Source organism: Gadus macrocephalus, chromosome 17 (genome assembly GCF_031168955.1).
Source record: "Gadus macrocephalus chromosome 17, ASM3116895v1".
In the NCBI taxonomy this organism is placed as follows: domain Eukaryota; kingdom Metazoa; phylum Chordata; class Actinopteri; order Gadiformes; family Gadidae; genus Gadus; species Gadus macrocephalus.
The window spans coordinates 13333851-13404383 of record NC_082398.1 but is presented as its reverse complement, the minus strand read 5'-3'; the positions used below and the strand labels follow the sequence as shown (position 1 = coordinate 13404383).

Sequence of the window (70533 nt, the reverse complement as noted above, 5' to 3'; positions counted from 1 at the left end):
TCTCCCTACTGCAAAATAGCACATTAACACTCACACCATCATATGATCGTCCTATTGCATAGACATGTCATTACTGCACAAATCAAAGAAAAACTAAATCATGGAACAAACTTAAAAAAGCTTCAATCATGATTCTAAATTATCTATGGCTTCAAATGTGGTCGTCTCCACAACTCAGTAACTTACAGTACAACCCAATCGTATCATCACCATGCCTAAAGAGAAAATGGGCATCGTTCTTAAAAAATGGCAACAAGCAAGACTTTATTTCTAATTTGATAACCGCGGGCCTTGAGTCTAGACGTTGTCGTCGGGGTCGGCCCGGCCGAAGGCGCAGAAGCACAGCAGAGTGCAGCACCCCCCCAGCAGGAACAGGCCCAGCAGGATGTACAGCAGCGTGGTGGTCCAGAAGGCAAACAGGTACAGCGTCTTGTGGCAGTACGGCTCCACGGCCGTGGTGGTGTGGTCGTAGTTGGGCTGGTAGATGGAGTAGATCCACACATTTCCTGTAGGGACGACGGCATGCAGCACAAGAAGAGTCATTTAACACAACATGCTTACTGTTAGCATTAACCATTAACCAGAAGCGCGGGCATGTGATTGAACACACCACCCGCCTACTGTAAGAACCGGTACAAACAGCAGCTAGCGGTCGGCTTCTACCAGGCTATTAGCTTTCCTGGTATTGCTCTGAGAGCAATTAGGGTCGATTGGGTCAATTCCACTCTTGTAAACGGGTGGACACAACAATGCACAGGCTTAATGATTTAATGTATTTTAAAGGCACTTCATGACAGTCCATTTTTGTATTTATTAAGAAGGAAAGAGGGGGGGGGGGGGCAGAGTGGACGACGCTGCACAACATTTAAAGGAATCCACACCACGGTCAGTAGATTGACCTCATATCAGACCTCTAGTGCACAGTGGCACGTGAAGGCTAACTAACAGAACACCTTTCAATCAGAGAGAGGAAGGGAGATATCACCAGGCACAAGAACTTAATCAAATGCCTTTTAAATGCAGTAATACAATGGTAAACAAGGTTCTGTCCTGTGCATATCATACGGTCCATCGTTCCACGACGAGGGTCGTGTGAACCAAGGACTACAACGGGAGCGTACCGGCGATGAACCAGCAGAAGAGGAAGAGCGAGGTCAGGGAGTTCCAGGTGGCACACACACGGCCGAGCGCCGTGCTGGAGCCGTCCTCCGCCTGCTGGGAGCAGGGCAGGCAGCTGAGCAGGCTGAGCATCAGGCCGAACACCCCCACCACCACCAGGTAGACGGGGATGAGGCGCTGCCGGGGACACTGGTGCAGGTACAGGGAGCCTAGAGGGGACAGGACTCAGAGTGAGGCTCAGCCTCAGGCGCCCCCCCCCCCCCCCCCCCCCCAGCAGGTAGAGGGGACACTGGTGCAGGGAGCAGAGTGAGAGGGACATTCGTTCTGCTGATTATTTTCTATTTGTATTGGTTTGTTTTCGTGTTCTTCGACCACTAATCTTGGACTCATTGCCTCCCCCTGCTGGTCTCTCTTTGTGGTTGTCCATCGGTCTGCTTCCTGCCTTCTGGCCCTGCTCCCCGGTTCCTGGTTGGGTTGGTACTGCCCAGACTTGCTCGGCTAGTCAGTTTGTTCTGCCATGTTCCTGCCTGCCTGCTTGCCCTATTCCGGATTTATCTACGTTTTTACTTTGCCTGCCCCTGGACTGCTCTCCTGAACGGGGACCTGGCTTTCCTTTCTCTTTTGGCTTTTGTCATCAGCGGCCTTGTGCCCTTTTTGTTTTCCCCATTTCCTCCTGAGAAGTAGATAAATATTTTTGAGCTTCTGCATTTGCATTTGGTTTCAGTTTTCGCATTAACCTGGCAACTGTCCTGTACTGTATTTTTGCATCCACGTTTCTGAAATCCATAAAGAACGTGATGGATCCATAAGGAGTCCATAAAAAACGTGATGGATCCATAAGGAGTCCATAAAGAACGTGATGGATCCATAAGGAGTCCATAAAGAACGTGACGAATCCATAAGGAGTCCATAAAGAACGTGATGGATCCATAAGGAGTCCATAAAGAACGTGACGGATCCATAAGGAGTCCATAAAGAACGTGATGATCCATAAGGAGTCCATAAAGAACGTGATGGATCCATAAGGAGTCCATAAAGAACGTGATGATCCATAAGGAGTCCATAAAGGTCACGCAGTGCTCCTCTGCCTGCTCGTGGTCACGGTGCCTGGGTCTCCCACCCATGGCCGTCAGTATTGGTTCATAGACTCACCACTAGGTCCATGGCGGTCAGTATTGGTTCATAGACTCACCACTAGGTCCATGGCGGTCAGTATTGGTTCAGGGCCTCACCACTAGATCCATGCCCGTCAGAATTGGTTCAGGGCCCTCAGGCCTTCTGAGTTATTCTGCTATAGCACTCCGGAGCTCGCGCTAACCGTCTTCTCCCTGAGACCAGTCCGACCGCCGGCCGGGGCTACCCACATGCTGCCTGACCCCCCTCCTCTGGGCCCTGCCATTCATATTCATATTTGTTGCCCTCGGTCGCTGACAGAACCATCTGATCTTAAAGGGGACAGGTTATACCACCAGTAAGTGTGAGTGTGATTAGCCCTAGGGCTGCTCGATTGTGGAAAGAATCATAATCACGATTATTTTGGTCAATATTAAAACGATTATTTTTGAGTTTGAAAACATGATGTATTTATTCAGCAAGTCTCTCCCAAAAACACTTTGTAACTGAGGACTTTTAAATTTTGCCTTGAAAAACGACACAAAATGGTCAAAAAGAAAATGTTCAAATCTAAAGTAATGTACAGATATGTATCAAACTGTTCTGTACTTTCTATAAAACATTGAATTAAAAAAATTGAAACAAAATTCGAAAATCGATTAGTTTTGTTATCGTTAATCTGATTAATTACCCAGCCCTAATTAGCCTTTACAAGCCTTTTTGAAAATCTGCCTCTTCTGACATCCCAAGTGGGCGCATCCACACTCACACCTGGTGGTGTAATAGGTCCTCTTCAGGTGGGGAAATGGGGGTGGGGACAGGGTTGTCCCTGGTGTGGTGTCTCTCTGAGGACCACTGAGGACAGGATTGTCCTGGTGTGGTGTCTCTCTGAGGACCACTGGGGACAGGGTTGTCCCTGGTGTGGTGTCTCTCTGAGGACAGGGTTGTCCTGGTGTGGTGTCTCTCTGAGGACCACTGGGGACAGGGTTGTCCCTGGTGGGGTGTCTCTCTGAGGACAGGGTTGTCCCTGGTGGGGTGTCTCTCTGAGGACAGGGTTGTCCTGGTGTGGTGTCTCTCTGAGGACCACTGAGGACAGGGTAGCCCACTAAAAGGCTTATGAATGGATTATCTTTATATACACTGGATGTATTAGGGGAGGGGGGAATCATTCAGACACGGGTGATCTATAGCAGTTTAGTTCAGTTTGAAATGATTCGTATTGGCCTCTTCTAAGAAGATAAATTGAAAATAAATAAAGTTGCATCTCTAAGCCTCATATTCTGGTTGCATTATTTCCCAACCACTGTCAGTTCAAAGGTTTAGACCGCAGGCCATGCACAGGAAGTGATTATGGTCTTGTGATGTCCTGTATTGGGCAACAACATTAAAAATTAGCGTGAACTCACCGATGACAATCTGTGCCACAGGGAGAGCACACACTATCAGCTTCGACAGTGCTGAAAATAAACAGAAGGAAGCTGAATGACTTTGCTGTTGGCCAGCAGTGCATATATTTCTCTACATTATGACATCCAACAACTAGTGGGTCCCTAGTAGTGGTTAGGAGCAGGATAGTCCCAACCATGCTTTCCCATGTATGCCCCTGTATTTATATCACAGCATATTCTAGTACTACTGATTGGTTGATTAGAGTCCATGGGTCTCTTTCTATAGAGGGACACCTCTTCCTTATAGCAGTCCAAAAACAATGCGTTACAAATCCAACATTACCTACAGCGGTCAAATACAGCTATCTACCAGATGTTTCCCAATGCAAAAACAATATGCTCAAAGCCCCCGGATGATTCAATATAATTGCTGCTTTAAGTCGATTAATCCCAATAATATTATAGATATTAGCGGAATAAACCACTCAGAGATGTCCTTTTCGTCGGCCACATCCCAAGCCCAGCTCCATGTCGTTTTAGGGCCTGTTGGTTTATTCACTCCACATCTGATCTCTACATCTAGGAGGCACTAAAGCATGTTCTCTATACCCACCGAGTACGGCCGTGGGGGGCTGGGGCCGGTTGCGGAGCCGTCCAATAAGAGCTTGACTTGACATCGTCCCAGGAGGCTGTCAATCTCACACACACACAAACCAAAACACACACACACACGCACGCCCTGTAGTGACAGAGCTCTGACACACACAGGAATCACAGGCAAATCAATTTTCACATGAACATTTTACCACACAACTCCTGCCCCACCCTGGCAAACATGTGCGAGGTTCAACACACACACACACACACACACACACACACACACACACACACACACACACACACACACACACACACACACACACACACACACACACACACGAGATCTTCAGCAGATAAGTTCAAGTGTTTCAACGCACACACGATTTTCTTCCTATATTTACAATTCTCTCTACGAAGCCGGTGGGGCAACATTCTCTCCTAGCATTGTACCTGTGTTGGTGTTCCTTCCCCCCTACCTACTACCTCTTAACAAAAGAAGGGGGGCAAGACGTTATGTTAAGTTGGGCATGTTCACGCAACGCAAAGACCGCGCAGTTGCTTCGACGTAGTCATGAACCTTTATGGTTCTATGTCGGGTTCACGTGTCGCTATGCATGTCCGTGGTAGAGAGAGAACAAATAGTTGATCTTTGTCTGTGCATGCTATTACTCTACAATTGGTCTACTACTAGAAGTTTTGAGTATGGTATGGCATGGATTCTTGCAACTTGAAAGCTGAATACGACTCAAACAAAGTGCAACAAAAACACAAGATGACCATGATGACCGAATAGAAAACGTCTCCACATTTTATGGATAACTAGTGAGTAAAAAAAAAGGTTACGGCTATGAAGGCAAAAGTTACATGTTTTGCCTTTAAATTTTTTTACATACAAAGCTTATTGCCGGAAATTATGCAGTTAGCGGACCAATCACAGCCCTTGCGGCTGCGTGGCCTCGACGCAAGGTGAAAACACTTTTGGGAGGCGCACGTCAGGCACTTGCGGTGGACGCAAGGAGGGTTCGCAAGGGCGTAACGGGTCCTTAACCCCCTTGCGTTGCTTCAACGTGGAACCATAAAGAGCCCTTTGGTCAAGAGATCAGCTGCTGCATTGATCAACCTCGACGTACATTGATTCTTAAAATGAAGAATCAATGTCTAAAATCTTATAATTTGTTGGATATTCCTGAGCAATCTTCATAGTACAGGTCCCGCCGTCTCCGTAAAGCTCAGCTCCACCTGCAGGAGGTGTCCTGGGCTGCAGACAGGTGAGGCTACGGGCTAGGGCTCCTACTGGTATGTGTCGAGGTGTCCCTGAGCGAGACGCCTCACCCTGACTGCTCCTGACGAGCTGGCTGTTGCCTTTCATGGTCGACACCGCCGTCGGCCTGTGAATGAATGGTTGGAAGACGCTTGGATTCAAGCGTCAGAAAGATCCCCTCAATGTAAATCGACCAACCCCTACCGTCCGTAGTCCTAACCTGCCTGCTGTCCCAGAGCGATAGACGAAGGCCTGCTCCTTAACAACATGTATCTGAATCCACCCCCTCTCTCAGGTCGGACCTATGTGTTGATGGGGAAGGTGGACTCCCAGGGTGGAGGACTGCTGACGCCCTCCAGCTTCACTCTCCTCTATAAGCCCGCCCACGCCAAGGCGCTGGCCAATTACGTCCGGAAGACCTGCTGACATCACTGGCCTGGTCACAGAGAAGCAATGCTGTCCCTACCTCACCTTTACACTTAAATAGAGGGGAAATAGGGTCATAAACATCCTGTATGAATGACTAAGGGTAGAAATACTGACGTCAACAATATGAAAACGTTTTAGAACGTAAAGAGAGAAATAAACGTAACAGAAGATATTAGAAGATATTTTGTATGTACATTTTATTTCTGTGATTAAACGATGCATATCATTTATCGAAAGGCAGTGGTTGGTGTCTAATATCTTCACCGTTAACTTTAACAATGTTCATACATTGTATCAGATTTAACTTAAAACATTGAAAGATTCTTTCTCGCCACGTAAACAGTAACATAAATATAAACAAAACAATTCAAGCTAAAATTCCAAACTCTCCCTACTGCAAAATAGCACATTAACACTCACACCATCATATGATCGTCCTATTGCATAGACATGTCATTACTGCACAAATCAAAGAAAAACTATATCATGGAACAAACTTAAAAAAGCTTCAATCATGATTCTAAATTATCTATGGCTTCAAATGTGGTCGTCTCCACAACTCAGTAACTTACAGTACAACCCAATCGTATCATCACCATGCCTAAAGAGAAAATGGGCATCGTTCTTAAAAAATGGCAACAAGCAAGACTTTATTTCTAATTTGATAACCGCGGGCCTTGAGTCTAGACGTTGTCGTCGGGGTCGGCCCGGCCGAAGGCGCAGAAGCACAGCAGAGTGCAGCACCCCCCCAGCAGGAACAGGCCCAGCAGGATGTACAGCAGCGTGGTGGTCCAGAAGGCAAACAGGTACAGCGTCTTGTGGCAGTACGGCTCCACGGCCGTGGTGGTGTGGTCGTAGTTGGGCTGGTAGATGGAGTAGATCCACACATTTCCTGTAGGGACGACGGCATGCAGCACAAGAAGAGTCATTTAACACAACATGCTTACTGTTAGCATTAACCATTAACCAGAAGCGCGGGCATGTGATTGAACACACCACCCGCCTACTGTAAGAACCGGTACAAACAGCAGCTAGCGGTCGGCTTCTACCAGGCTATTAGCTTTCCTGGTATTGCTCTGAGAGCAATTAGGGTCGATTGGGTCAATTCCACTCTTGTAAACGGGTGGACACAACAATGCACAGGCTTAATGATTTAATGTATTTTAAAGGCACTTCATGACAGTCCATTTTTGTATTTATTAAGAAGGAAAGAGGGGGGGGGGGGCAGAGTGGACGACGCTGCACAACATTTAAAGGAATCCACACCACGGTCAGTAGATTGACCTCATATCAGACCTCTAGTGCACAGTGGCACGTGAAGGCTAACTAACAGAACACCTTTCAATCAGAGAGAGGAAGGGAGATATCACCAGGCACAAGAACTTAATCAAATGCCTTTTAAATGCAGTAATACAATGGTAAACAAGGTTCTGTCCTGTGCATATCATACGGTCCATCGTTCCACGACGAGGGTCGTGTGAACCAAGGACTACAACGGGAGCGTACCGGCGATGAACCAGCAGAAGAGGAAGAGCGAGGTCAGGGAGTTCCAGGTGGCACACACACGGCCGAGCGCCGTGCTGGAGCCGTCCTCCGCCTGCTGGGAGCAGGGCAGGCAGCTGAGCAGGCTGAGCATCAGGCCGAACACCCCCACCACCACCAGGTAGACGGGGATGAGGCGCTGCCGGGGACACTGGTGCAGGTACAGGGAGCCTAGAGGGGACAGGACTCAGAGTGAGGCTCAGCCTCAGGCGCCCCCCCCCCCCCCCCCCCAGCAGGTAGAGGGGACACTGGTGCAGGGAGCAGAGTGAGAGGGACATTCGTTCTGCTGATTATTTTCTATTTGTATTGGTTTGTTTTCGTGTTCTTCGACCACTAATCTTGGACTCATTGCCTCCCCCTGCTGGTCTCTCTTTGTGGTTGTCCATCGGTCTGCTTCCTGCCTTCTGGCCCTGCTCCCCGGTTCCTGGTTGGGTTGGTACTGCCCAGACTTGCTCGGCTAGTCAGTTTGTTCTGCCATGTTCCTGCCTGCCTGCTTGCCCTATTCCGGATTTATCTACGTTTTTACTTTGCCTGCCCCTGGACTGCTCTCCTGAACGGGGACCTGGCTTTCCTTTCTCTTTTGGCTTTTGTCATCAGCGGCCTTGTGCCCTTTTTGTTTTCCCCATTTCCTCCTGAGAAGTAGATAAATATTTTTGAGCTTCTGCATTTGCATTTGGTTTCAGTTTTCGCATTAACCTGGCAACTGTCCTGTACTGTATTTTTGCATCCACGTTTCTGAAATCCATAAAGAACGTGATGGATCCATAAGGAGTCCATAAAAAACGTGATGGATCCATAAGGAGTCCATAAAGAACGTGATGGATCCATAAGGAGTCCATAAAGAACGTGACGAATCCATAAGGAGTCCATAAAGAACGTGATGGATCCATAAGGAGTCCATAAAGAACGTGACGGATCCATAAGGAGTCCATAAAGAACGTGATGATCCATAAGGAGTCCATAAAGAACGTGATGGATCCATAAAGAGTCCATAAAGAACGTGATGATCCATAAGGAGTCCATAAAGGTCACGCAGTGCTCCTCTGCCTGCTCGTGGTCACGGTGCCTGGGTCTCCCACCCATGGCCGTCAGTATTGGTTCATAGACTCACCACTAGGTCCATGGCGGTCAGTATTGGTTCATAGACTCACCACTAGGTCCATGGCGGTCAGTATTGGTTCAGGGCCTCACCACTAGATCCATGCCCGTCAGAATTGGTTCAGGGCCCTCAGGCCTTCTGAGTTATTCTGCTATAGCACTCCGGAGCTCGCGCTAACCGTCTTCTCCCTGAGACCAGTCCGACCGCCGGCCGGGGCTACCCACATGCTGCCTGACCCCCCTCCTCTGGGCCCTGCCATTCATATTCATATTTGTTGCCCTCGGTCGCTGACAGAACCATCTGATCTTAAAGGGGACAGGTTATACCACCAGTAAGTGTGAGTGTGATTAGCCCTAGGGCTGCTCGATTGTGGAAAGAATCATAATCACGATTATTTTGGTCAATATTAAAACGATTATTTTTGAGTTTGAAAACATGATGTATTTATTCAGCAAGTCTCTCCCAAAAACACTTTGTAACTGAGGACTTTTAAATTTTGCCTTGAAAAACGACACAAAATGGTCAAAAAGAAAATGTTCAAATCTAAAGTAATGTACAGATATGTATCAAACTGTTCTGTACTTTCTATAAAACATTGAATTAAAAAAATTGAAACAAAATTCGAAAATCGATTAGTTTTGTTATCGTTAATCTGATTAATTACCCAGCCCTAATTAGCCTTTACAAGCCTTTTTGAAAATCTGCCTCTTCTGACATCCCAAGTGGGCGCATCCACACTCACACCTGGTGGTGTAATAGGTCCTCTTCAGGTGGGGAAATGGGGGTGGGGACAGGGTTGTCCCTGGTGTGGTGTCTCTCTGAGGACCACTGAGGACAGGATTGTCCTGGTGTGGTGTCTCTCTGAGGACCACTGGGGACAGGGTTGTCCCTGGTGTGGTGTCTCTCTGAGGACAGGGTTGTCCTGGTGTGGTGTCTCTCTGAGGACCACTGGGGACAGGGTTGTCCCTGGTGGGGTGTCTCTCTGAGGACAGGGTTGTCCCTGGTGGGGTGTCTCTCTGAGGACAGGGTTGTCCTGGTGTGGTGTCTCTCTGAGGACCACTGAGGACAGGGTAGCCCACTAAAAGGCTTATGAATGGATTATCTTTATATACACTGGATGTATTGGGGGAGGGGGGAATCATTCAGACACGGGTGATCTATAGCAGTTTAGTTCAGTTTGAAATGATTCGTATTGGCCTCTTCTAAGAAGATAAATTGAAAATAAATAAAGTTGCATCTCTAAGCCTCATATTCTGGTTGCATTATTTCCCAACCACTGTCAGTTCAAAGGTTTAGACCGCAGGCCATGCACAGGAAGTGATTATGGTCTTGTGATGTCCTGTATTGGGCAACAACATTAAAAATTAGCGTGAACTCACCGATGACAATCTGTGCCACAGGGAGAGCACACACTATCAGCTTCGACAGTGCTGAAAATAAACAGAAGGAAGCTGAATGACTTTGCTGTTGGCCAGCAGTGCATATATTTCTCTACATTATGACATCCAACAACTAGTGGGTCCCTAGTAGTGGTTAGGAGCAGGATAGTCCCAACCATGCTTTCCCATGTATGCCCATGTATTTATATCACAGCATATTCTAGTACTACTGATTGGTTGATTAGAGTCCATGGGTCTCTTTCTATAGAGGGACACCTCTTCCTTATAGCAGTCCAAAAACAATGCGTTACAAATCCAACATTACCTACAGCGGTCAAATACAGCTATCTACCAGATGTTTCCCAATGCAAAAACAATATGCTCAAAGCCCCCGGATGATTCAATATAATTGCTGCTTTAAGTCGATTAATCCCAATAATATTATAGATATTAGCGGAATAAACCACTCAGAGATGTCCTTTTCGTCGGCCACATCCCAAGCCCAGCTCCATGTCGTTTTAGGGCCTGTTGGTTTATTCACTCCACATCTGATCTCTACATCTAGGAGGCACTAAAGCATGTTCTCTATACCCACCGAGTACGGCCGTGGGGGGCTGGGGCCGGTTGCGGAGCCGTCCAATAAGAGCTTGACTTGACATCGTCCCAGGAGGCTGTCAATCTCACACACACACAAACCAAAACACACACACACACGCACGCCCTGTAGTGACAGAGCTCTGACACACACAGGAATCACAGGCAAATCAATTTTCACATGAACATTTTACCACACAACTCCTGCCCCACCCTGGCAAACATGTGCGAGGTTCAACACACACACACACACACACACACACACACACACACACACACACACACACACACACACACACACACACACACACACACACACACACACACACACACACACACACACACACACACACACACACACACACGAGATCTTCAGCAGATAAGTTCAAGTGTTTCAACGCACACACGATTTTCTTCCTATATTTACAATTCTCTCTACGAAGCCGGTGGGGCAACATTCTCTCCTAGCATTGTACCTGTGTTGGTGTTCCTTCCCCCCTACCTACTACCTCTTAACAAAAGAAGGGGGGCAAGACGTTATGTTAAGTTGGGCATGTTCACGCAACGCAAAGACCGCGCAGCTGCTTCGACGTAGTCATGAACCTTTATGGTTCTATGTCGGGTTCACGTGTCGCTATGCATGTCCGTGGTAGAGAGAGAACAAATAGTTGATCTTTGTCTGTGCATGCTATTACTCTACAATTGGTCTACTACTAGAAGTTTTGAGTATGGTATGGCATGGATTCTTGCAACTTGAAAGCTGAATACGACTCAAACAAAGTGCAACAAAAACACAAGATGACCATGATGACCGAATAGAAAACGTCTCCACATTTTATGGATAACTAGTGAGTAAAAAAAAAGGTTACGGCTATGAAGGCAAAAGTTACATGTTTTGCCTTTAATTTTTTTTACATACAAAGCTTATTGCCGGAAATTATGCAGTTAGCGGACCAATCACAGCCCTTGCGGCTGCGTGGCCTCGACGCAAGGTGAAAACACTTTTGGGAGGCGCACGTCAGGCACTTGCGGTGGACGCAAGGAGGGTTCGCAAGGGCGTAACGGGTCCTTAACCCCCTTGCGTTGCTTCAACGTGGAACCATAAAGAGCCCTTTGGTCAAGAGATCAGCTGCTGCATTGATCAACCTCGACGTACATTGATTCTTAAAATGAAGAATCAATGTCTAAAATCTTATAATTTGTTGAATATTCCTGAGCAATCTTCATAGTATTTTTGTATACAATTTATTAGAGGTGACCCTTTTTGCTTATTTTTTGTGTCCTTATTTTCACAGTGAAGATTAGTTTAATTTCATGTTCAATATTCTTGAGGATTTTTTATTTATGTACGGAGGTAGACTATATTTTAGCCATATTTAGCTTTTTTAAGATTCCTCACATGAACACCTTTACACTTTATTTTGTTCATCCATACTTTGGACCAGAATTTGAGTGTGTAATAAGAAAAGTAAATAATTAAAAAGAAAATATTCTGAAACCTAGTTTGTTGCCCATGCATCACACATTGTTTCATTGCAATGTAGTATAGTAGAGCTATAATTGGGAGAAAAGCTGGTAAGCAAAGTAAAGGTAAATCAGTTAATACTGAACATGTCTTCAGTGATGTTTAGTATAGTAATGTCAATTAACAGGGCAACACTCGCTATGGGAACGAGGGGGGCACAAAACTCAATCAAAGGGCTAGAGAAGGTGTTGTGCCAATCTCTGCTACCCGTCAAATTCTGCTACCTAGTGGCTCTGCGCATGCGCTTACCGAAAATGCTTTGTATTATTAATCGACTCAAAAATGAGCATATTACCATACAATGTATCTCATTGTAAATTGTAATGCTTTTTAAATTGTTTTCTTTTGGTTGGTGCAGTGTGAATTGTGCAGTTGGTGGGCACATTTTGAGTGTGCTCAATATGGCCATGATAATAGCGCTGTATATATCTGCAAGAAATATCTCAAAATAAAATAAAGATTTGAGCTCATTGCTTGTTTTTATTATTGGATCTTTTGAATAGTTATTATCTATTTAATATATAAACCCACACATACAGAATCCAATTCACAAATATATTCAATTTTTTTTTACATTATATACATTGCACATACTGTACCCCTAAAATCGTCAATAGCCTATATACGTAATAAAACAGCATCAACAGTGTACATGGGGTGAGTAGTGATGTAAAATAACGTGATTCTGCTGTGGGAGCATTATTTGATAGAGGCAATTGGTCTATACACATATTGTACCCTTGACATATTCAATAAAGACGTTATAAACCAGCACCAAATATGCTCCCCCTTTTCTTAAAGTGTACATAAGGTGAGTATTGGTGTAAAATAACGTGAATCCGCAGTGGGAGAATTATTTGATTGAGCCGACTGGCCTACAGATCAAATACGCTTGGTAGGGTAGCGATCAAAAGAGTGGCGAAGTCACGCCCCTTCCGGTAAAGCCCATGGGACCTATGACATCGAAAAATATGAATGGGTTTCAATGGAGAGAAAGTAATTATTTTCTGGTCCCAGTCTTTATATGCCCTGGATTACACATATGTTGTTTATGGATTTAAATGATAATTTTCATGCAAAGAAAACTAAAAATTTTCGCGAAAAAGTTTGATATTGTTAGGTTTTGTTGTGTGCAGCCGCTTTGTGAACTACAACTCCTCGCTGCTCTCGACGCGAATGATATACGTCACCACCCGAACTTGGAACTAATGTCGATCTCTCTGCTCCACTTCACAGCTTTTTTCCAAGGGGAGGATAAAAGCATCGAAAGAGGTGAAAACCTTTATAAGTTTATAACTTTATGAGTTTCAGGTATGCTGATGGGCAAGGGCGTAACCACGCATTCTTTGGGGGGGGTCGTGCCCCCCCCAATGTTGAGAAAATACTAACCTGTCCCCCCCAATATACAGCAGGATAAAATGTAAAATATATGTTCTCTTTTTATGAACCCTGTCAATGGATCGGTCTCTTGTTATGTCTTATTTATTTTCAATTTATTTCCGTTTCTGTTAAGTGTGTGAATCCCCCCTCCTAATTGTACACTTGTGCGATTTAGTTTGAAACCACCTCGCGACTTTCCGCGTTGTCATGGTTACCCCACACTCTTTCTTCAGTGAGAGCCAAGAAAGTAAAGTTGAGTAATGGAGGATTTGAGGTTACCTAAAAAGCAGAAGAAACTGGACCAACAGCCAAGCATACGCAGTTTTTTTCAGACAGTAAGTAACTTGTAAAACGAGTAGCCTCATAAAAGCAGAATATTAAATATAGCTCATGAAGGTCAGTCGCTGTTCTTTTGATAAAATGACATGGTTACGATGCAGGCAGCACAGAGAGAGAAGGAGAGAGACAGGCATGCTGAAAGCAGTGGCCAGACAGGGACATGCTCTGAACATGCAGGTGATCAGGTGAGTCATTTGAATGTAAGTAACGTTATTTAACGTGTTGGAGAGGAGGTAACGGACAATTTAAGGTTACTTAAAAAGCGGATAAAACTGGACCAGCAGCCGAGCGTACACTATTCCTTTAGATGTGAATTCAAATGGTCAATGTAGTCCTCGAAACTATGTTCTAAATGTCCACATTTTCATATATAAATATAGAATTGTAGGCAATGCACTTAACAAATAATAATAAAAAATTGGACCCCCCCAATGTCTAAACCATGGTTACGCCCTTGCTGATGGGGAGATTGTCGGTCTTGTCCACGCCAGTCGCAGGGAGCGTGACGGCACGAGACATCTTTCACATTGTGTTTTCTCTACAGCCTTTAACTGAACATTTGCACAATAAACGGTCAAACTCTTGACATGAAAAATTATAATTTAAATCCACAAACAACATATGTGTTATCCGGGGCATATAAAGACTGGGACCAGAAAATGATTATAAATTACTTTCTCTCCATTGAAACCCATTCATATTTTTCGATGTCATAGGTCCCATGGGCTCTGCCGTAAGGGGCGTGACTTCGCCACTATCTGACAAGGGATCAGAAATTGGCAGAACCACGGCCCTGCGTTTAAGGTCATGTTTTCAGTGGTTTGCAAATAGAAAGACTACCATATGTTTTCGTCGTTGTAATGTGCATTTGCTGATCAAAGTTTAGATATGGTAAGGTTAGGTACGGGAACTTGGGACTTTATATTTGACTCATTTACGTTTATTTCAGACACGTTTGCGTAGACAGGATGCTTGGGCGCGGCCGGCTACACACACAGATAACGTTGAGGTTGACACAACCGTTGTATTTGATTTTGTTGATTGAGATTGCGATTTAAAAAAAAAGGTATGCAGTGATAGGCAGGACTTTAAGTCAGATGCGAATAATTTATTCGATTATTCTGAGCCTAGCCCTGTTTATAGGCCTACAAGTCCCAGCCCAACAGGTTGGACCGCATCTCTCCAGAATCACGTTCTCGCGTCTGTTGAGGTCCGAGACGTCAGAGCAGATCTTTACTTTTAACAACAGCAACATCATCTTATAAGGTCCATACAACAGAAGTAACGCTGTCCTGGTGGGCTGTCACATGGCTCCTCTCGGACTTTAGGTTGAACTTATCCCCGACTAGGAGACGATGTTTTCCCCTCACGTGACAGCATGAGGGGTTAATAGAGTTCTTAACTCATTTAGATACTGGCAGGACTAGCGAGCTTATCAGTGTTCATGTGCTCGGTGGCTTTGAAATTGTAACTTTTGTTTGATTAAACAAATGTTTTTGAAGTTATCTGACCGAACCTAAAGTCATAATTTGCATGCAACTGTGGACTGCCTGACGTTGCCGCCCCAGTTTCCCCTGAGCCTATACAACGTTTAAATAAGAACTGATTACAGTTTTGTAAATGTAATGAGTTGGGACTTGCTAGGAATACATTTAGTGTAAAACAGGTCCTGTGCATCGTTTCATAGGAAGTTCGGAACTCTTACCTCCGTGTGTCGAAGAAGTGCCCCTGCTGAGGAGTGAACTACAGCGGCGCTCAACAGACGGACCTCATCGCGGGACGGTATCTGACATGCACGCGCAGGGCACCTCCCCCTATGACGGCACGGCACCTCACCTCGGAATGGTATCATGCACGCCCAGGCAGGGTGTCTCGCTGTGGGAATGGATCTGACGGTTACGCGCAGGGCACCTCACCGTAGGACGGGAATCGGACATGCACGCGCAGGGTACCTCGCTGTGGGACGGGGTCTGACGGGCACGCGCAGGGCACCTCACCGTGGGACGGGAATCTGACGTGCACGCAAGGGCGTAACTTTGGTCTGAGAAGTGGCAGGGACTTAATAATCCAGGGGGTCTAGGGCAGGCGCGTGCCGTCCATATGGGCAGGTGGGCGGCGAACTCCCTGCAAAAGCATGCTCCCAAAAAAAAGTTCCTCAGTAAATCATTGCTCCGAGTTTATTTTTAATAATGTGATTGTCACATTAACTATCTATTGTTTCTGTAGGCTTTCCGACTATTTTTGGTCTGTTGATATCAAATTGATGGTGGCGATTCTAGTTGAGTTTAACGTGTCATGCAATGTGGGGCAGCGGAGCTCAGCGACCTCGTCCCTCCGTATGTTTCTCGCATAACCCTGCAGGCTGCAATAAGAATTGCAATCCGCGCTATAAAGTAGTCTGCCCCATGGTCAAATTCTACTGTTTAAAATCGAATTACTCCGCCTGTATCTTTCGGCATCGAAGCCTATTTATTTATTTATTTCAGCAGGTATTAAAATTGTATACCTGATTTCATCAGCTGTTATTGAGAAATATCTGATTTCAAAAGTGTTGTTATTGAGAGATTTGCACACATCGTCGGGCCAAGTTCCAAATCGAAGGTCTGCTTGATTGATGACTTGTGTTTCAACTTTTCATGTATTTACAATGCACTCGCTAAGCCTGTTGTTAAATTGTTGTTAGATTGTTAAAATAAAATATGGAAGAAATAACTTCCCTATAATGTCGAATTTGTCTTTTGAAATTTTTGACTTTGCAGAGTTGGTGTTTCCATTGCACATATGGCTATTCTAATTAGCCCGACATCATGACGAGTGTTGCGGATGGCACTTCAAAAGCGTGCAGTTACATTAGGCCATTAGTTTATTTTTAATTCTTACTCACAATTAGTTTAGTTGATTTGTTTTAATGTAGCTGAAAATATACACGTTAAAAATATAGATAAATTGTGGGTGTGGTCATACGCCAGTAGTTTCTGCCCCACCGAGATGAAGGGGCACCGCCCACTACTGGTCTGGGGGTACCCCAGAAAAGAAATAGTGATTTGAATACAATTTCCTGCGTTTCTACATACATTTAGGGACTACGGTAACCAATACAAAATCCGGTAAATAATTAAGTTCGACATCATGCTAAATTCTGCCCGAATAAATATGCATCATCAAAATGAATCAAACTTTTAATATGAAGAACATTTCTTTATTCATTCATTGTATGGACAGAGGTCAGTGAACAAAAGCTACAGATGTAATCATTTCTCATTTAAAGGTGATCTAACATCATCAGGCCCTGAACAGGCAACTGCCGCTCCACCACCTCATCTGATCTCTTATATGAATAGGGTGACCAGATCCCAATTCACCAGATGTGGGACAAAGACTACGTTTATGTGGGACAATGTGGGATACCAATGCATCGAGGTAGTCTAAAATTCGATTCTGCCCTTTTGCCTATAACATTACTATGCTTTGCCACCTGGTTGATTCAGTAGCACATAACGGCCTGCAAATAAAAACTTAAAATATATCTTATTTAAATGGAAATTTAGAAAACATAGTAGGCATGGAGCTTTCATGCTATTTCACAGTGTCTCAAGTTAACACACCTGTATACAATCAAACAGAACACAGTCAAGTATTGTACTTTAATTTGCCTTTTCTCCAACCACAGAGCAACAACCTAACCCCAGCACAACTCAAAACACCACATCAAAGTGTTTGCTCTAGTAGTCGAACAATATACTGAACCACATATTCAAGTAGAACATGCACTGGTTCAGGCTACATGGAGTAGGCCTACATAGGCTGATTATCTGAACAAAACAAAACTCCATCAGCTCAGAATCACAGATCAACTGCACAAAAGAAATGCATTTGAAAATTGAAAAGTTTCAGCCATTGCATGAGGGCTGTCAATCAAATATCGCACTTCAGAAACGGCCAATCACAGGAAAGCCGGCCCTGCCGTGGTTCCCTCCCCCATAGTGCCAAAATTAAATTCGAGCGAGAGCACAAAACATCTTTCGCGAGAGGCTGTTTTGCACGCGCAGAGGTAATTTGCGCGCTCGCAGTTAATGTCTACGCGTGTGGAATAATGTAATACTCCCGAATGCATTTTTTTATCACGTGAATTATGGAGACAGACAGACAGACAGACACCTCTGAATACGTCTGTCGCTCTGTTTTTTTCCAATTGCGAAACCGCTGTCTATAGAACTCTGACACTTGTTCATACGCTCTTAAAACCGCCTCCTTAAAGGGACACTATGTCATATTTTGAGTAATTTATTACCTCAAATCAACATATTCATTCATAAATAAGTCCTCATTGGTGTAAAATGATCTCTGCCAAAAATCTCACTTATCCTCCTGAGCGAAGAATAATTAATATTAATATCAATATGGTTACATAGGACGGGTAAGCTTCATGGAGGCTTCCATTTTCTTCCGGTCTATGAGCTGCCGAGAGGGTCAAAAAGCACTACGTCGTACAGGAATTGCAAACGCGTTTTCACTCTGAGCCAGCGTGACGGTGGAACAGAGCTTAGTTTAGCGAGACGAGTTTTACCGGCAAATTTGAACATGCACCGCATTTGTTTGAAAGACGATAGTTATGCCACGCCACAGGAGAATGAATCATCGACGCCAAAAAAACGACGATGTGTAAGCATGTATAACATGGTTTTCCATGGCAACGAGATGGGCGCTCCTATGTTTGAGCGACTTCTCATTGAAAGGCTACTTTATTACATATTTAATTTACTTATTCATATTTTTGTCGAGTTTAAATCGTGACAATATTCTTATGACTTATGGATACTGTCAAATGCGTTGGAGGAATTCAAAAGCCATTCTTCATCAAGTTATGGAGGTTTATTCTCTGCTGGGGTCACCACGTATCCAAATCCACCAAGACGCACTTACGCTAGAGCGGACCTTCTGGAGCTTCAACTCGCTTGCCAGACAGTTGATTTATCACCCGAATAACTGGATTTCATACCAACAACTCTGATAAAGAAGACAATACGGAGGAAAAGAAGATCGAGAGGAGGAATTAGGAACAGGATAGGAGACGAGGAAATAAACTCGTTGCCGACTGGGGCGACTAACTGGCGGCGCGTACAGTCGCAGCGGCCCCTCTTGAGATCGGTGAGATTGAGATTGAATGTGTGAGACGTCCTACGAACGTAGTTTATGACAGGGAAACAATATTAAACATTAGGACATTGAGAGCGAGTAACATCACTGGCATTCGCTGGCATCTGGACATACTACGCAAACACACTAACGGACACTGTGACACCGTGCCCGCAACTGCCCGGAGGAGGAAGCAGCAGAGACGGGTTGGACGTAAACAAACTGAACAGCTTCTTTCAGCTCCTACCCTCCAAGAAACGCTATCGCAGCTTAAGATGCTCCACCACCAGGCTGCGGAACAGCTTCCTACCTCAAGCTGTCAGGATGCTCAATGCACCAGCGTCCCAGATCTTCTCACTGGACTTTATTTATTATTTATTTATTTATTCATCATTGGGACGTTTGTTTGTTTGAAATGTATGTTGATCTTGATCCGTGAGAAACGCCTTCTCGTTTTGTTGTTCAATCAACAAAATGACAATAAATTTGATTTGATTTGTCCAGTTGTCCACGAACCTCATCATCACTCGAATGACTCGATGAGGTAGCCTAGTAGGTGTCATGTCACAGCTTCTTGGCACATACTGCCCACCGTAGTTTTTGGACAAGCGAGCACTATTAGTTTGAACGCAATATAAAATTGTACCACTAGATGGGAGTAATTTTTACACAGTGTCCCTTTTAACACTGATATATTTTCCGCTCAGTCACCGACAAAGCTATATATGCGTTTTGAGCTCGGCCAGAAAAAACGGTTTGGAGCAAAAGGGTACGTTCAGAATCGCTCCAACCGCGCTCATCAGCAAGGCCTTCAAAAAGAGAAAAGAAAATATCAGGATCCCGGTCATTGAATTTTGGTAAAAACCTAATCATATGGGAGAGGTTTCCCTCTGCGCCCATCCCACCCGACGACCCAGTACCGCCATCCTGTATTTTCCCGTCAGCTATTAATCTCAGTCGCTCTCTCTTTAGTGCGTCTTCCCTCCCTTCCTGCCTTTCCTGTTGCCTACGTTTTTCTATTTCAACTTCAAGACGCTTCTCCTCAAACGCAGGCTCTCTTTCACGTTCTGTGGCCTCCCAGCGTCGTTGTTCATTTTGAAGCTCCATCTGCTGCTCAAACGTCAACGGATTATTATCTAAAAGTTGACTGTCTGACCCAACGCGCTGGGGAGTAGAGTAGTCCGTCACAATAGGCTTGGCAGGGTTAACCAAAGTAATGAACAATTCTCTCAGTTTCTCTTTCACCTTGTTTTTTAACTGTTCCTTTTTCCAGTCCCTTGGCAGTTCTCGTTCAAAGTGATAATGCTCAGCCACCTCTCGTAATTGTTCTTTAGTTAATCCCTCCAAAAAAACTTCAGAGGGATTTGCAAAGAATTCATCCATCGATTCTGTTTTACTCATTTTCTCCCTACGTCGAAAACTTGAATGGCTTCCAATGCCTAATTATTTGGCGTCATACATGATCATTCAGACCAGCACTCAATTGGAAGCACAGGTGCACCACCACCCCAAAAACAACCCGCAACCAAAGAGCAGCCCCGCATCTACCTGAAACCCCCTTGCCCTAACTATTTCTAAGTCTAGTCTTCTGTGTGCCCACATGCAATTGAGTTGCCGAAGCAACCCCAGCGCGTTCGACACACACGAAAAACGACAAACAAAATAAAAAGGCAAAGAAACAAACGGCGTCAAGCGCCCTTCAGCTGCGCAGGGGTTCACGATAGCTCGGTAGGTCTAACCTACCATCCCCCACCCAGTTACCTAGTACACCTGTTCCCCTCCAATCAAGCGCTGCCTGCACAGCCAGGTCGCGTTGCAGCCACAACACCTGCAACGCTGCAAGAACCCAAATGGCCTCCCTCCTCCACAGCAAACCAACATACAAAATCTCGGCCAAATCAAATCACAATCAACCAACCAAACCTTGCGTGGGTCTCCCCAATTCTGATAACTAAACTGCGCAGGTACTTTACACCATGCCAGCAAGAATCTTTAATTTTAATTTAGCACTACAAAAACCACACTATGCTCCCCAATAGCCAATAGTGGGAATCAAAAATGTAACTTCTACATACCAATTTCCAGGTTCCAAAAGCACGGACGAGCCCCCATATGTAACATGCTTGGCTCTGGCATGAACATAAACTGGGGAGGCCACACGCAGGGTAAAGGAATAACAATGGTTTATTAAATAAGATTGAACAGAAACTACAGTAAAGTTAATGGGATGTGGTGTAAGTCAGTAATATGTGATGTAACCAAAAGTGTGGTGTGAGATCAGTCATGGAAACATGGAAACAACCAAACAAAAGCCTAAAGCCAGCAGAGGAGAGGAGAGCAGAGAGACCGGATGTTGGCACGGCAGGTCCTTTCTACCCTCCCCAATCAGCAGGGTCATTGCACACACCTGAGACCTGCAGACAAGAAAGGGAGGTGACAGAACAGGCAAGCAGCACAAATGGGCGGAGTCTTGAGAGACCCACCTGGGTCGTTACACCCTGTTTGGGAGCATTTATCTAGTTGCGCCCAATAAGGTTTGCCTATTCATACTGCTATTCATTTTAAAGCATGGTTTGGCAAGTAGTAGCATAACGTTTTTTAATGTTGTCTTTTGTATTGGTTTTTTTGTTTGCATAGGTGAAATGCCTAATCTGCAACAAGCTTCTTGGTTACAATATTAATACATCTTCCATGTTGAGGCATTACCGTGCCCTTCATGAGAAAGAGGAGAGACCCACAGCACCTGCTGGGACTTGCACAAGTGCGTTTGGGTGGTCGCTTTTTTTTAATGGATGATGCATTATAAGAGGGCTATACCATTACGTTACTGCTTGTTCACTTGTTTTGTCTCTTTGCCCAGCTTCCAGGAAAAAGGAACTGGACGAGGCCTTGGTGGACATTGTGGTGAAGGATTGCCAGCCTTTTACTGTGGTCAACGACCAGGGATTCAGGGGGCTGGTACAATTACTTGACCCTTCATATGTTCTGCCCACCAGACATATTTATTATTATGTTATCATTCATTAACCTACATTATATATCTTAAAAGTCATGCTAAAAAGTGTACTTGATTTCTCAGGCTTTAAAGGCCGTGGTGGAGGAACGCTACCACCAAGGCAAAAGGGAGGCCAAGGCCCTTGTTCAGCAGGCTACTGCAGTCAGTCTTACATCTGATATGTGGACATCCATGAATATGGAGGCCTATCTTGCAGTCCCCTGCCACTTTATTGCAAATGGTGTGCTGAATACCACACTGCTTGGGGTTCAGCATTTCCCACAGAGCCATACAGCCCATTACCTGGCTGAAGCTAACCCGGGGATTCCACCGGATGCGTTACGGCAGCGTTACGGCTGCGGCACGGAACGGCTGCGACTCTGCCCTGCTTGCATTTCCACCGGGCGCGTTACGGCAGCGCAACGTGCGTTGCGAGCCAGCCGTATTCACGCAAGATCACGCAATAATCCTAAATCTAATGTACTCAACTTCCACTCCCAAAACGACTGCAATTAAATGCCACGCTTTGTCCTTCCGGCCATTGCCCTTATAAAAAGGATGATTTGGTACATGAATGACGTTGTGATAGGCTACATGAGCTGAGTATTGGGTTTTATTTTGAAAATTGACCGGATGCTCTATGGCTTTTACTTTTTCACTTCCTGCCCTGCTCGATCTGCTCTGTTGAAGTTGACGTGGTTCAGCAACGGCTTGCGGCAAAAATAGAAATGCTACGGAATGATAGCGCTGCGGCACGGCGAGCCGCTCCTGGGACGCTGCTGAGACGTTCCGCAGCCTCGCCCGGTGGAAATGGTCTCATTGATTAGAGTGGAACCTATCTGCCGCGGCCAAGACGTGCCGCAGCCGTAACACTGCCGTAACGCGTCCGGTGGAATCAGGCCTTAAGGGTGCCATTATGGAGGAGTGGGGCATCAGGCACAAGGTGACTTGTCTTGTAACTGATGAAGCTTCCAACATGCTTGCATGTGGCAGGGAGCTGAATTTGAAACAAGCCATCTGCATAGCTCATGCCATCAACCTGACAGTAAAGAAATCCTTGGATGACGCCCCTGGACTTGAGCAGCTGCGTACAAGTGCCAGAAGCATTGTAACACTCTTTCGGTCTAGTACCACTGCTAAGGTATTATGGCTTGTGCTGCAGAATCTTTGTGTTAACATCACTTCTCTTTACTATATCATTATCCTGGTGTGACTGTTGTAACACTGTCCAACTAATATTTTATGTTATTTTCTGTGTAAAGGAAAGTCTAGCCCAGATGCAGCAATGCATGGGAAGACCACAGCGTAAGCTGCTGAAGGAGGTGGAGACAAGGTGGAACAGCACCTATATCATGTTGGAGAGGCTGCACTCAGAGAGAGAAGCTGTATGTGCAGCTATGGCTTCTCTTCCTTTTGAAGTTACCATGTTGACTCCAATGGAGTTTACCGTAATTAAGGAGTGCCTTGGTGTGCTTGGCCCATTTAATGAGGCTACAATTTAATTGTCTGAGGAAAAGAGGGTGTCGGCCTCAAAGATTCTTCCACTATTGAAAATGGTCTCACTGACCCTCGGTGAACAGCGTGGATCCATCCACTGATATGGCCCAACATCTCACCAAATCAATACAACTGAAGTTAATGGAATCCCTTAGCCGCTACCAAACGACCAGTATCCTGACCCTCCCTACTCTCCTGGACCCACCATTCAAAGACCAGTATCCTGACCCTCCCTACTCTCCTGGACCCACCATTCACCACGCAACTTTGCAGCAGTTGAGCAAACAAAGTAATAGTGCCACAGCTGATGCCATCGTAGAGGTCCAGCACTATTTAAGAGAACCACACATCAAAATAAATGATGATCCACTCCAATAATGGGAAACGCACAAACTATTATTTCCGCACCTCTACATATTGTCACTGAAATTTTTGTGTACCCCTGCATCCTCTGTCCCCTGCGAGCGGGTTTTTTCTAAGGCAGGAGAGGTTGTCTCAAAAAAGAGAAACCGGCTAAGCCCAAAGGTTTGAGCAAATCCTCTTTCTGAATAAAAATCATTAGCCAAATCCTGTTTCTTAATAAAATTACCCCCCCTCCAAAGTTACACAAAACGCTGTCCCTCACATCTCAACCACATTTCCCCTTTTACAAAATCAGTTCAATTATGCTGCCAAAAAAAAATCAATAACCACTGTTTCACTGTCCTGTTGCCTAAACACATAATTTACAAAAATAAGACACTACCCAGTTCCAAGAACACTTTAATGGCTATTAAATGAATCACTCATTCTCAGTTATCATGCAGTGTGATACCACTTTAATCTATCAATCAGTTCGAGTATTATTATTACAATCATTAGTACTGGGGTCGGCTTAGCTAAGGAGATAGAGCAGTTGACTTGTAACCGGAAGGTTGCTGTTCAATCCCCAGCTCCTCCTAGTTGAGTGTTGATGTGTCCCTGACACTTTGCACCCGACAGCTGGCTGTCGCCTTGCATGGTTGACCCTGCCGTCGGTGTGTCAATGTGTGTATTAACCGATGTAAATCGCTTTGGATTAAAGCGTCTGCTAAATGTAAATGTAGTACTGTAGCTGATAAGACACTCTTTTGCCAAATGATTTATTTTCTAGCATGAGCTCTGGAGATATTTATGAATGGCACACTCACAAACATGTATCACTGAAATGACTTAAATTCTCAAATGATTTAAGCAAAAATCACATTTTTGGTTGGGTCGTCATAATTTCATTCACCACTAGATGTCCCTAGCGTACTCATTTGAAGCTTAGAGCACAAACCACTTTGGTGGTTCATCTGGCTGAGAGGCTTTGACGTTTCATGAGGCATCATCTCGGCACCACTACAGCGTACCCCAATTTAACCTGTCCTCCGTCTCCCCTCACATACCTTGCAGAAAATATTCTGTAGGCCCATTCAAATACAGATATGGATAACAGCCAAGAGCAAAACAAGGAAGGCCCAGCGACGGCCGACCGGCAAGGTTTTATGCCAATTTCCTGGTCCAAGGCAACCAATCAGCAGCAGGATCGCTCCAGGTGCGCTCCAATTAAGTCGTCAGGATCATACAGAAAAAAAAAGAGTAAACAGGAGAGGGAGAGAAAGAAGACCAGGAGGGAGGAACGCCTAACAGGCACTTTACCGCTACCGGCACGTAACACTCCCACCTATATAAGTCCAAACACAATGTTTGGACTGTCCTCTGACGACCAACTACCATGTCACTACATAGCACGTGACAAAGCATCAGCCAGCACATTTTCAGACCCCTTTTTATGACTGATTTCAAGGTTGAAGTCTTCAACTATCAGGGCCCAACACATAAGTCGTTGGTTGCGGTTGTACATCCTGGAGAGAAACACAAGGGGGTTAAATCTGTGAATACCTTAATAGGCTTAAGGGTACAATGGGGAAGAAGCAGGAATTCATCTCAATACTGCCCCCTCTGGCCGCTAAGATAACAGCAGCCTGCTAGATCTTGTGCATCAGAGCACTGGGGCGAGGTACCCCCCCATACCCCCCTGTGTCTGAACCCGGCTTACATGCTGGTTGAGGGCCTCCGGTTGGTCTGGGGGGGTGCGATGTTGAAGGGACCTCTAAGCCTGGTGCTGCAGCAGGGTCCTGCAGGGGCGTCTAGGATCATCGGTGACCCGCTGCTGTTCAGGGCATCCAAGGGCCCGACGTGGGAGTCCCCGATGGGCCCCTTCCTCCGGCTCCTCATGCCGCCCTCAGCCTCTTCCCGGGGGTCATCCGCAGGAGACACCCCCGCTGTCTGGCTGAAAATGTCCTGGAACGCAGCCAGAGAACGTTTGCCCTGTTTGAAGGGCTTGGGCTCAGCCGTGGTGGTGGTTTCTGGGGCCTTTGGCGGTGTGGGACCGAGGTCTGCTGGGTGGTGGTGGTGGTAGCGGTGCTGGTGGCAGGATGTCCCCGTCTGGGAGAGCGTCAGAGGACTTCCACCATTCTCCAGTAGACATTCTGACCCTGAGGCACCACCTAGTCCCTCGGCCTGGAGCCGGTTCAGGGGAGACTTCAAAAGACCACATGGAGAATGATTCAGTGGCTCAGCTGAAAGACACTCTTCTACACACAGTCCTACGGTTCAATATACAGGGCCACTCTTCTACACACAGTCCTACGGTTCAATATACAGAGCTACTCTTCTACACAGTTCTACGGTTCAATATACAGAGCTACTCTTCTACACAGTTCTACGGTTCAATATACAGAGCTACTCTTCTACACAGTCCTACGGTTCAATATACAGAGCCACTCTTCTACAAACATTGTTAAGGAGCAGTTAGGGCGAGGGCATCATTCTACAGGAAGCAGGGGGCCTTGGTGGAATAAATACATTTTCAACTGCTAAAGGACAAAGTACACAGAAAAAATGTGTATAAATATCCTTAATAAAACCTACCTGCTGGTTCATCCTCTTCATGCTACTCCAGGTCTACGGGTGACGACGGGCCGCTCTGGAACCCCCCCCCCCCTGCCCCAAAACACATCAGACCCCCCCAGCGCCAGTTAAAGGAGCGTTTCAACAGTGGAAACATGAATCTCTATTGAAAGTCGGTCGTATATGTAGTCGCATATTGACATACATTTCTATTTCTTCTCGAGTGAGAAAAGGCAGACAGTGACTTTTTTGGCGCTTGTGGATTCAGGACAACAACTCCCACAATGCACCACAATGGGGCTGCTCCGGGGGAGTTTTTGTCGATATCGCCCCGCCCTAAGATCGAGTACCGTCCCCCAATGTCGTTACATGTTAGTTTCTGCAGGTTTCTGAGAGTGAAGTCCCCCCCACTGGTACTGACCTGTAATAGGTCTGTAGCGTCAGTGGGACCCACCCCCTACAGGCGGGTTTGAAGATGAGGAACTATCTGCTTGTAGTCTTACTAGAATCCCCCCCTCTTACACAAGTGTTAGAGGTACATACGAATCTCTCCCGTCTCAGCGAAAAATCAGGGAATGATGCACGACCATTCAAAAATATGACGATACACAGCTTAATGCAAATGGGTGAAGTGTTCCTTTAGGGGTTCTCAAAGTTTTGACAACTGAGGGCCAATTTAGGAACCCAAAATTTGACTGAGAGCCGCCAAAGGAAAAAAGAAAATGGCGGGAAACGCTGTCAGCGTCCCAGTGGTAAAAAACAAACAAACATTGCACCGTGAACCTCCGGGAGTGAGGTCAAGTGAGGTCTAAATCACGAAACTGAGGTTCACCCTTTCAAAATAATGTACTGTCGGATTACAGTTTTTCTCAGTCGCTTTGGTTCATTTCTCAGATCAGAATTGAAATTCTCAAAACTACCTGTTCAATCTTCACATCAGTGTGTCACTTGTGCACATGAAAAAAAACTGTTTCTCATTTACTTGAACACGTTGCAAATGCTTTGGTACATCCATGCACATGATTATGTACAATTCTCTTCTCTTTCCTACATTATCAATTGCTTATATCATGTTGATCAAAATGTATGATAATGGTCTCACCCCCACAACATTTAGGTATTAGTTCATTGCATAAGTCTTTACATGCAAAATGGTTGAACAAGTTGTCATAATATGTCAAGCCTATTTCTATACATTTCTATACACTGGCATTAGACTATTTTTTTTGTTATTTTTTCTAAATCTGTCCTGAATTGGTCAATTGCTACCAGGTGAATCTTGACTTTCCCTAAAGAAGGGAAATCTGTGAAGTGTTAGATCAACCAACGGTCAACCAATACTAGAATAGCTCAAAGGTGCATCCCTGAACCATGAACTGGCAAGTATATATATAGCTGGAGCACAACACAATGTTACATTGTCTGAGAATTTGTGGCCCAACAGACAGGAACGTCAGGAGTTGTAGGATGACTGCACTTTAATTCCTACATCAATGCATGTACAGTTTACCCTAAGGAGATTTTCCTATGTTCACATTTCTAGGAATGTCGATATCTGGTTACAGATACAAATTACAGTCAAAGCGTAAATGTGAATCTTGTCCAATCTCTTGCGATCAATCTCCCACATACACTAAGGTGTAACTTACAATTTACAATAATTGTCTTCAAAACTATAGCCATAGTTTACATCAGAACATCCCTCCAGAGTACACTGTTATATTGACAACATGACTAAGCAATTTGAATGTCTTATCCATAGACAATGACACAAGGACTTGTCATTCTGATGGCACTGACATGTTCATTGAAACAGATATTTACTTTTGAGAGATGAGCTAAGGATTTTGAGCAAGAGGCTGGCTTTTGCAGTTAATCCATGGTGTTTTGCTATTTGAACACATTGTTTTGAGAAATGCACTTACTTTGCAAATTTCAATTCTGATCTGAGAAATGTACCAAAGCGACTGAGAAAAACTGAAAAACTAACAAATGTAAAAGGATTTAATTGAAAGCTAGAGAGTCGAATTTTCTCTTTATATTTATTTATATTTGTTTAAATTAATATTGATATGATAAAAAAGATTTATTTTTATTTTTTATAACTTACATAATTATGTATGTCATTGCGGACCGCCAGGAATGATTCCGCGGGCCGCCATTGGCCCGCAGGCCGCACTTTGAGAACCAATGGGCTTAACGCTTGATCCAAGCTATACCTCAAAATGTTGTAGGGCAAACAACAGTGAAACGATCAGTGTCAGGCCTACTTACAGTGTCGGTCAACATAATACATGACGATAGCATGAACAATTTGCACAGCAACCGTAGTCTACATTTATGTATCTTCTCAAGTAGGTGTAGTAATCTATGTTGTAATTTATTCTATCAAAAATGGTATGCTTATTATTTACATTAGATCATTGCATGCTTTTGTAGACCTCAACTTCTACCGCGTCGTCCGACTTTACTCCTGTGCCGATGGGCTCGAGGAGAAAGCACCGAACTCCACGGGGGGTTAGAACCAAACGAGGGAAGGGTTCAAGGGACCTTGATGCTGACACTCAAAGTCGACTTGAAGATCTGCAGAGGCACGGCACAGCAGAGACACATTTTTATATACAACCGCAATGTTTACAATTACAATGTTCACAACCCAACAAGATATCACATAAATTTGATTTTAGGCCTACCCCAGTGATGTAATATAAATGGTTGTACTTTTTTTCTTGAAGGAAAAACTAAACAGTCTGGAGCCCGGCCAGAAGGACACGATTTTGGGAAAAATCCTGAACAGGCATGATGTTCGACGCCTTGTCACTGATGGAGGAACCCCTGCACCCTGAACCCGATGGAGCTCTCCCCCGCTGGTGTACCTGTAGACACTGCAGGGAGATGGATACAGACCTGGAGAAAGTATGCTGTCGCCAATTGCCACTAAATTGCATCAGCAACATGGCATATATGGCATTTTATGTCTTGGATGAGGGGGGGTTGCGGCTGGCGAAGGCGGCGTGGAACGACGTATTTGCTCTTGAGGACAGCCAAGAGCCAGGAGTGGAGCAGAGACAGTGTCGTCATGCTGCATAGAGACAGTTTGTCCTGTGGCAGCATGGCCGCCTCGGAGTGGGCAGAAGGGTGGTCATACCCAGCTGCTGTGTCTGCAAAGTAAGGGACACTTTTCCTGACTCCAGGGGCCAGTACAAGGGCTTCAGAGTGAGACGAATGGATGTGTAGCTATTGTAAACATTTAAATACAATTCTTTGTATGTAGTTTTAAAATGTTTCCCCCTTTTTTATACGACTGAAGTTTTATACACCTGAATGTTACTTTATAAAGTAAATCAATTTACATCTGGAGCCAATAAACGAACCTCACAATTGTCTACCACCTGGAGATTACCTTTGGATGTGCGCAACACCTTGTTTTTATCTACATTTCTAAGAATTTAATTAAATTTGTTATATGTACATTTAGTTTGTTATATTTGTTCAATGAAAGACACTTTTGTTGAGAAAAATATTTATTTTTGTTATTGAAAAAAAGAGCAAGGCGTAAGGCGTGGCTATTGGTGGCATCCTCTTGTGGGTTTTCTGGAATCAGGTTTCCTCGTGCTACTTGCACCCTCACAAGCTCGGATGTGGGCGGTGGCTGAACAGGGGCAAGCAGGCCGAGCCATCTTGGGTCACCAGCCCTCATTGTCACTGTTCGGGGCAGGCCAGTTCCACTTGTTATCCTACGGGACAGGATGGCTGTCTGTATCTCACAGATAAGGCTGTGCTCTTTTTTTTCCTTCATTGTGCAGACTGTCCAGTTATTGGACTTCTTGTTGTACGACCGTTTGTACCTGGTGTCAAGGGATGAGATAGATTCATTATTCAGCCCAATGCTTATAAACCATAATAAAGTTCTCTTTAAATTAGTTTAATAAAATTCTAACAACTTACATCTTGTGCCCTTCCCTATTGCGTGCTGCCTGACGTTGGTTGTGTTTGTTGTAGTCAATAGCTGCAAGAAGGGTTTGTGTCTTGTACACGAAGGGTGTGTATCCCATGCGCTTTGCTGCATACATCAGCACATGGTTCTAGAAACTCTCCAGGTCTGATGTGGTCCTATGGGGTTTGGTGGGAAATAGATAAGAATAACGCTGTTAGCAGACAAAACAGCTATGCTTTCCAATACATACACTGACAGTCACATAGTAAAGTAAAGGAAAATAGTGGGGGGCGGGGTTTGCAGTTGGCCAGGTCTGGAAATTATGTTTTATGACCAAAACAGGCATCTCGGAATATGCATGTTCATTATTGAATTTCAATAGCTGGAACAACCACACTCACTGCATTCAGGTTCTCACCTAATTCTTGGAGCACATGATGATGAACCTAGACCTGACCCAGAGCCGGCGCTGGCCGTTTCGGCGCCCTAGGCGACTCGACTTGCGCCCGGGGCGCAAGTTGACCAAAATGCTCACCTGAAGTTAAGGAACTTCTTCACCAGGTTCAAAAACCTATTTTCTAGCACGACTGCAGTCAGTGCCTTGTGACATGCAGAACCTGTAATCACAATGCACAACACATAGTAAGTAAAATGGCTGCATCCATACAGGAGCAGAATCTGTTATCACAACACATCACACATGGAGAATGAAATGTCTGCATCCATACGGGGGAATCAATTCTGCTCTTGTATTATTGTTCTTGTTACGTATTTTAAGCACATAAGCTGCCCCCACATAGCCATTAGGAAGCAGGATTGAACACACAAGCTGCATTACCCTCACATAGCCACTAGGTAGCAGGATCGAACACATAAGCTGCAATAACTACTCTAGCCACAAATGGCAGCACCTTTAGACAGGTGAGGATGGCGGAGCCATTACGTCACCCCGGTCACGCCCACTTCACAGGGGCTACGCCTATGGAGTTAGATTCATGCCAAAACCCCTCACACACGCAAAACGTGTTTTGCTCACGCATAACGATTCACACGCACACAAAACGTGTTTTACTCACGGAAAATGATTCACACACACGCTCAGTGTGGTTTGCAAATGCAAAACATCATTCACAAACTAAAGCATTTTGCTTCAGAAACAAATACAGTATGTTTTACACAAAGTACAAAAAAAAATCCTTCAAGTACACAAAACAATTCTACAAGTACGGAACACGAAAGCTGCGCGTGGATCGGAATGCATTTGCGCACGGATCGGATTGCATTTGTGTGAGGAACAGCAAGGCGGAAAATTAGTGCCAAAAGTCACGTGACAAATAAATGTCCTGTTATTCACACTACACAACAGCAGGTGGCGGTGTTGAGTCAGTTTAAGGCCGCCAGGACGATCTTTTTTCTCCCCAAAATCTTTATTTGATTCCAAAACAGAGTGGCGACACTTCCATTGGACTCACCTGTTGGCCGCTCATTTTGTTCAATTTAATCTCCCAAACTAGCTTTTCTCCGTGTCGTACGATTCCGTGACAAAGGGGCGGCAAGTCGCATAGTATGGAGTTGAATCCACACACGTTTGGCCGGCATCAAATAAAGATTTTGGGGAGAAAAAAGATCGTCCTGGCGTCCTTAAACTGACTCAACACCGCCACCTGCTGTTGTGTAGTGTGAATAACAGGACATTTATTTGTCACGTGACTTTTGGCACTAATTTTCCGCCTTGCTGTTCCTCACACAAATGCAATCCGATCCGTGCGCAAATGCATTCCGATCCACGCGCAGCTTTCGTGTTCCGTACTTGTAGAATTGTTTTGTGTACTTGAAGGATTTTTTTTTGTACTTTGTGTAAAACATACTGTATTTGTTTCTGAAGCAAAATGCTTTAGTTTGTGAATGATGTTTTGCATTTGCAAACCACACTGAGCGTGTGTGTGAATCATTTTGCGTGAGTAAAACACGTTTTGTGTGCGTGTGAATCGTTATGCGTGAGCAAAACACGTTATGCGTGAGCAAAACACGTTTTGCGTGAGCAAAACACGTTTTACGTGTGTGAGGGGTTTTGGCATGAATCTAACTCCATATACGCCCACTTGACGGGCAAAAGCGCGTGATTCAGATGGAGAGGAGAGAGATCAATAGGTACACCCGCGGAGAGACACGGGCTAAGCCCGTGGCTTGAAGCCATCACGGTATTTGCTGTGCTGCAGCTCCTGTAGTTGGAGGCAGTTTCTCAGGCTTGATGCTCCCAGCTGCGGCCCGCTTGCTGAAGATATCAAATCTTCAGTCTTCCAAATCTTCAGATGGATTTCCGCGGAATATGATCTTGAACAGTTCATAGCCAGCTTTGATGTCACTTTTCTTGGCTCTGATGTCGCAGAACACATCCATGGCCCGCTCTGATTTGTCAGTCTTGCAGAGCTTGCTGAGCAAAGTTGGTTTGCTAAACCCAGAAATTGCTGATACGGTATCACAGCCAGAGAAGCTATGTAGGAATATAAGGTATGACGGTACCTCACCGGGAGTTCCTCTCGAATCTTTCCGACATCATAAGATGTATCTTTAGCTGTCGTGAGGAAGACCGGGTGGTTTACCCTATGATTGACCAGCATAACCAGGACGAATGTGTCCTCAGCCCTCACCTCAACAGAGGACTCTGTTGCCTCATTTAGTGCCGCAGACACGATGGAGGCGTCAGCATCATCAGAGCATAGTTGAACACTGATCCTACCTCTTTAGAAGGTCTCGGCAAGGAGCAGGATGAGCTGGGCCTTGTTCTTCTTGTTGTCAAGAAACTTTCGAATCTGAATCTCACAGCATGCATTCTTTGTTCGTCGATTGTCAGGTGCACGATACAACTTCCGGCCTCTGTCTGGGTTATAGCCACATATATGATTTACTTTCAAGAGAGTTTTACTTTGAAAAAAAAGAAAGACCTTTCAAACTATTCATGAGAACATAGAATATAGGTAACTTACAAGGGTATTTTTCATGCATTACAACATTGATGCCCTTGGCGTGAGTTTGGTTTGAAATGTGGTGGGGACAGAGACGCAATCTGGAATGCATTTTCAGAAGTGCTGGGGATGCACCTTATTTTTCTTTAGCAAAGGTCATGAAAGGTTCTGAAAGACGGGATACCTGTGTGTGTAGCTTACTAATTAATAAGATTTATACAAAAAAATTATGTCTGACACGTTTTATGAAGAAAGCGTTTTCAAAAAGCATTGGACATGATGACCCACTATGTTCTGCTCCATGATGACGTGACATGACATGAGCTATACCAAAATAAACAAAGAGGAGCTTATTACCTACGTGTTTAAGTTCAGAAGGGGCAAACGTATACACACAGCACTACAAATGTCAAGATTGAAAAAGCAAAAAATAATTATAGCTGAACGCTTTATATCACATCATTTCCTCATCCACAATTTCCTGCCATTCACTAAGTTCTGATTGACTTTGTTCCTCTCCCTGATCAAATGTAAACAAAGACAGAAGATTGATAACTTAATTGATTTAGCTCTGTCTTATTTATTTATTTTAAAATGCAGTGTTTTCTCCTTTTAGGAACTTGTTTCTGCCAACTCACCTCTTCATTGCCATCTACCAGTTCCTGCCTTTCATTAAGCTCTGATGCACTTGGTTCCTGTTTTTGTGATTTATGTGGTGTGCAAACAAAAGTCTTGTAACCTTTATTGTAATGATATGACCACTATGACGGTAAGTTGGTTGTGGTATATGTTATCAATATTGTAATTGGTTTTTGACAAAATATTGGTTTGGAGTGTGCGTTTGCCTGGTACCATGGTTGTTACTTGGTACAAATAATATGGATGATTTACGACCATCTAGTGGGGAGTCTGAAAACGTCATCGAAGTGAAAATAAAATAAATCATCCGTACTGTTGTAAATTCTAAATTAATTTAAATAGGAAAGCTAAACGTTAAAGCAAATAGGGCAAAACACTCCAGTAGCACTCGGCATGCTAGCCAACAGTGAGTCGCGCTGGTACAGGCTAGCTAGCTAAAAAAAACTGAATTACAATATATTTCTAGAATAAATATTAATTTAGCTGAGCTCAGAAGACACTAGCACACTTACTGTGCATGTCAGCTTCAATTGCTTGGCTTTAAAAAAAGCTCTGATGTCCTGTCCACTCCTTTTTGACATTTTACTGTATAATTAACTAGGTAGGATCTGAGAATGTCGGGCTCTGGTTGTATCGCTATCTCGCCTTTTTTCAGTCGTGACTAGATGTCCCCTCTGCGGCACCGTAGTTGTGGATTATTTTTGTATGAGGTGCCAGCCTGACTGGGACAATGAATGAGATATTAATACTAATACTCTATGGCTGGTATGCAATGATGAGGCATCAGACAGTCAATTAATTTTAGCCTGAATACATAGCTAAAAAGCACCAGACCGCTAGTACCATGGATGGACAGTATCAGAGCGAAAACCTGTTGAACTAAATGGATGTGGTTAGGCAGCAGGCACGCAGGCTACACAGCGGGATACATCTGCAGACCACTGGCACATTAATAAAGGTGAGATGCGATATTTATTGCTTAAGATTTGCTGGTATCTTGGCGAGATCTTTTGTGTTTTTTGCCCTCATGTGGTCAGCTGTTTTAACTTGAAATAGTACTATTAGCCATAGCCTCCAAGTAGCCTAACTTAAAGGAATACTTCACTCATTTAGAAACGGCGTTCTATCATTATAAAATCGCTATTGTAATATAAATAAATATATAAATAAATATCACTCTAAACCAGTCTCCCCTTGGCCCATTCTTTCGCATCTAATTTTCTCCCGAAATGACGTCAAATGACGCGTTTGACGTAATTTCGGGAGAAACCTCTTGTCCCGCTAGAAGGGCCGAGGACTACAACACACTTTTGGTGGCAAATTTGCCGCCAATTTTTCCACCAATAAGGAATGAGAGGGGGCGGGAGCTCGCGTACTGAGGGGGAATGAGGGGGACGGGAGACCGACACAAACCTCTGACCATGGCAGAAGCAACAGCTGACTTTGAAAATATATTGCTGCATTGTGATATTGTTGGGAAAAACGGTCTGTCTAGTTACTGGACCAGATGAAATGAGACGGAGAGGTAATAAAGTCTATCGGCACGAGGACCTTGGATTTATTAAGTAAAGTGGCAACGGTTATACAGAGTCATAAAGCGTGAGAGATCGAATATGTCTAAGTCCCTAATCAGCGCTGATGGTTCGTCCAGAGCTTCGCCTCCGTGGAAGGTCTGCTGCAGAAGAAAGGATGAGTTCCTGTGTGATACACTCTTATGCTGTATCTTCCTCTCGATGAGGTGTGTGCGTTTGAGATGTGTATGGTTCTGTGTGTCTTTGGTTGACCTTGCCTCCCAGGCTCTAGTGTATGCATGTATATCTTCTTGTGTTCTTCCTGACGGGGGAGAGTCTCACAGAGTCTCCTGCTTGTGGCCCTCCCGTTCTGAGGATGAAACGGTGCATTGTCTGAGTGTTTACCATTTGCCGGGAGGAGAAATGGGGCCTTGGTTCTGGCCTTCACCTGACCATGTTCTCATGTGTGTGTTATGTGTTAAAAATTGACTATATTGTAACGTGACTGCCATGTGTTGTGCTCCTCAAGCTAGGGTGGGAGTTAGCTATATTTATAATGTACATGTGATGTGCTCAGCAGGTTATTTTGCCCAACAATATTCAGGGCTATTTGTATGAGCCAGAATACAGCGAGGAAGAATTGAGACGAATAGAGGAGGAGGCTGCTGCGGCTGCAGCTGAACAAGCCTTGCCTGTTGCCGAGGAGCCGGAGTGAACTGGTGGTGTACCTGTTTGCTCTGTTCACCTATGGAGACTCACAAAGAGTCCCTGTGCTGCAGCGAATTTCAGAGATGCCAGTTTCTTCGAGATGAAATGGCTGAATCTGGCGAGGACGGGGCCGTGTGTGTAACATCTCAGCCAGGCTTTAAGCCTCATCTGAACCGTTGGGTATTGGACACATATTTCTGGACCCAGAAAGTCAACTGGAAACGCCAGCCAAAGCCCGCCGGGAGAAACGGACGTCTGAGCACAGAGTAAGTGTTTTTTACTAACACATTGGCTACAATAGTTTTGAGTCCCGGGGAATGTGACAATGTAGCTATCCGAAAGTAGCCGACCTTATTGGCAGAGCATAGGCTACGTTACGTTAGCTTGAAGTCTGTGTAATGCTGTAGGCTACTGAAGGCACAATTTATCTTGCTTTGCTAATTTTGTTCTTTCTCTTAGACAGTATAGGCTAACATCTTACCGGCTTTTCCTGGAGTGGATACTGCAAGGCGAGAGACTTGGGAGAGGCAATAGCCTTGTTTGGCAGCGTGTGTTGTCCAGGCCATCAGGGCTAATTACCCAACCCAAGATGGGCAGTACCGTGGCTACCAGGAGACGGTAGATGCCCAAGATGAGCTGTGATATTTAGCAAACTCACCATACGTTTTGTTTTTGTATATAGTTTATATTTTATGAATAAAACTTCAAATTCATGTTGGTTGTTGTGATTTGTTTACTATACCAAATGATGTTACACTAAAGTAGGCCTGCTGTATAAGTTGAACACTTATTTCAACTGGGGAGAAAAGGTTTACAAATAGCCTACTTGATATGCTGAAATACTGTAATTAGCAAATGTTTTTATGATGTACAGTAATATACAAATGATACCTAAAGTACTTCATATAATCTATTCTTGCTACATTCATACATGATGGCTGTATGTTGAACCTACTTTGCAACTTCGTGATTTATACCACAAATTGTAGTTGTAACCAGATGGAAAAAAATGTAATCTGACAGAAATTTAAATAATTATTGCAGTGAAGTGTCCCTCTCACAAGTTTGTTATGGTGAACATGGGTTTATACAGGAGTCCAAGGTAAGGTAGTAAAAACAATAAGATTTATTTCACAAAGGAAAATGATCCAATATTTACAAAGATAAGATTGAAAAAATATGTTTTATAAAAGATAAGTTTAAATAGATAAAATAGGTCAGATGTCCCTCTCAGAAGCGGCTTTTTAATTCAGCCACTGCCGCCTCCTTTGGTGGTTTTGGCACTGGTGCAATGTTAGGTGGCAGCGCAGGCTGGGGCAGGGCAAGTGAGGATTTTGAAATCTTATATGGAATCGTTGGGTTTCGTCTTCTGGTTATGACACTTGTGAAGTATGTCAATGAACTGGGTGGTGTGTGTAATAAAAATCAGCTTCACGACCCACTGCTTGGATCTCTTGCAAAACACTTGGTTGAAGCGTGGTTGTCCTGCAAAAGAAATTAAAAATAATTATAGATAAAAGACGATAAAGGCAACATTTGAGATGCTGTACTTTTTTCAAATGAAATACCTGAATTATTCAGCTAAATCTGCAAACCGAGTAAGCTGTGAAAATTATATTCTTGATTCTTCATTGAGCCACTCTTACTACACACCTGTCTTGGTTGTGGCCTGCTTTCTTTTGACAATGTTTTCATTTTGCTCCAAACATGCAAGATGACCCCTTTCTCTCATTCCCTGGAAAGAGAATCCCTGCCTTTTTGGGAGGTACTTGAGCATTGCACTGTGAAAGACCTCCAGCAGCCCTGTATGCAATAAAATAAAAGGGAATCTGGGAACGTCAATCCTGTTCGTCATCTGGGAACGGGCCCACAGCGAAGACGGACGGAACAGCAGTTGGTTTGAGTGCGGGCCTTATCTTGCCGAAAAGTCTTATCATTTCCATCCCGGTGTCTTCTCCAACTGTGGGGTTGTTTATCGCCCGCAGCCATAGTTTGCAACGCTGATCATCTTTCACTGGCAAACCGTGAAAACGTACTCTCTCTCTGAACCTCGACTTTTCGGTGCAACCGGGTAAAAAACAACCACTGGGCATGATTGCTTTTGAAAAAACGAGAGCAGAAGTCAAAACTAGTCAACGACGGTTTGTGAATAACTTCGTGAATAAAGTTTGTTTGCTCGCATGGGTCCTTCCCCCTTTTAAACGGAAACAGGTGGGCGGGGCAGCGAGCGCAATGCACTGTGGTAGTTGGAGGTTTTCTTACTTTGAGCCAGAGAGACCATGAAAACACTCTTTCTGCCTTTTTTCAGGCTAGGATAAACCGATTAAAAAAAAAAATATTCACATTTATAATACATTGAATTATTTAATTCATAAAACCTTCATATTCCCACCGCTGAAGTATCTCTTTAAAGGCCCACTATGCAACTTCGGGCATTTCTTCGCTGTTTTCTTGGTTTTGGCACGCACATTTCTCTACACAGCGCCCCCTACAGCTTCGTAGTAGATATTTTACAACACTGTCGTAACAACTCGTTTGTTTTCAAAGAAGCCGGCGAATGCGTGGAGCCATGTCCGAAGTAGATGTTCATAAAGTGTAGGCAAGGTTATACATTTTTAAAATGGTGTATTTGTGTTGCAATAAACATATATCCATCCTTATTTATAGTTGACGGGGAGAATATATATCCTAGATTATAATTGTTTTATCTTAGGTTGAACAGAACAATCAGTGTAAGAGTGTTGGCCAACATAATAATCTAAATAAACAAGAACCTGGATTCGGGGATTCAGTCTGTATCTGCGGGACGAGACAGACAAACAGCAAAACACCCATGCGAACAAAGGTGTTTATATGGTTACAACCAAGCAAGCTAGAAACATACAGGGCTCACAACATAACGGTCGAGAAAACAATTTTTACAGGGCTCACAACAAAATGGTTGAGCAAACACATTTGTACAGAGACTATCAATATCAAGAATACCACGAAGACAAAGTTCACCCAAGGGTACTTTCAATTTCAAAAGCAACACGGCCAAGTCGGCGTCTGATTTGCAGTCTTCTTTTTCTTTCAGTTCACGCTATTCCTGAAAAGCTTTCCCATCGTTTACTCGTGTCTGGCCTCTCTGTCGGTCAGTCTCCCTTTTTCTCTTCTTCTGTTCCTCCGACATTGGGTTTCTCTGTCTCTTTTTAGTCGGCTGATCTATGATGAATGTAACAATCCCATAGTTATTTGTGTTTATATCGAGCCGGTTCCGTGTTTGGGGGTCTGTGCCGTAAAGCAATTCGTTACTTCGCGAGACCCGAGACTCCCACGAGAGTGGGCGGCGGGTCGCCGGCAGAAACGATAGTTATGTTATTATAACTCTAGTTCTATGATTGTAGGCGTAGCCGTCTAGGCTTCGCCTTATGGGCTTGTCCCGTGCGCGCGCTGAAAATTCAAACTATGCACCTATCAGCGTGGGCACCGCCCACATTTCCCACGGTATCGTGTCTATATAACGCGGTGTATACCGTCGCTCATCCTCCACACTTTTCTTTCAGCATTTGGAGGGTACAGCAGGTGGGAAACTAGACGGCTACGCCTACAATCATAGAACTAGTTATAATAACATAACTACCGTTCTATTTCATGTAGGCTACGCCGTCTAGGCTTCGCCTTAAGGGGTAAGGTGAAGCTGCGAGCGGAGCCCGATCAATGTACTCCTGCTGGACCCCAGTCAAAACGACCTAAGTCACCAGAGCACATTAAGACTCAAAAAGCCAAGGAAGTGTAAAACACAACAGCTTGATAAAAAACGAATTCCTCCTAGATCAAGCAAGGCAATGATCAAGGGAGAAAAAAGTGAGTCTGTAAAGACTCCGGCTCTAATCCGTGCTTCATGGAACCCATGAAAAGGAAAAGAAAAACCAGAGCAACACGGTTTCCATTAGGTCCGCTACCACCGGGGGCGGAGCTACGGAATCCGGCACTCCAATAATGGGACTCTCTCGGCCGTTTCGTATTTGAAGAAAACGGCGGGAGTGCCACACTGGTAAACAAAACCACCAGACAATTGGCGAGCCAATAGAAAACCCCCTAGCCTGTTTTTCATTTGAAAAAAGGTGGAAGAGTAAGACTGGTAATCAAGTCCAACTCGCCAGCCGGCGAGAGGAAATCCAACCACGCCGCTTTAAAGAACATGTCTATATTCTTAAGCCGTAAAAGGGGTCCCGGACTCCAGCACAGAGTTGCCGAGTGAGCCCCTGGACATGTCTAACATGTAAAAACAGACAAAGGGGCCGGGGGAAGACCATGACGCAGCCGCGCAGATGTCTTCCACCGAAACGCCCTTGAGTAGAGCCGTTGAAGAGGCCACGCTCCGTGTGGAGTGAGCTTTAACGCCCAACGGTGGCGCCAAGCCCTGCCGAGAGTAGGCTAAGCAAACACCCTCACATACCCAGCGAGAAAACCGCTGCTTAGAGAGAGCGCGGCCCCTGCTAGTGTGGGGAAAAACGGTCTGTCTAGTTACTGGACCAGATAAAATGAGACGGAGAGGTAATAAAGTCTATCGGCACGAGGACCTTGGATTTATTAAGTAAAGTGGCAACGGTTATACAGAGTCATAAAGCGTGAGAAATCGAATATGTCTAAGTCCCTAATCAGCGCTGATGGTTCGTCCGGAGCTTCGCCTCCGTGGAAGGTCTGCTTCAGAAGAAGGTGAAGAGTCCCTGTGTGGTACAGTTTTTATGCTGTATCCTCCTCTCGATGAGGTGTGTGCGTTTGAGGTGTGTGCGGTTCTGTGTGTTTTTGCTGCCCCTTGGCTCCCAGGCCCTGGGTCTTCTCCTAACGGGGAGAGTTCCTCGTGTCTCCGGTGTGATAAATTAAAGCGGGGGAGTGCCCCCCGAAGTGTCTCGTGTGTGATAATTTAATGTGGCTCTCAGGCCCCTGGTGTGGGCAGAGGTATCTCTTGGTTCCTCCTAACGGGGAAGAGCTCTCAAAATGTCTCCTGTGTGATAAATTAATGTGGCTCTCCCGTTCTGGAGATGATACTGGTGCATTGTCTGAGTGTCCACCATCTGCCTGCCTGGGAGATGGGGCCTTCAGCTCCGGCCTTGACCTGACTATATATTATCATGTTTGTGTTATGTGTTTGTTGGGTTTAGAGCAAGAGTCGACTATATATTAATGTGCCTGCCATGTGATGTGCTCATCAGGTTATTTTTCCCAACACTAGCGTTTAGCAACAAGCAACTCGGGCTGACAGACAGAGCGGTTAGCTCACCGGCCCGCTTGGCAGAAACCAAGGCCAACAAGAGCGCCGTCTTAAATGACAGGGCATCCAAAGGGGCCTGAGAAAGAGGCTCGAAAGGATCCTTGGACAATCCGCGCAACACGGTGGGGAGATCCCAGCGTGGTGTAAGCACGCGTGAAACAGGCCTAACCCGTCTAGCCCCACGCAAGAATCTCTTGACCAGTGGATGGCTGAAGATCGGTCCACCATCACAGCCTGCATGGCCAGCCGAAACGGCTGCCGCATAGACCTTGATAGTGGAGAAGGCCAAACCTTTTTCCAATAAGTTTTGCAGAAACGAAAGCACGCTTCCCACCTCGCATTGAGATGGGACAGCGTGGTTCGTCTCACCCCAATTAGAGAAAGCGCACCACTTCGCCGCATAGAGGGAAGAAGTAGAAGGCGCACAAGCACTCTGAATAGTGTTGATAACCGTCTCAGGCAAACCTTTGCCCTGCAGGATCAACCTCTCAGGAGCCAAACCAACAGCCGTCCCGAGACATCGGGCGGGTGGTGCACCGTCCCGTGGGCCTGTGAAAGCGCATCCGGCCTGAACGGTACTGGCCAAGGCGCCGACCGCGACAGCTCTGGAAACCACAGAGCTGAACGGTTCTCCGGGGCCACTAATATCAGGGACAGTCTCTCCTGTCTGACCCGTTCCAGAAGAGGAAGGATCAGCTGGAGTGGGGGAAACGCATACAAGAGAGCCCGCGGCCAAGGTGTGTGTGCCAACGCATCTACCCCCAACGGGGGAAGATCCCGAGGGCTGAGGGAGAACCACCACCTGCAGTGCGTGTTCTCCCTGGACGCGAAGAGGTCCACCTGCGCTGTCCCGAACCTCTGCCAGATCAGTCTGACAATAGTGGGGAACGACAGTGATCTTTACCAAGAGACGTGCCACCTCTGCTGCTAGAGCCGTGCTCGCAGGCGGGTCCCGTAGCGTGGTCTCCACCAACCCCATAAAGGGTGGGGGACGACGCTTGAACTGGGATGGCCCCATCTCAACGTGGTGTCCAACCACGATGACCAGCGAGCGTAGGAGACGTAACAGAACTAGCCGCTGTAAAAACAACGAGCTGTCTAGACGTCACGCTCGTGCCCGCTGAACAGGGAGCGAGCCGTCCGGCCGCAGCACCTGTGCGCATGCGCTGTCCGCAGGCTGTAGCCACAGCGTGCGGACCAGTCTCCTCACCTATAATGTGGGGAACCAGGAGACCGGTACAAGCGGCCGTATCCACGGGCTCGTGCAACGAGTCTCTGATCCGTCCACGAGGCTCCAAGGGTCGCCGCTTCTTAGAAGCAGGTGAACCAGAGGCCATGTGAACACGCCGTCCGACCGCCACCCTACAGCCACCGGGCTGAGGGGGGGAAAGAGACAACATGGAGGAGCGCACCACAAGCGTAGGACGCAGGTGGCCTGAGGAATATCGCTCTTTAGTTACCATGTACTGCCGTTCGGCCGAACGGTCTTTACTTTTTTCTTTAATAGGGAAAGAAAAAGTAGGAGCAAGCGTCCGGAACTTCCCGGTCCGTGGCGCTGCTGCTCTCCCCGTGCGCGGCGGCTGCGGCTGCTGCTGCACCGGGGCTGGAGTCGGAGGCGGCCCCATGGAACGCTGGGACCGGCCTAGACCCCGCTTCCTCCCAGCCTGCTGGCGGGAGGAGCCCGTGAGAATTGCCCCGAACCGGGAACGATTCTCACGGACTGACTGCTCACCTCGGAGAACCTGGGACCAAATAGGCCATCCGGCGCTAGTGGACCCTGGACGAGGCTGGCCCGCTCTCGTTCCGGCACCGCAGTGTGGGAGAGCCATATGACCCTTTGAATCATGGTAGCCCACGCCATATGCCGGCCGGCCGAAACGGCTATCGGCTGGAATAGCTGGAGGATAGCGCTGGAAAAGCGGGAAACCGCCAGCCATCTCGCGGCCGACAAGGAGACCATGGCAGAGGAGAGCAGGGCGATGTTGTTGACCGCCGCCGCGGATTGAGAGGCACAAACGAACACCCTGTCCGTTAGGCCGACAATCGGCTTCTGGAGGCGGTCGGGGGGCAGCGGCTTTTCGTTAGGGAGAGCCCAGAGAGAGAAGCACTGCCAGGGGAGGCTCCAGGCGAGGGATCCCCCTCGCCTGAGTATCGGCCCACCCCTCCACGTTGGTGAAATCCGTGTAGGATCTTACCGGAGCCTTCAGGGTCGAAGGGTCCTCACCTGCAGCAATAAACAAGTGCTGCAAAGGCGGGAACAAGGGGCACTGGGTAACCCGCCGGGAAAAAGATGGGGTGCGAAAGCACTCGCCCTGCATATCGTCAGATACGGGGGCAAGAGGCGGGGCCGGCATGGGAATCCCTTTGATGGCCGCCGCCTCACCCATGATCTCCCGGAAGAGATCGGTCATCCGGCGCGGACCCTCGTGTTGTATGACGGTGGCGGTTGTAACCCGAGAGCGGGAAAAACCGGACGCCGAGTCGCCGTCCAGGGAGGCGTTGATGATGCCATCGTCGACGAAAGGGCCGGCCCTGAACAGGTCGATGGCGTCAGCCAGTTCCACCGCAGGGGAAAAGAAGAGATGCCTGGAGAGGATCCCCTCTTCAGGCAGCTCCCGGCAGGCGACACAGCAGACGGGGGCCGCCATAGCAGCCGCTGCGTGGTCTGCGCCGAGGCACCGAAAGCACGCCAAGTGCCCGTCACCCGGTGCCAGGGAGGCGGGACAGGAGGCGCATTTTCAAAACTACAATCTGACTACATTTTCGAGGCGCGATTGGATACTTCCGCTGCGTCACATCCGGATTGTGTCGGTCCGAACAGAGCAAGTTGCATATGCGCTTTTTCCCTGGAGAGGTGACATGGGGCAATGACACACCCACCAAACGACCCAGAAATGGTTGCAGAACCATCAGAATAACTCTCAACCAGCATTATTAATGTAATTTTGGCTAAAAAAGTTGCACAGTGGGCCTTTAAATTATCCAGTGTTTGCGTTCTTACGGTGTTGGGTATAGACTAGTGGAGATTACAATAGTGGAGTCGGTGGAGTCAGTCTCTTGTTGACTCAAAGTGACTTTGGTCATTCGCTTTATGGAATAATTGTGTGTGTGTGTGGGGGGGGGGAGTGCATGGGTTTTGGACAGAATGCCATGTAGATTGGATGGATGTGTGTTGTGAATTGAGAACAGCCAGCTAATGGAGAGGTGAGGTCAACACGTAACTGAAGAAAAAAATTATATTTTTTGCTTGTAATGACATTTTGAGCATGATAAGTGGCCAAGAGCATGGCTTAAAATATAGATTAGCATTGTGACTTGCCTGGATGGACTCGTCAAAGACATTTTCCCATTATTGGCCGCTCACAGTACTCAGTCACCCTAGAAAAACTAACTTGTGTGTTAATTGACAGATTTCCATTAAAACAAGCAACACTACAGGAACAACAATATTTCACCCTGTGAAATTAAAGTATGATTCAATACATTTAAACAAGTTACATTCAATTTTTACATGGTCTGTCAGGAACAGGACCCAGGTCCAAGAAATGCAGGAACAGGCAGATGAGCATGACGAGGTGAGGCCCTCAAATGTCTTGAGAAAGACCTGATCGTATTCAAATAAACATACAGACAGGCAGCAACAATGATCTTAAAACAAGTCAACATTGAAATCTGCATTCTGTTTGCCAAATATGCAGTCCACAATCCTACTGGACTACTCCACAAAAATGCAACTATTAACAACTATTTACACACTGAACTATTTACACTTACTCACATCCAATGAACTAACTACATTTCAGGAGCAGCCAGCTACTCAAACTGAGGGGATCTGCCTTGAACACCCATTGGATGGCCCGTACCAGCCCAGTGCACGAGAAATTGAGCCACAAACTCTGCTGAATAGGACTCTTACGTTCCAAGATATTTGGTATTGTTAGATTTCAGCTTATTTCTAAACTGTTCGGACAGACTCTGCGTTGTGTATTTTCAGTCGTAGTAGTAATTCTTGAAGTCGAAATCAAAGCAACTTGACAGGTTGGATCAGAGGGTTGAATAGATGGTTTATTCCAGGATGTAATACAGTGAGATACAGACTTAGGTTGAATAATCTATAGTGGACCCATTGAGGAGCCGTTTGATGACTTGTTCCTTGGCTGTCGAACCCTCTTCTCGTCGAACCAAAGGGTTGGGGCGAGTATTATACATAAAGGGGATACATGAATAACACGTGAACAGACGCACTCTCAGCCTTGATAAGGTATCTGGCCCTGGCTATGTCCCGGAGGACCAGGTCGGTTCAACCTTGTTGAGACATAACAATGGCAGAATGTTGGAGATAACACCTTGTATCAGTATGAGAGGCCCTGGCCTGTTCCTAGACTAGAAATGTGAACAAAAGAGAGACACTAAAATACACCAACATTCTACATTCCTCCCTCTTGATCATACTAAACGTAGTTTAAAGATCACCCATAAAATGAGAATTCAGTGTATCTACTGGTAAACCATTAACAATTAACTAAATCAATGAAAGAAAGCATAAAAGGCAATAGACAAGTAAATTCAAAACATACACAAGTAAACCAGGTGTAGGCTACTATAATAAAGAAAATAACAAACTCATTAGGTTACTCAAGATTAAACCAAAACAGATAAAAAATTTAAAGAATCAAGAAAGTCAACTGTCCAGACACCTCCCTCTGCTTGGCACAACAACATCACAGACAATACTGCATGACTCAGTTGGTTTTGAGTAGCAGTTGCAACAGAGTTCTTTTCCAGTTGATGGCCACCGCAGGTGTGATGAGGGATGAGGATGAAAGTTCGTAGTAGGGCGTAGGGCTGTCACTTTTTATTCGAAGTTCGAATATTCGTTCGAAGGTGGGGTGAAAAGTTCGAATTCGAAGTGTAATTCTCCATTCGAACTGTAAAAATGCGCTATAAAGAAGAGAGCGGCGAGTGGCTTTTCCTCAATAAAGCGGCCCTCCTGGATCCCCGCTTCTCCCGGTTAGTCCACCTTTCCCCTGCACAGAAACATCTCGTGACTGAAAGCCTCTCACACGAGCTCATTGAAACGGAGACCGACACTGATCGCACACGACAGGGAGAAAAGTCCGCTGCTGCGCTGGGCGCGATGGGCAGCCTGTAGCGGCTGCAGCTGCAGCGGTAACGGAGAGCTGCGAGACTACTTGTAATTTTCTTTACAAGTACAAAAGAGCAGCATGCCGTGTTGGAGGTCGGCCTCACAGATTGTTCGTTTATATAGGCTGTGTGTGCCATGGACGACATGCGCTCCGCATATCGCGCTCCGAGCAGTTATTGTTAATGCGTAAAAGACAGCCGCACTTGTGTGTCGGAGCTTCCTCTTGTTGTGTTTACAAATGTGTTATCAAAGATGTGTTTTTATCCTGTGCTGTTATGAATTCAGTAGGTATACGTGATTTCCACAAGAAATAAAAAGAAACACGACAACAGTCGTTGCCGTGTTTCTTTTTTTTTTTTTTTTTAATAGTTCTATGGGGGGGGGGGGGGGGGGTCGAATGTATTCGGACATTCGAAATTAATTATGGACATTCGAAATTCGTTCGAATTTCATTTTTGGAAAAAGTGACAGCCCTAGTAGGGCGTCAGGACAAACACAGTTCAGTTCAAGGACTCATCCCAAGGACTCAACAAGTGTCCGTGTCTCCTGGATCTCCCAGGTACCATGAAACATGAAACAAAGAAAAAGTGCAGTATCAGTCATGGGGGAGGCATTGTCACAGCCTCCAACAGTAATAATAATCAACTATGGTTTGTAATTGTCATTGAAATGATCATAAAAAAATAAATCGCTTGATTTGAAAATGGTTATACCAGTAATCAGTCATCATAGTTCTCAATAAACCTTGTGTGAATGAATGAATGAGTGAACCTTTGTTCAAAAATAAAACAAAACAAACAAAATGTTCTAAAGCTGAGCAATTGTATCAAGAAGGAACATCAATTCTCACTTAGATAGGCGACAAAGGTGACAAAAGTCCTAGCATCTTTCGAAGATTAACCTCTCGTGTTTCTTCTTGAAATTCTTCAATAGTTCCCTCATTTTGTCTGAGCATTTTTCTTCCCCTACTCTCTCGTTGGAGCGGTCACGGTACATCTTTCGAGGCGCTTTACATTCTCTTATCCAGTGTCCAATTTGTCCGCAGTTGTGGCATGGTCGAGGTTCTCTCTGCCTGTCGGACTGAATGAATCGTTCTCTATCCCTGTTGGACTGGGGGAATCTTTCTCGGTCCCTGGCTATTTCCTTCTTCTCGTCAGCCAGGAATCGAATCCTGACTTCTTCATCTCGATCCACCTTTTCTCCGACTTCCTTGATCTCTGCCATTGTGCAGCTACGGTTGTCCCAGCTCGGAAGCCTTGTCTTCACTCCCCTACGGATCTCATATGTTAGGCGAAGTTTTTCTTCTGTTCCTTGCAAATCATGTCTGTCGTTGAAGAATCTAGACAGAGTCTCGCTAATTGAATAAATGTCAATGTCTCTAACCTCCAATTCAAAATAATCTTGTTCAATTGGTTCAGACGCATTGGGACTTTGATTGCTATCTTTTTCCTCCTTTTCTGCCTTCTTTTTGCCTTTACCTTTCGGCATTGTTTCTATCTTTTTTTTATCTAGGCAAAGCTAAAACTAGCGACCAATCGCTGCTTAGAAAAAACAAATAAATGTCTCCCAGGGAGCTCGGTATACCAATACAAGATGATGGCTCACTTTTTTTCCCTCAGATTAAAAAAAAACTATCTGATTCCACGGCGGGAATCAAAACAATCATAACACACAAAAAAAACTCTAGCGATTCATGTAACCTCACCAGTGAATTCAATACAAATACGGTTTCGTAAAACAAAACCCCTGAGCAAACCAAACGTTTTAAGTTATATTCAGGACACGTATCAACCTTGACAAACTAGCAAAGATGAACAAATCACTTGAATGACATGCAATTCCTATTCAAGGACTCTAACCCAGATTCTAGGACTTTAACCCAGACCAAAGGCCTTATTCTACAAACTCAGGACTCTAACCCTTATGCAAATACAAACTCAAAAGAGTTAAACACAGTGTACACAATTCTTTCCCATTCATACAGCGTATATTCAGTGATTATTGAGCTCTTAAACACTAATACAGGTTCTCACTTCGTCAAGCTCTTAATGACACAACTTCATTGCTCAGCAAATGTAGTGCAGCCTAATGGTAAAACAAATAATAATAACGGTTATGTGTGTGTAGATTATTTTAAGATGACATTTTTGTTATTTTCTCTTGGTCGAGAGTGTGGATTGAGATTCAGTCACCGTTGATTCCCACGTGGTGCATGGAGATGCACTGGTTCAGCCGCGTTGTGGATGCGGGTCCCTTAGCAGTGCAGGCGTTGATCAGACGTCTTCCCAGGCAGGGCGCGCGGTCTTCTCGATCACAGGGCAATCTTCAGAGGCAATCGTCTTCTCACTCACTCCTCTCTCTTCAAGACGGTGTCACGGCACCAAATGTTAGATTTCAGCTTATTTCTAAACTGTTCGGACAGACTCTGCGTTGTGTATTTTCAGTCGTAGTAGTAATTCTTGAAGTCGAAATCAAAGCAACTTGACAGGTTGGATCAGAGGGTTGAATAGATGGTTTATTCCAGGATGTAATACAGCGAGATACAGACTTAGGTTGAATAATCTATAGTGGACCCATTGAGGAGCCGTTTGATGACTTGTTCCTTGGCTGTCGAACCCTCTTCTCGTCGAACCAAAGGGTTGGGGCGAGTATTATACAAAAAGGGGATACATGAATAACACGTGAACAGACGCACTCTCAGCCTTGATAAGGTATCTGACCCTGGCTATGTCCCGGAGGACCAGGTCGGTTCAACCTTGTTGAGACATGACAATGGCAGAATGTTGGAGATAACACCTTGTATCAGTATGAGAGGCCCTGGCCTGTTCCTAGACTAGAAATGTGAACAAAAGAGAGACACTAAAATACACCAACATTCTACAGTATGAAGCATTCCCTTGGCTGCACTACAGCCAGCAAGTTAAGGGGGTTTTGTGTTTCCCCTGTATGACTGCTTTTGCAAACCAAAAATCAACATTGGCCAAAAGTGCTGAAAAAACATTCATCTCTGTAGGGTTCCGAAACTGGAAAAAAAGTTGGGAATCATTCAGCAGACACCAAAACAGCAAGGCACATTTAATTGCCCTCAACACACAGGCGCTCAAAAAGGATTCCGTAAGAATTAAACTGTGCCGCCCTTCAGCAAGGGCCCAGGAGGCAGCCAGGTTGGCTCTTTTACAAATTGTAGGTGCGGTAAGGTACCTCTCCAAACAGGGCTTGGCTCTTAGAGGCCATGCCAATTTGGATGGAAACTTCCAAAATTATCTTCGAGATAAGGCGGAGGATGACCCCAACCTTGCAAGCTGGCTGAAGAGAGAGCATCCCTACACAAGCCCGGAAATACAAAATGAGTTACTGAGCATATTGGTCATATTATAATTAGGGGGATAGCCGCAGAGATTTCTGCCTTACCTGTGCTGCAGTATTCCCTCATAATGGACGGAACACAGGACGTCAGTGGAACAGAGCAGATCTCCATCTGCCTCCGCTATGTGGACAAAGATCTGGAACCAAGGGAGGAGTTTGTAGGGTTGTACGAGGCCTCTTCCACAACTGGCGAGCATCTTTGGAAAATTGCCTCTGATGTGCTGCTCCGTCTCAATCTTCCACTCTCGGGTCTTCGTGGCCAAACCTATGATGGAGCAGCAAACATGTCAGGGCACCTATCTGGGATGCAAGCTTTGGTCCGCAGAGAACAGCCGCTTGCCACTTTTGTCCACTGTGGTCCTCACTGTGTGAATCTGGTCACGCAAGCAGCCTGCTCATCCACACCAGTTGTGCGAGAAGCCCTCCAATGGAGGGCATCTGACCTGGGAGGTTTGTTTGGCCAGTCTGGGAAATTCAAAACATTCTTTAAACAGATAGCCATGACTGAAAATGTCTCATTCACCACAACTAAGCCATTGTGTGCTACCTGATGGACTGTGCGAACACCAGCGATCAAGTCGGTCCTCACCCAATACGAGGTGATCTTGGCTGCATTGGAGGGGTTGGATTTAGGGTTGCCAACCGTCCCGTAAAATACGGAATCGTCCCTTATTTGGCAATTAAATGTTGCGTCCCGTATTGAACCAATACGGGACGCAATTTGTTCCGTATTTCCATAAATGTCCAATACACATGTCTGTCACACACACAATTACTAAATCTAACAATAATGATCAAAACAAAACACAGGGAATACTACGGTCAGCAAAATTGTCGCGGCGGGATCTACGCAAGACCCGCTCCGGTCATCTGTGTGTCTGCGCATGCGTGTGGTGGTCACGGTTGCCTAGCGACAGACACCACACACCGGCGCTGCTCACAAAACCTGCGCCTTTTAAAAATGTCCGCTAGCCTACACCCGATACTCCACCACGTCCTCAAAAGCGTAAACGCTTGCAGAAGTACGGACGTGAGTGGGAAGACGCACATCCTTGGCTGGACAGCGTCAGTGGAGATGTTTACAAGGCAAGTTGTAAAATATGTCGGCGAGTGTTTTCAGTGGCGCACGGTGGGCTGTCTGACATCAGACAGCATGCAACAGGACAGCATGCAACCTTCTTCTCTGCAATAATATCCTCTCTCTCTTTGAGGAAGTTGTAAAGAAGCTGGAGAGTGATGAAACCACCTGTGTTGAGTTATATTCCATCATGGAAACCTTCAAGCAAAAGCTCACACAGAGACGAGATTAACAGTTCTATGGCTACTTAACTAAATTGAAGCTGCAGCGTCTCCGTCCACTTGATGCTGACATGGCAAGGGCAGATTTTACTGCATTCCTCAACACAGCACTCTCATATGTTGAGAAATGGTTCAACTTTTCTGAAGACTACTGGTTGTTCTCACTGCAACCTCTCTCTCTGCACCATGGCACCATGACCTTTACTGACATTGAGAGGGTGACCACCAAGCTCAACCTCATCCATAAAGTCAACATGGATGAACTTTTTATGATGAATGCTCCACAGCAAAACCCATTCTGAAGAGGCTCAAAGAAGATGCTGAAGATGAATGGAAGTCCAAAGGTGTGGCTGCCAGGTGGGTGGCTCTCTTTCGAGTAGCTGACCTGCCAAACATGCTGTCTATCACCAGACACATCCTGAGCATCCCAGCATCCACTGGATGTGTGGAAAGGATCTTCTCCAGAATGGCCAACAAATGGAGTGGGCCATTCCGTTTATTTAGTTTATATTTTAAAAGTTCATTGCTGCACACGCCACACAAAGAGATTTCATTCAAGATTTAATTGACTGCACTTTATAAGAGAATGTTATGTGGTAATAAAGCATTTCAAGATTTAAGTATGACTAATTCCTTTCTTGATCAACCCTTTACTAAAAACACCAGCACAAAATAAAACATACCACTGCTGCGGGCACCCCGCCCCACAGGAGTCGGGCCCGTGGTGGGTGTCCCTTATTTTAATTTCTGAAATTTGGCAACCCTAGTTGGATTCCTCGAAAGGAGTCACAGCTCCTCGAGCAAGTGGCCTTCTTGACCATCTCCAGAAAGGCAACATGGTACTTGGCCTTATCCTTGGGCAGGATATTCTCCTGCAGCTTGAAGGTCTCAATAAAAGCTTGCAAGGGAGGGCAGTAACAATTTGCGGGGCGTTAGAGGCTGTTGATTGCACAAGGAAAGCGTTTGTGGCACAGAGAACAAGCGAGAAATTTATGAGGCTTTACTCAAGAGCTGTAGAACTCGCCACATCTCTTGATCTTCGGCCAATAAATCTTCCACAAGTACGGAAACCAGCTAACCGATGTGGTGGGCCTGCAAACAGCCACACCCCGTCTTCGGCAGAGGACTTTTTCAGGGTGCAATTTTTCTCTGCCATCGATACAGCAAGCATGCAGCTGGATGAGAGGTTCAACCAAGAGGGCCTTGGCCGTTTGGCCATGTTGGAGCAACACCTAGTGTCGGGAGAAATTAGCGGGGTAGTAGAGCTCTACCCAGAATTGGATGCACAGCTGCTGCAAATGCAACTAGCAAGTTCAATTCTAGTCAGGAAGTGTCGGAGATTAATCGAGATTTAAAACACTTAGACTAATTTAAGAGAGAGAGAGTAAAAGAAATCGAGGGGTCCGGAGCAAGAATTGACAAAAGACTTTATCGTGCAGAAAAACAACAACGACAACAGCCTGAGTGGATCTATAGAGTCACTGCTTGAACTTCGGTCCCAGCCTTACTTTATACACATACAGGAATTTCTTTGCTACAATGGAGGTTCCCTTTGTCCCAATGGGGTTTCCGCCCAGTCAATCTTCGTCTCAGCGTGTTATCAACCGCGCCCTGGTCTGAGGTCCGCATGGATTAACCTCGTTAGCCAAGATGACCCAAGGCTGAGAGGCGGAGGTCAACATGGCTTGACCCCGCAGTTCCCTGGGCATTCCTGTGCTCCAACTGTTCTGAACCCAGACTCTGCAAGCATCATGTGCTTTCCACCATTTAAAATATAAAGCCTATTAATAATCATGGTTTACCATAGAATATACTCACTAATTTCTACCATAGAAGTCACTAATGTCTTGAAGACCATGGTACCAGAAGTTAGGCGGCTGTTTACCCAGGTGGAGGCTCTTGTTAGGCTGTTGCTTGTGGTCCCAGTCTCTTCTTGCGAAGCGGAGCGGAGCTTCAGTGCCCTGCGTCGTTTGAAGAATTGGCTCCGCTCCACGATGGAGCAGTCACGACTCAACAGTGTGTTTGTCGGCCATGTCCACAAGGAGAAGCTGGAGAAAATAACGAGACAGAAAATAGCCACTGCCTTCATTGGCACATCGGAGAGGCGTGAACATTTGTTTGGGGCATTTTAAAACACAGAATATGCAATAGGCTTACGTTTGTTTGCATTTAGTAGTTGTCCAGCGTGGCATAATTTACACACACACACACCCCAGTTTTGTGTTCTGCAAGAATTTGCATAAAGAAAAACGGTTTTTCAGGGTTCTTCTTGCAATAAATTGTATTTAGTAGTTGCCCAGCAGTTTTTCTGGGTTAGTAATGTATATATTGTATATATATATATAACACACACACACACACACACACACACACACACACACACACACACACACACACACACACACACACACACACACACACACACACACACACACACACACACACACACACACACACACACACACACACACACACACACACACACTTTGTGTTCTGCTAGAATTTCTGTGCAATCAAAAAACTTTTCTGTTTTTTTTGCCAATCAATTAAAAATCAAAATGCTGAACTCACATCCATATCTGGTCACAGTTCTTACTTCGGTATTTTCACAATGTAATGCATATGCAACCACCTTTTTTCAGTCCACGCAAAGGCACTTGCAGCATATCTGGTCTGGAGAAGGATAATGAAATGGATTGCATCAGTCTCAGATATATAACCACTAGGCCTACACAATTGGAATTGTTTTACACTAGCCCATCAATAACAAGCTTAGATAAGCTTAACTTTGGTAAAATAAAATGTCACCACATGGGAAGACTGGCCGAGGGTAGCGTAGCATTACAGTTTTTTTCGATTGCTTAAACACTAAAATCAAAAGTATGACACTATTATCAAAACCTTACACTCAAGGATCATAACATGAGCCCAGATCTGCACCACTATAAGCACAATGTCAGCTTCACACTTTTTGCAAAACAATACACACAGTGATTTGCAAAACACTAAACACACTTAACATACATTACACACAAATCTATCATGAAGTCACGTCCTTGCAATACCAAAGCACTGACTGTCAAATTACCACACCGTCCAACCAATTGGTTCAACACAGTCATCAGGTGTGCAAACACTTGTTTGCTTAATTGCAGACACAACAATCAGGTGTGTAAGCACTATAAAAAGCAGTAGGTGAGTTCAGCGTTCTCCAAGCACAATGGAAAGAGTCAGAGAAAGAGTAAGACGAGGACGAGGACGAGGACGACGAGGACGACGAGGACGACGAGGACGAGGACGACGACGAGGAGGAGGAGGACGACGACGAGGAGGACGAGGAAGAGGGGAATGAGGAGAACGAGGAGGAAGAGGAAGACAAGAAGGTGCTCAAAGAGGACCGAATCTGACAAATGAGATCCGCGCAACACTGGTTGACCACGTTGTCAACCACGGCCTGACGCTGAGGGAGGCTAAAAAAGAAACATATTCAAATGAAGCAAATTTATCGAGTGCCTTTCGAGCGCAATTCCGAAAGGGTAAAACGACTGCGGCATGATTATGCAGAGGTATGTATTCACTTTAGCAGTGTGATCTTGCATACTGTCTCAGTTTTTTTACTGTACTGTAATATGTATACTAGATCTACACTGAACTACACAATTTTGCCGGACACTGTTTTTCAGAGTTTTACGAATGGATGGAGAGGAGATCCAGCATGAGTTCATTTACGTAGATGAGGCTGGGTTCAACCTGACGAGAACACGAAGGAGGGGAAGAAACATCATTGGCCACAGGGCTATAGTCAATGTCCCAGGGCAACGTGGGGGTAATATAACACTCTGTGCAGCCATTACACAGAATGGGGTCCTCCACCGCCATGCCCATATGGGCGCTTACAACACAGCACTCATGCTTACATTCTTGGACCAATTGCGCAACATAACAGCAGCAAATCAAATAAATCATATGCAATACATTGTTGTCTGGGACAATGTGTCTTTCCATCGCTCTGCTCTGGTTCAGAACTGGTTTCAGCAACATCCACATTTCACCGTCTTATATCTTCCACAATACTCTCCATTCCTCAACCCTATAGAAGAGTTTTTCTCGGCATGGCGGTGGAAGGTATATGGTCTCCAGGCTGAGGTACCCCTCATCCAAGCCATGGAGGAGGCCTGTGACCAGATGGAGGTAGCAGCAATGCAAGGATGGATTCGTCATTCAAGACGTTTCTTTCCAAGGTGTCTTGCTAATGACAACATTGCCTGCGATGTTGATGAAATTCTCTGGCCAGATCCAGCTAGGCGAAGAGACAATGTCTAGTTGTTGTTTTTTAACTTACAATACGTAAAGTGACGTTTGATTACAGTATTATGAATCTCTGTCAACATTTTGGGCGTGTTGAGAAATAAATTAGTTTCTTCAGTCTGCAACATTGGTCTTGTGTATTGTTTGGTGAATTTAAATTATATTTGTACTTTGTTGATAGTAGCCTACTCTAATCATAGGGAAGTAGAAGTGCTAAAAGTGTTTTAGGTTTATCACAGCAGAGTGTAACTCGTGCAAACAGAGTATAGTAATGTGAAACGTGTGTGTTCATATAGTAACAAAGTGTGGTTTTTAAAAAGAAGTGCATAGTTTTTACAGGAGTGTTTAATTTTGCAAAGGATCTGTAGTGTTTTGCTAATCGGGTGTGTGGTTGTGCTAATTGTGTGTAGTGTTTTGAAAACACAGGCCCTGTTTTGAAAATTGTGCTTAAGCAATCGAGAAACTAATGTTACCTCATCTAAACTCTAGCTGCATCTAAGACAAAATCATGATACAATTATGTAATGCTATCGCTAACAGCGGGCAGATCCAACTTGACTGTGGCAGTTAGGCCTACTTGGCTTCTAGAAGCTAATGTTGGCTATAGCTTCAACGTCAATGATAGAACTTAAACTATCAAGATAACTCATTCGCTGCCCTCGGTCAAACTACAACAAAGGAGTTTGTACAGATTGTCATCATCATGAATAAATATAGATTTGTTACCTCCTCCGGACCTCCTCTCCTCAAATGCAGGCTGCAACCGCAGCAGATTGTCCATGGAAGTGCGAAGCAAGCAGTCAGGTTCAGATCACACAGAGAAGGAGCCGCCCACCGTACCACCCACCCCTCCCCCATTCTAGAACTACTCATCCAAATGTTATAATTGTTGCAAATGGTTGACGGCTCTGTGCCGTATCCAGATAGACTTTTTGTGGATTGGTTCGCATCTGTCTCGCGCTATTAACATTATTTTTTACAAAACTGCATTCAAATTTTATTTGTGGGGACTAAATGAGTCTTTACAAAAACTGGTGGGGACGCGTCCCCGGCGTAATCGACGCCTATGGGTATGGTATAGAAAAAAGGAGAAGGGAAAATGCAGAGGAGGATGATTTGAGAAAACAACTAAATGAGGAAATCAAATTGTTAGATGAGGAGGGTAATATATGTACGGAAAAATATGTGGATTTAAAAGAAAAATTGAGTGCTTTAGAGGTAGCAAAGTGTAGAGGGGCAGCTACTAGAAGTAAAATTCAATATATGTACGAAGGGGAAAGGAGCACAGCCTTTTTCCTGGGTTTGGAAAAACAAAAACAAAATAAAACTGAGATAAAGGAAGTATTAGATAATAATGGTCAAATAATAACTGATAAGGAAGAGATATTAAAAGTAGTTGGGGATTATTATGAGTGTTTATTTAAAAAAGATGCATGCGATAAGAATAGTGTAGAAGAGGCCTTAGAGGCACTAAAGAAAACTTTAAGTAGGGAGGATAGTGATTGGTGCGATTGTGAATTTACTGTAAAAGAGATTAATAGTGCTATTGATCGACTAAACAAAAATAAGAGCCCGGGGAGTGATGGGCTGACAGCCGAGTTTTACGTCGGCTTTAAGGAAATTCTGGCTCCGGTGTTTGAAAAACTCTGCAAACATGTGGAGATAACAGGCTGGCTCCCTGAGAGTATGGGATTAGGCATAATCACGATTTTTTATAAAAATAAGGGGGAAAACAAAAATCTAGATAACTATAGGCCAATCAGTCTACTCAACATTGACTATAAAATATTTGCTAAAATACTTGCGAATAGAATAAGGGAGGTAATAGGTTCATTAATAGGTAAAACTCAAGCGTATAGTATTCCGGGGAGGGACATTGGGGATTCAATAATAACAATAAAACAGGTAGTAAGAGATATGGAAGGGGAGGGAGGATTGTGGCTGGGGATTGATTTAAATAAAGCGTTTGATAGGGTAGATCAGGATTTTTTGGGGAGGGTACTAGAGAAACTTGGATTTGGGACTAAATTAAGGGGGTGGGTGGGATTGCTTTATGGGGGGGCTAAGAGCAAAATAAAGTGTAACAGTGTTTTGACTGACTCTTTTAACCTGTTAAGCCCTAGGCCTATTTCACAGGCCTCCTGCCCGAAATGACATGCCCATTATGAATAGAGTATGCCAGAATCAATATAGATGTTACTGTGTCAGAGTAAATTCAGCTAGAACATAGTAAGAAATGTCAATTTTCACAGAGAGAAAACACATTATTTAGACTGAATACCACCTTGAAACTATGGGATAGTAGCCCATAACCTTTAGGGAAACATATAACAACATCTGATGAGTACCCTGTTCCAGGATAAATGCTAATAAAGTGAATAAAGTGATTTTAGAGAGGTTTTAGTACAGGTAGGTCCAGACGGACTAAATGGTGCCAATTGGGCACTTTTGGGCACCATCAGTGCCATTTGACCTTTCTAAGGTACCAGACTGTAAAACTAATTTTATTTCACTGACATACCACTATAGGTATTCATTCCATCCAAATTCAACAGTTTTGACTTGTTTTGAAAATTCAACCAGACATCTATACATTTTCCCAGTCAAAGAAAACCATACAATCGAAATGAAGTTTGACTCCAACTGGAGCAGATATATTTGAGAACAACATATAATAAAACCAAACTGTAAAAACAAAGGTAAAAAACTAGGGATAAAGAGATATATATATATATATATATATATATATACATATTGTGACGACCCCACCACTCCACTAGGGGCCTCTGTGTTCTTTGCTGCTTTGCTCTCCCTTTGCAGGTTCCAGGTCGTGGGAGGGTCATCTTCCTGATGAGACACCTGGGCTGGTGTGGTGCTATTTAAGGCTCACCCTTCTGCAGATCTGGGCTGGCTCTTGTTGATGCAGCCATTGCTTTTGTTTGACACACATTCACACACATGCTTACACTACTGATTACTGACATTTATATATATGTTTGGTTGTTTATACTCTTGGTTTGTGAATAAATGTAAGCTAATTTCACTCTTTAGTCTGGTCTCCCATCTTTGCCACCGTCAAGAGCCGGGCGGTGACAAGTGGGGGCTCGTCTGGGAATTGAACCCGGGACCTCTCCTATATATAAACAGAGGTGGGGGGGCTGACGCTGGAGCAGGAGCAGTCGATGAAGGTGGCTCATAATCAGCATCATCACTGTGGAACCCAAGAAGAAGAAAGAAAAGAATGTAACTTCAAACAGACAAGTAACAATATGTTGGGGTAAACAAGACCTGTACTGGGGAAGTCAACTAACAATCCAGTTTGCACCAGTTTGAGTGTGTGCATTTACTAAATTCATTGCAGGATAATAAATCAAATCCAAGTTTATTTATCACTTGCACAGCAATGCTTGGTTTGCTAGGTCCTCTCAACAATGAAAAGAGGAATAAAGAGAAGAAAGGATAGAGATAGTATCAAATAAACTATGTACAAAATATTGGTAATGATAATTGATGCAAATAATATCATGAATATAAATATAAGGCAAAGAGTACCGGTAGTGAGTGTGTGGAATGAGTATAGTGAGTAGGTTGATAGATAATATCTAATAAGGTGTTAGATCGTCAATTTGACACCAAATCAATAAGTAATCGATAACTGAGATTACATTCCTTTCAGGTGATGGAATTCGATATTCTGAATCACTGTTGTCCGTGTCCAGTTCTGGCAACAGCAAGTCACTGTCGTCAGACGACGACGACTCGAGAGGGACTACAGTAGCCCCACTGTCGCCAGTAATGATAGCAAATGCCTCCGCAAAAGTATAGGTCTTTCTCCTGCTTGCCATTATTTATTTTAAAATAATAACAAATAGAAGAAAAAGGCAAGAAAATACAAAATAACAAGCTAACTAGAAATGCAAACGATGTAATAAGCGTGTAGTAGGAGCGTATGTCTCTATCTAGCCGGAGTATCTGAAGAGTGTTCAGAAAGTTCTCGGCGCTTCTGGCGCGAATTATGCTGACCTTCCAGTCAAACCCTGGAAGATATCTTGGGTATCCATTGGTCAATTTGGATGATTGACCCCTCTATCGAACCGTTTGAGCCAATAGAGTCGAGGGACAGTCAAATCGAGGGACCCAAATTTATGCAAAAAAACACTATTCGCCAATCAAAAGTATCACATTGTATAACGTTTTTTATTTGTTGATTTATTTTGCTCTTCTTTGGCTGCTAGTTCAGTGAGCTTTCATGACATATCGTTTGTTTGGGTGGCATGAAGTAGCGAAATCGGCGGCGGCCAGTATGAGCGCATGCACGTTTTGACCGTAGCGATGTGCAAACCCCTGAGCAAATCATTGTCATTAATGTAGAAGAAAAAGAAATGTAGACAACGGCGGCCGCCCATTGGCTCGGAGTCTACACTCGCATTCCTACTAATATTACTAACTAATATGTTCGGCTTGTGCTTCTCGTTCCCACCGAGTGCTTTTCATTCATCATATCTGTCGTACCTAGCTTATTAATGTATTTTTCCCACTCACTGCGGCGGCTACTTTGCCCTAATACAACCATGGGCGGAGTTTCTGGGGGGTCAGGCCCTGCCCCCCCTGGTGGCTGAAACATGTAATGACATGACGTCAAGGAAATGGCAAAATATAAATGTTAAAAATGTATACGTACTGATATTTTAAGGTTTTGATTAAAATACATGGTAGTAGTATGAAATGAATATGAATCCTAGCACATTTTTGTAATATATTTATTTTTCAGTAATCGTGTGACATAGTGACGTTGACTACTGTTTCCGTCCACTACTTGGTTTCCCGCTCTCAGTATCAATCTCGCTAGCCAGTATGTAATAGCATAACAATTACAGTTGTAGCCTGATGTAAGTATTGCAAACTGCAAATGGATATTCAACGTTTTTTAAAACGTCCCATGACCTCGGCCAACACTCGGCAAGAAGTCGAACCAGAGCCAGTAATTCTACCAACAAATGCTGATGACCTGGAAACACCTGGAACCAGCTCGGCAAACCCAGCTAGTGCTAGCTCACCATCGGATCTTGCTGGGCTGTCGTCTGGGTCAGTTAGCTTGCCTAGCAGCACTAGCTCACAGCAACTACCAAATGATCTTGGCGACAAGCACTGCTGTCCTAAGAAGCCTATTCTTCCGGATTTTCCTTCAAGGTTGTTTGGAAAGACTAAACGAGCCTTCTCCACGTACTACTACAACAAGTACTGTTGGCTTGAATACTCGGTTTTAAAGGATGCTGTCTTCTGTTTCGCCTGCCACCACTTCCAGACTGACAGCAGTGTGGAGGAATCGTTCCGAAAGGGCGTAAGTGACTGGAAAAACATGCAAATTCACTGGCCCATCAGAACTGTATGGTTAAATGGGACAACTTCAAACAGAGCACATCTGGAGGTGGATCGATAGCTGCCAAATTGTCGGAGAGCCACAACGCTACTGTTGAGAAGAACAGATCTTATCTTTTTAAAGTTGTGGATATCGTGAGATTGCTGTCTGCACTTGGATTGCCTTTCCGTGGACACAGGGAGGCTATCGATTCAGAGTCTCGTGGGAATTATCTTGAGGTTTGCAAATTTTTCTCGAAATATGATCCCGACTTTCAAAGTATGCAGTCTAATTATTTCAATGCTACAAGTCCAGATTTTCAGAACGAAATAATTGAGATATGCGCAAATTTGGTTTGTGCGGAACTTGCAGAGAAAGTGCAGGACACTGGGTTTTTTGCTGTAGTCGCAGATGAGGCCAGGTCATCCCACACTGAGCAGCTGTCAGTCTGTTTAAGATATACAGAGCAGCTTGAAATCAAGGAGCGTTTTTTGTGTTTTATTGATTGTTCAGCATCTCGAAATGCAGCTGGGATCGTGGACGCCATAAACACTGGATTGGAGATCTGCGGACTGAAAAACATCCCAATTGTTGCCCAGAGCTACGATGGCGCCTCTGTAATGTCCGGCCAAGTGTCTGGAGTGCAGCAGCGCATTAAAGAGACGCATCCATACGCAGTATACATACACTGCTTGGCTCACAAACTGAATCTCGTGCTTGTGGACTGCTGCACGGTGAACCGCAGTGTCAAAACATTACTGAATGTCATCGGCAAACTGTACTCAGTATTTGCAGAGACGACAAACCACCATCGCTTTATTGAAGTCCAGAAATCGCTGGATATGAAGCCAACCGAAATTGCACAGCCCAGCGAGACGCGCTGGGCATGCAAGTGGCGTTCTCTGCATGCCGTTAAAACACACTACTCTGCGATTACACAGTGCCTGAGAGAAATGAGTGATGAGGGAGGCAAGTGGTCAGTGGAGGCCACTGGCCTATGTGAGCATATGGGCAGGTTGTCATTCATTACATGTCTCATTGTACTTGAAGACATACTGCGTGTGATTCATGTCACACACAAAGCCCTTCAGTCCTCCAGTCTCGCACTTTCCGAAGCGGCTGTGCTTACCGACAACCTGAAAGCGCACTTTGTGTCACAGAGACAGACTGACAAATGGAATGATGTATGGGGATCAGTGAAACAGTTCTGCCGAGACAACAACGTCTCCGTACCCGAGGATGCGAACATTCAGAGTCAGACACCTGCTGGTCCTGGACCACTACCGAAAAGAAAACGGGCCACACAACCCCCCACCTCCCTCGACAATTTCCTGATAACAACGACTTTGGGCCACAGAGAAGAAAATGATGTAAATACTGTACAAATGTCCCAGAGTGAGACCCCTGGATTCCAACAGCACCTGTATTTCCCAGTGCTGGATACCATCATTGGCGAACTGGACAGACGATTCACGGGAGAGGCTGTTGAACTCGCACAGGCCTGTGCAGCAGTGTTAAGATGCGACAAAAGTGGAATTGAACCTCTCGTACAAAAGTATGCACAGCCTCTGAAAATCAACCCCCACATTGTTGGGACAGAGATGGACCTTGTTAAAGCCTCTACTGTCGGATCTGTGTCACGTGAACATCTTCAAAAAACTGACAGGGGCCGTATACCCAAATCTATACATTCTACTACAGTTGGCCCTGACTCTACCCGTTGGATCTGCCACTTCCGAGAGGAGTTTCTCTCCAATGAGAAGGATTCACAACTGGCTACGCTTAACAACAGGAGCTGCACGGTTTTCATCCCTTGCTGTGCTTCACATCGAGCGCGACATCACTGCCAGGCTGTCACTTGAGACGGTTGTGGACGTTTACGCAGGACGCAAAAAAAGACGCTTACTTCTGCACTAGGTAAGACTATTTTCTTTAAATGAATACTCCTAGCAACCACGTTGTAATGTAACAACTGGTGTTGAACCTCATCTAAACTTGTGCCATCATGCGAAATGCGCTGTGTGTGTGTGTGTGTGTGTGTGTGTGTGTGTGTGTGTGTGTGTGTGTGTGTGTGTGTGTGTGTGTGTGTGTGTGTGTGTGTGTGTGTGTGTGTGTGTGTGTGCGAACATGAGTGAGAACATGTTCCGTGTGCAAAAAATTGTTTTGCCCCCCCTGATGCAAAAGTGAAACTCCGCCTATGAATACAACCAGCCTCGTTCGCTTCATGTCAACAACTTAGCCATGCAAAACTATGTTTTTTAATGTAGGTTTATTAAATGACTTTTTCCGTGAATGAACTTGTTTATCTTTGGGTTTATTCATATGTTAATGTAATGCCGACGGCCATTCGGCCTCATTTACATTGCCAAACTCCGAGTCCGCCAGCGAGCGGAGTTTGGCCTACTCTCGAGACATTTTGCTTAGTTACTGTTAAAAAGTATATCTATAAATGTAGGTTGAAAGTGTCCCCGTTAATGTACTACTATCGTATATTGATTCAACGTTACGGCCGATCCGCAAATCAGTGCCCCGACGCCGGCCAACCCTGTCCGTTCAAATTTGACCCATATTTGTCATTCATTTCTCTTATAAAGCTATCATACCTACCTTGACTTAAACTTGCCAATATTACATCAATATGTAGCCCACTCGTATATTTATGAATCAGAAGTCGACATAGCCATAGCAGCCCTCAAAAAAAGGCCAAGAAAAAACACTACAGTCCCCCTAGTGTTGTTGTTGTTGCGCCAATGAATGTAAAGAAAAACATGGGCTACATTTTGACGTTGATATTTTGTTTCTATGAACTTTAATAGGCAACACATTAGCTGTATTTGAGGATGGATTCCGAAGCAGCGACCCATTCAGCAGATTAGTTTATAACATGCATGTTTTGTCTGTATGGTTATAACATGCATACTTCCATTGTCTATACGTTATGTATAGCCAGCAGAATAAACTGCCCAGTGCATGAAAACACTTGTTATGTTATTATGTCATCATTTACAAATATAGTATGAAATGAATGCCTGGGGAAAAAGTCCCAAAACACTTTAAACACTTTGGTGAATATTTTTTCAGGTACAGCCAGCAGCAGCAGACCGTCTGCGGACCCATTGCTGCCCGTTCTGGACCCCACTGTGCCCCTGGACAGGCAGCAATGTGTCCTGATGGCAACCAAAGAGGCCAGGGCCTTTCACAGGCCCAATGGCTTCCAAGCCAGCGCCGGTCCCAAGGACCTTCAGACGGCTTGTGATGAAGGTAATAAATCTGAATTATTATCCCAGTAGCACGATGGGCATATGAACCATACATATCACTTTACACCTGACTTGACCTGTGTGCTAGAGCTTATAAACTGAATTAGTTACTTTTTGCTGACTTACTCTTCAGCAAAAAGGAGATGCCGGCTCGTCACTACTACCAGGCCCTCAAAGAAGCTCTACCTTGGCCAGCTGGTTATTCCCTTTGGGAAATATGCTGGCCAAAGCTTCATGTGGCTGGTAGCGAATGATGTGGGCTACTTAAAATAGTGAGTATATTTCACTACAGAGAATCACGTTAAGTCGTTATTTCTTACTTTAACGTCATGTTCTGTGTGTTTCAGTCTGCTTGACCGCCATATTGCGGAGAGCCAGGACCCGGGCATGAAATGAGGAACCAGGGAGAATGACTGGGTGAAGGACTGTCTCCTCCGTTATGTGGAGTTTTTCCCCTCAGTCTCCTGCCACCTGGAGAAAAATGTAGACAGGGCCATTTATGGACAGGGTCGCTTTAAGTCCTTCACCTTTCAGGAGATGTGGCAGTGGTACAGCCTGCACAAGTGCCTTAATGCCGACCCTCAAGCTGGCAGTGCCCAAGAGAGGAAGATGGCAGAGGAGGCTTTCTCTTCTGTTCGCCAGTGGCTTGGAATGAAGGAGGAGGACATCAGCTCCAAGTCACTGAAGCGCTTCAGGAGATTTATTCTCGACAAAGAGAAACAGGTAGGTTGAGGTGTTACTCAAAAGCAGAATGCAGTTCATAAGACAAAACTAGTTCACTGTACTTTAACTGTAATTTGTGAAACTCTCCTCAGAAAGCCCCTACTGCAGCTGTACCATCTTCGTCCTTGTCTGGTCCTGTCCCATCTGAAACAGTGGTTCCTCCGTCGGCGTCAGTGGTTCCTCCGTCAGCGTCAGCGTCTGCTTCAGTGGCCCCTCCGACAGTAACATCCCTGTCACCTTGGCAGGATGATACATTGTTTTCAGAGGCTCTCGCCACTTTTGAAGGACAAGGTAAATCAGTTTTTTACTTTATAGATGGCATTCACAGATCAACATTAAGCTCATATAACTGTACATATATTGAATATAAAACTTTAAATCAGTTTAAAATAAAACAGGTTAAAAGGCACACTTTTCAGGATTATTCTTTATTTCTGTTTCAACCCAATATGATCCTTGTGGCTTCCTAAGCTTTTGTCCTCATTTTCTTCCAGCTGACACTGCCATGGCCCATCCACCAGACCCTCCACAGCAGCCACAGACAGACCCCGTTCCACCATCGCAGGTACAGACATACTTCATAGATAGGTCACACTAACATACAGGTTTATAGTTATACACTTACTCACTTCCATATATGTTTATACTAATACACTTTTTTGAAGGAACCTCCATCTGGTCCTCGTAAGAGGACGTCAAAGTCTGCGGCACTGCCACAGCCACAGCCAATAGAAGCCACTGTCACGCAGCCTGAGGTAATACATGTACAATGCAGCTAAATACTGTTCAATATGTTAATGCAGCAGGAACAGCGTTACAGTCAGAGCACTCAGTGACTGGTACATGACGGTTTTGTCTTTGTTCTTCCACCAGGTGTCATTTGAGGGCTGGCACAAACAGTGGGAGTCCGGCCCTCAAGGTCTCCCCAGTGCTGACTTGAAGTGGCTGAAGGAGGACGCTGACAGGGGGCTCTTTAAGAACCTCACCATCGCTCGCAGGAAAATTCTGAAGGATGATCGCATGTGGTTCCATCCACCAGAAATTCCTGGAGTGGTGGTGGGGGGAGGAGTGCCCTCTGCAGACGCTTTTTTTTTTAGAAGCCGTGTCTTCTTTTGGAGGCCTGTGGGAGTGTGGGGCTACAGCCTTCGCTGTCCCAGGTCAGGATGCTCCGGGGAAAAAGCAGCCTTTCTGTACCGCTGTGGGTATGGAAACACAGTGAGGCATATCTGTGACATGACTGGCTGGTACAGCATGCTCACAGAGCTCCTGGCCTGCAACGCGTGCAGGAAGGCTGCAAAGGGCTCTCAGGAGCATTCAATTGGTCACTTCCTGGCGTGGGATGCTGCTATTTTGAAGCAGCTGACTCCAGCCCACCAAGCTGTGTTCCATGCGATCCCAACACCAAGGTGAGAGTCTCTTGTTATTTCACAATATTTTGAATCTTAAACAGTTTTACTACAGAGCAAAGTTCCACTGGCTTTACATGATTGTGCTGTAATTTCAGACGCGGTGTGGACAAGCAAGTTGTCCGCCTGATGAGGGATCGGACTGAGGGCAACACCATGGTTAAGGTGTGGAGGCAGGTCCAGGAGGGTCACTGTGAGGAGTACCTGCAGAGAAAGGACCTCTACACCACCCTTCTCTGTCAGCTCATCAGACCTGGAAGCATCATGAGTAAGTCAGATTAGTTATTTGTTTTTTACACACACACACACACACAGTGCCGCCGCTCCCATAACGCGCACTACGCGCTGCGCGTAGGGCCTCAAGTCCTGAGGGGCCCCCCAAAAAATAAATAAAAATAAATTCTTACGTGTATACTTCTGGTTTTAAGTTTGTATTAATGTATTAACTATTTAATTTAAAAGATTTTGGACATTCCAATACTTGTGTGCAGGGCCGACGGACTGTGGGGGAAAGTGAGACAGTTGTGGGGGGGCCCAAGGCAGAGGGGGGGGGCCCATGGCAATAAAAAAAATATATATATTGAATTATCCACCAGCCCATAGTGTTAGGAGTCGCACACGGCCACGTATGCTCCCCCCCCCCCGTCAACAATTCAGCGCAGGGGGCTGGTAGGGGGAATTCGGGGGGGGGGGGGGGGGGGCATAAAGGAGTTATGCTTAGGGCCCCAAAATAGCCAGCAGCGGCACTGCACACACACACTGCATAATATAACAATCCACTTCTCTGCCTCCAGGTGCTCTGGGCCATCAATACCAGAAGCCGCCGACGCGCAGGGAGCTGCCGTCGCCGAGGCTTCTGAGAAAAGCCTACCTTATCTATGAGGCAGAGCACATTGAGGACTACCGGACACAAATCATGTCCACGTTCGGGAAAGTCCTCAAGTATGACTCCACCAGGAAGGTAAATTTAACAGTGTAAAATGTTTCATTTAACAAGTGTCTCAATGTGCATCATTTAATAATCAATACTTCAATAACTGTATGAGCCAAAGACTGACTAGTTATTGTACTTATGTTTGTAGTATTGAATTTGTTATATTAATAACAGCATTATGTACACATGTAAAGTAGTGGCATATGAGTTTTGAAATATTGTTAATGCAGATGGGAAGGGTTTTTTGATGGATATGCTGTTTATTATTTAGATTATAATAATTCTAGATAAATGATTAATGGAAGGGAGGCAGCTATTGAATAAGCAGTTTGAATACACCCCTCTGAGTTATTTTTTAATACTTTATTCTATACCAAATGTCTGACTCCCTTTTCTTTGTGTTTTATCTGTCATCAGATCTGCAAGAAGCTTTCAGGTCACGGAAGAGGCACTGCAGAGTGGTGCACCAACGTGGCCACCGTGCTGGGGCAGGTCCTCATGTCGGTGTTCACCTGCGAGGAGTCTCTTACGTGCCTGAAGCCCATGGCTGACGGCCTCATGGAGCGCTACAGGAGAGCAGGAGAGGGCCCTCCGTGGCTGCTGCAGGGTGCATGGTGTCTCCTCTTTGGAGCATCTCTTCAGCGACTGGGCGAACAGCGGAATGATGGTGCGGCTGGACATCTTCCACTGGATAAAGCGCTTCGATGCGGCCGTCCGGACAGACCACCATCCTAAATATGCACTGTTTAAGTCTGCGCTCTCTGCAGCTGTCTTCTCCTACAATAAGGATGACATGGCGCTGCTCATCCAGGCCATACGTGCAGGAAACACGACCAGGTATGCCTCACTGACTGACGCGGAGATGATTGAAATCTACGTCAGCAAAGAAGATCTCCGCCACTTTGTCAGGAGGATCACGTTGGGAGCCCAGGAGTCCTTCCTCCGTGTGCAGACAGCCATCAACAGCCTGAAGGGAGCAGCTGGGCTGGATGAGAATCAGGTCCCTCTGTTTAAGGACGCTGCAGCCATCGACCGGGTCTGGGAGAACCAGCTGAAGCACCTGGAGTGCATTCAGGATCCCCCAGGGAGAGACATGTACACTGTCATGAAGGTCGTCACCCGCAACAGTGTGCGCATGCCATACTATACCACCGTGAGAGGAAGCAACAGCCTGGAGGGGATCCACTTCTTCCTGCCCCGGATGATCCCAGGGCCCCACTGTGCTGCCGTCCCCTTCCAGGTATACCTCCTCAGTGGCATCGCACGCTGGAACTCTGACCGGGAGTCAGGCAGCGTTAAAGGCCAGAAGGGCAGAAAAAATCTAGTGTACATGTCTCCCCTGATAGATCGGCTTAACAAGCGGTGCCAAGACCTGTTTGGCGAGGTGGAGGAGATCAACTTCAGGCCTCCAGTTCCTGCTGGTGAGGAGCGCATTGGGCTGGAGTACCTCTTTGCCCAATCTTCCCAGCGCTTCTGAGCATTACGCTCAAACTAGAGATACGCTTCAGACTGTGGAGGATGAAGACGATGAAGAGGAGGTTGCTGCCGACACAGAGGAGTCCACGGAAGATGATGTGGGCTACGCCACAGACGCTGAGAGCGACGACCTGGCTCAGCTGAAGAGGAATCTGGTTCTCACAGACCAGGTGGTGGCTTCGGAGCACGACCCGTGTGTGGAGGATGTGTGCGGCCCCAATCATCTCCCTGGGTACCAGCATGTGGAAGAGCTGAGCAGCATTCTCGTTGAAATTGCGTTGGAGGGAATGCTTGCTCTTAGTGACTCTTCAAGAGAGAGAGTAGTCAGCGCCTGGAACAAGCTTGACCTCCACGACCGCAGCACCCAACAATTTGACAGCCTCTACTCTGCACGCTGGGGGAACGCTCTGTTTGGCCGCACCAATGGAGATCCGGCAGAGGCCTCTTTGGTGCAGAAGCTGAAGTTTAACAAGCGCTTCTCTCCCGCCCACCTGCTTGACTCCAGGAAGAACCGGCTGATGTACTGCATCGTTAAACAGCTCTGGCTTCACCCGGACTGCAGGAAAAAGGCTTGCGGCTCCCCTCTCAAGCACCAGATCACCACACTCTACCAGCGGGTGCAACAGAGAGTGACCGTGGATGACACTGAACTCAGCAAACTAGGGATTCCCATCCTGAAAATGAACAACAAATCTGTTGCCGAGTTCATAAGGAGACAGGAAGCCTTCTCAGCCACAAACGTGACGGATCGAGGTTTGTCTATCCTCCAGCGTCCGCAGAGCATCACCAGCACCAGCCTACCTCCCGCTGCAGAGCTCCCGGATGAGAGGCCGCACACCAGCCGACCTCAAGTGCAGTATGAGGTCACTCCATCTCTGGCTGGCACGCGGAAACGCAAAGTGCCGCATGACAACCTAACGTCTGCACCCCAACCTCAGCAATCAATAGCGGCAGCGGCAGCGACGGTCACCAATGCAGCAGGACTCCAGCCCCAGCCCGTGTTCCTGACACTCCGTAGACCAGCTCTTCCCCCCCAGCTGCTGCCGCCGCCTGTTTTCCTGCCGCCTCCCGCACTGCCACAAGCCAGATCTACTCTGTACAAGAGGAAAAAAACAGAGCTGGGCGCTACACGGCCCCAGAGCACAGTACAAAAGCACACATGCGCACTTTGTGGCCAGTCCACTCAAGGACACTGAGGAAAAAAACACTGTCAGCAATCCAAATTATCCACATCCAAAGGCCTCACTGGAAAGACTTTTGAAAATATCACAGACTTCCATATGGCAGTGGACGAGCTTCTGGCCTCTCAGGTCCCAGGCCCCTTAGAGCAGCGCTGGGCTCTTTGTATATATTATATATATTAATATTTGACAGACACAATCATTCGTTTTGTATTATATTTCACTATGCACCTTATTTCTCACTGTTTGAATTTTATATTTTAGAGGTGTTTTTACTGTTGTGCTTGCTGTGTTCTTTGTATATATTTAGCAGATGCAATCATTCTTTTTCCAGTTCATGACATATCTTTATGCGCCTTCTTGGAAACTACTTACTAATTACTTCCTTAATGTGCAAATCACAAATGTCACAACTCATCAAAATCTTGTTTTGTGTGTATATATTGTGGTAACCCGGTGCTCGGTTGGGCCAGGTTCCACGGATGAACGACACTTTTAGCGTGCGGATACGCCGTTAAGGGCATTTATTTACAATCAACTTAAATCAAACAAGGAGCTCGCAGTCTCTAGGGCCTTCGTGGGCCCCTAGCCTCTCCCGGACACGAGCACTTCCTCCTTGCTCCTGTGCCGTGCTGTGCTGTCCTGGACCTCCTTTTAAGATGGCTCCTCTGCCACCGGCCAGGTGTCCACCAATCACCCTGATTGGGGAGGCGAAAGGGATGCTCTCCGTCGCCGGCTGGTGGGT

The 70533-nt window shown here is 45.4% G+C and overlaps 4 protein-coding genes and 6 long non-coding RNA genes across 11 annotated transcripts in view; 7 read left to right on the top strand and 3 right to left on the bottom strand.

Annotated features, from left to right (window-relative positions):
• LOC132445636 (procollagen C-endopeptidase enhancer 2-like) overlaps nucleotides 1-231 on the top strand; it is an 11426-nt gene extending 11195 nt beyond the window's left edge. Inside the window, exon 9 of the mRNA XM_060035724.1 lies at nucleotides 1-231. This exon is cut by the window's left edge and continues 524 nt beyond it. The gene's annotated coding sequence lies outside the window, so the exon portion shown is untranslated.
• Nucleotides 1-4465, bottom strand: part of LOC132445638 (transmembrane protein 272-like) — a 4670-nt gene extending 205 nt beyond the window's left edge. Inside the window, exons 1-4 of the mRNA XM_060035727.1 lie at nucleotides 4234-4465; nucleotides 3639-3689; nucleotides 1122-1328; nucleotides 1-506 (exon numbers count right to left, since the gene is read on the bottom strand). The exon at nucleotides 1-506 is cut by the window's left edge and continues 205 nt beyond it. Coding sequence (XP_059891710.1) covers nucleotides 298-506; nucleotides 1122-1328; nucleotides 3639-3689; nucleotides 4234-4297 — 531 coding nt within the window. The 5' untranslated portion in view covers nucleotides 4298-4465 and the 3' untranslated portion in view covers nucleotides 1-297. The remainder of the gene's footprint in view (nucleotides 507-1121; nucleotides 1329-3638; nucleotides 3690-4233) is intronic.
• Nucleotides 1385-2778, top strand: LOC132445642 (uncharacterized). Its single transcript, XR_009522672.1, has 2 exons — nucleotides 1385-2277; nucleotides 2318-2778. It is a non-coding gene; the product is annotated as an uncharacterized LOC132445642 (long non-coding RNA).
• Nucleotides 4466-5414: 949 nt separating the features above from the next.
• Nucleotides 5415-6312, top strand: LOC132445640 (uncharacterized). The gene is made up of 2 exons (XR_009522670.1): nucleotides 5415-5488; nucleotides 5777-6312. It is a non-coding gene; the product is annotated as an uncharacterized LOC132445640 (long non-coding RNA).
• LOC132445637 (transmembrane protein 272-like) lies at nucleotides 6091-15625 on the bottom strand. 2 transcript variants are annotated; one of them, XM_060035725.1, is made up of 5 exons: nucleotides 15474-15625; nucleotides 10526-10667; nucleotides 9931-9981; nucleotides 7417-7623; nucleotides 6091-6802 (listed from the first exon to the last, which is right to left on the bottom strand). In XM_060035725.1, the coding sequence occupies exons 2-5, from the start codon at nucleotides 10587-10589 to the stop codon at nucleotides 6594-6596; spliced, it is 531 nt and encodes a 176-aa protein (XP_059891708.1). In that variant the 5' UTR covers nucleotides 10590-10667; nucleotides 15474-15625; the 3' UTR covers nucleotides 6091-6593. The 2 variants fall into 2 exon arrangements, with proteins under 2 accessions (XP_059891708.1, XP_059891709.1); XM_060035726.1 differs by lacking the exon at nucleotides 15474-15625 and having other exon boundaries at nucleotides 10526-10690.
• Nucleotides 8492-9070, top strand: LOC132445643 (uncharacterized). The gene is made up of 2 exons (XR_009522673.1): nucleotides 8492-8569; nucleotides 8610-9070. It is a non-coding gene; the product is annotated as an uncharacterized LOC132445643 (long non-coding RNA).
• On the top strand, nucleotides 12512-14349 carry LOC132445641 (uncharacterized). The gene is made up of 2 exons (XR_009522671.1): nucleotides 12512-13764; nucleotides 13870-14349. It is a non-coding gene; the product is annotated as an uncharacterized LOC132445641 (long non-coding RNA).
• A 36580-nt stretch (nucleotides 15626-52205) lies between the features above and the next one.
• On the bottom strand, nucleotides 52206-54171 carry LOC132445613 (uncharacterized). The gene is made up of 3 exons (XR_009522660.1): nucleotides 53713-54171; nucleotides 53027-53189; nucleotides 52206-52373 (listed from the first exon to the last, which is right to left on the bottom strand). It is a non-coding gene; the product is annotated as an uncharacterized LOC132445613 (long non-coding RNA).
• A 272-nt stretch (nucleotides 54172-54443) lies between these two features.
• On the top strand, nucleotides 54444-55079 carry LOC132445614 (uncharacterized). The gene is made up of 2 exons (XR_009522661.1): nucleotides 54444-54707; nucleotides 54825-55079. It is a non-coding gene; the product is annotated as an uncharacterized LOC132445614 (long non-coding RNA).
• A 7935-nt stretch (nucleotides 55080-63014) lies between these two features.
• Nucleotides 63015-69803, top strand: LOC132445785 (uncharacterized). Its single transcript, XM_060035910.1, has 8 exons — nucleotides 63015-64069; nucleotides 64202-64340; nucleotides 64416-65356; nucleotides 65457-65546; nucleotides 65665-66197; nucleotides 66296-66465; nucleotides 66992-67158; nucleotides 69378-69803. The coding sequence occupies exons 3-8, from the start codon at nucleotides 65297-65299 to the stop codon at nucleotides 69801-69803; spliced, it is 1446 nt and encodes a 481-aa protein (XP_059891893.1). The 5' UTR covers nucleotides 63015-64069; nucleotides 64202-64340; nucleotides 64416-65296.
• The last annotated feature ends 730 nt before the right edge of the window (nucleotides 69804-70533 follow it).

Coding starts and splice junctions, on each gene's coding strand:
- LOC132445785 (XM_060035910.1), top strand. CDS start 65,297: ATGGCCCATCCACCAGACCCTCCACAGCAGCCACAGACAGACCCCGTT. Junction 65,357..65,456: donor ACCCCGTTCCACCATCGCAG/GTACAGACATAC, acceptor ACTTTTTTGAAG/GAACCTCCATCTGGTCCTCG. Junction 67,159..69,377: donor AGTATGACTCCACCAGGAAG/GTAAATTTAACA, acceptor TCTATCCTCCAG/CGTCCGCAGAGCATCACCAG.
- LOC132445637 (XM_060035725.1), bottom strand. CDS start 10,589: ATGTCAAGTCAAGCTCTTATTGGACGGCTCCGCAACCGGCCCCAGCCC. Junction 9,982..10,525: donor GCCCCCCACGGCCGTACTCG/GTGGGTATAGAG, acceptor GTTTATTTTCAG/CACTGTCGAAGCTGATAGTG. Junction 6,803..7,416: donor CTTCTGCTGGTTCATCGCCG/GTACGCTCCCGT, acceptor TCGTCCCTACAG/GAAATGTGTGGATCTACTCC.